The sequence below is a fragment of the Zingiber officinale genome, chromosome 3B (assembly GCF_018446385.1).
Source record: "Zingiber officinale cultivar Zhangliang chromosome 3B, Zo_v1.1, whole genome shotgun sequence".
In the NCBI taxonomy this organism is placed as follows: Eukaryota; Viridiplantae; Streptophyta; class Magnoliopsida; order Zingiberales; family Zingiberaceae; genus Zingiber; species Zingiber officinale.
The window spans coordinates 3,435,468-3,507,556 of NC_055991.1; the positions used below are offsets into that span (position 1 = coordinate 3,435,468).

Below are 72,089 nucleotides of genomic sequence, written 5' to 3' on the forward strand. Positions count from 1 at the left end.
ACACTGTTTTACTTTACTATTTTATCTATTATACTAACCCAGTATGCAAGAGTTGACAGGTCTGAGGGAGTTTGGTTAGGTCAACAGGTCGACCGGATAGCTGGCATGAAGTCCAGACAGGTCGACGGGATGACCGGATGTCTGGCAAACTAGTAAGTTAAGGTAAGTCACTGGAGGAGAGTGACCAAGTGAGGGCGCGTCCTGGTTGAAGGAATAGTAGGCATCAGTCCAATTTAGATCCATTTGGAATCCCTAAGTTGAGACTTTGATTATTTCCTGGTCCTAGGAGGATAGAAACTAATTACTATTCTTTAATTATAATTATGCTAACACTTGTCTTGCAGATTTATTGGACTAACATTATTTTGTAGGACAAAAGAAGAAAATTACCTTCGGGTGAACAGTGTCTGAAGGCGCCTTCCATGGCGATGAAAGGTACCTTCTGCAGGATAAATTTTAGCCGAAGTTGTGGATAAGTGTCAGGCTATTCGGGATCGATTTCGCCTTGTTGGAGGCACCTTCCATGGCTATGGAAGACATCTTCCATGGCTATGGAAGACATCATCCATGGCTATGGAAGGCATCTTCCATGCCTTTTATAAGGCTATCTCGAGAAGGCATTGAACAACAACGACTATACGAGATACTACGCGTTCTTTTGATGTTTTGATTACTCCGGGCTCCTGCTACAACTCTACTGCAAAGCTGTTGCGCCCAACGACTGCTCTAAAGACTTCTAATCATGGCCAGTAGACCAATATCGACACGAGCGCTCCCACTTCAATCTATAATAAGTATTAGTATTTTTTGTGTAATTAAAAACTGCAAAAGGACAAGTGGAGGGTGTTGCATTTATTCTAACTTTCCTTTGTACTTCGATTCCCTCTTCCGGCGGTACCGGAATATGTTTATAGTGAATTACCTATCGATAGGTCCACGAGACCTCGGTCTTGGAGTAGGAGTCGCCGAAGGCTCCGAACCAAGTAAATTACTTGTGTTCTTCTCGTGCCAGCTTTTCTTATTTTTCTTTTCCGCTGCATTCACACTCTAATTTTAAAATGACAAAAAGAGAATTGCGTAATCAATCCAATAGTTTAGGTTTAAGTGGGAAACCTAAATACCTTTGCAAGAATCCTAACTCAAGAGGAAGCTTAGATGAAGGGAAAACCTAGGATTATATTCTATGATATAAGTATGAGTAGATTGTTTATTTATTGACAAAGGGAGAGGAGTTTACTTTGTGAAAAATCCTAGCTCAAGAGAGAGCTTAAATAAAGAGGGAGCCAAGAATTAAGTTCCATTATTTATGCATAAGTAGATATACATGTGTTATTTGCATGTTAGTGTTATATATTTTCCTAACTTAAACGGGTTACTAAACATCAAAAAAGGAGATATTGTTGGAGTAATCTATATGACTCTAGATTTTAATATTTGGGCAAAGGTTTAAGTTAAGGTTATTATTATATTTGATATGTATTATAAGTGTGCAGGATGCAGGTACAACAAGGAAAGTTTAAGTTATAGGATCGTTACACTAGTGGGGTTGGGGGGGGGGGGGGAATAACGCTCGTGACTTTCATATTTTTTTACAAAACATAGAATACACAGTGGAAATAAATAAACATAATCGCAAACATAAATAATTGTACTTGGTTTTGAGCTTATGACGACTTCTACTCCAAAACTCACACTCGTTGAGTGTTTACTTTGGGCAATTCACTATCAATTCGTAAAGTTACAAAGACACGTACAATTACAATAAGGCTAATAATTAAGTGTTATAAATGAAAGTTATACTGACGACTTAGAGAGTTGTAGTTTCGAGCTTTCGGTCGTCGGAGCAACGTTACGGCTTTGTTAACTTATCTTTTGAGTAGCACACAATAGAGAGATCGTGAGAATTCGTTGTCAATGATTATACTCAAAGCTGTTGGCCGAACCCTTTTTATAGCCGAGTTGAACCTAATCCGATCTCTAAACTAATCTTGGGATCATTGTTTAACTCGACTTTGATCGGTCAACTAGTCCTTCTGAATCCTCCTAACTTTCTGTTCAGATACTGCCGCTTCGGATAGAAGTCTTTGTTCGATCGACCGATCCAGTCATTCGGTCGATCAAACCTTTGACGCTCCTAAAATTATCTGGTATGATCAACCCAGTCTGATCGACCTGCAGTCTATCCACTATTCGGTGGACTGAACCCCAGGTTTGATCGACCAATCCCTTGGTCGAAACTTCATCATGAGTTGATCTGGTCTTTGAGGTTTGATCGACTGATCCCAACGTTCGGTCGACCGAACAAGGCAAAATCCTAACCTGCAAAGTATTAGTCTTCTTGCAAAATAGAGTTAGAATAATAGGCAAACAATATATAAAAAGTAACTTTAACAACCTCCGGACTATCCGATCTTGACTTTGAATTTCGTTGAAACTCTAGGTCGGACTAACGTCTACTATTCCCTCTTCGGGAAACACATCCTCAATTACTCTTCTCAGGAGAAATTACCTTTTATTAGAACAGTCTTTCAGACTATCTGGACTTTTGCTTAATGTCCAAGACATCATGACTTCATGCTGGACGTCCGATCTCCAACCCATCTAGTGTTCCACCTGGTGTCCGCGATCCCCAGAATTTTCATCTAGTGTCCTCGACTTTAGGATTTTACCCAATATCCTTGATCTTCTAAGACTTTGCTCAGTCTCCCGAACCAAGACTTCGTTGCCTAACCGCAGCTAGGACTTTTCGCCTGGCTAATGTCCACTAGGACTTTTTTGCCTAGTTTCAACTAGGACTTTCACCTTACTTAAGATTACTTAGAACTTTCCTATAAACTTAATCATACTTGTTAGATCATAAGACACCTTAACTTTGAACCCCTTTGTCATTATTAAAACACAGGTTTGATCATCTGATGCTCCCTGCACCAACACAAGTGTGATCTTGGCAAAGGTGAAAGTCCAAGTGGGACCTTGGCAAAAGGAAAAGTCCAAGCATGTAGTTTTAGTAATGTAAGTCCGATTGTGACTTGACGAGGTTGAAGTCTAGGAGCGTGGCTCTTGGCAATGAAAAACCCGACAACAAAGACAATGCCGATGGAAGCTCCTGAAGGTAAACCGTGAAGGATGGTGAGATATCTGAGAGACACAAGGCTGATGGAGAAGGGTGGAAGGCAAGGTCGAGAGTTGTGTAGATGAGGACGAGTGTTGTGAGTATACTCGGGGTAAAATCCTAGTTTAAGATTTATCAGTCGACTGGTGGTTGAGAAATAGTGAGCTGGGAGGCTATTGTTTAGTCAACCAGTCGACTGGTCAATATGCCAGTCGACTGGTACCAGTCAATTGGTCAATATGCCAGTCGACTGGTACCAGTTGACTGGTATGGTGATTAGTTGACTGGTAGTCGATCATTGATGTGTAACGATCGTCTTCACTTAAAGACCAGTCAACTGGCGTATACACCAGTCGACTGATGGCGAAAAACACAACTTGTGTTTTCAGCCCATGATCTATATATCCAAGGCTTTAGAGCTTGGTTAAGATTGATAAAATAAAGGTGATTAACCCCTATTAGAGTTTCTAAAGCTCTCCTTGTGATCCAAGTGTTTGTGGTCAAGAATTGTGGTGAAGTTTCTCCACTGACAAGGATGTTGTGCTAGCCAAAGGTTTTCTGGGGAGTTATCGACCGACGGATTGTAATCGTCCACTTTACGAACATGTCGTGGAGTAGGAGGAAGTTATCTCTGAATCACGTAAACGAACACGTCGTTTGGTTTGTTGTTTTCTTGTCTTCTTGTTTTAGGGTTAGCTTTCTTTTATACTTGTTATTTTTGTATTCTGTTGTACTAATAAGTATAGGATTAATCGATTTGAGTGAGCAGCTATTCACCCCTCCTCTAGTAACGTCAAGGTCCCAACAATTATGGTCTATTGGGATATACCCGATGTAGTGCGTGCTAAAACACATTTCAAAAAACATGTGCATTGAAAAAAAAGTATAATAATTTCTAATTATTACATCACATACATCACACATACAAGGATACAACATGACAAAACATGATCATAAAATAAAATTTCCTAAAATAACTTTTACTCTAGGTATACTTGATGGATGATACAAAGTGGAAAGGATATCAACTAGCAAACCCAACAGAGTTTGCCTCTACTCGTATCCACGCCGAGTTATTTTTGAAACGACTTTAAGAAGTCACGAGTTGTCTCCGATGGCTACTAGCCAAGCGTGGCGACAAAGCAATCAGAGAGAACTTCCATGGCATGATTAGGTGGGTGGTGACAATGTGTTGTTAGCGACACCGAAGTCATTGAAATTGAATTCATCGGCATAAAAATCGTTGGCATCGAATTCGGTGGTTGGAGATGGCTGGTGGTAACTATTGGACGGCAAGAGCTTGGGCGATGGCTAGAGAGAAAGAAAAGAGGATGAGAAGAAGCCTTAATCAAATTAGAGTTTTCTCTCAGAGAATAAAATCACATATCTTTTCTCCTTATAGAGGGGTATTTATACACCTCTACATAACTTGGGGAATAAGTCATCTCCTAAACCCATTAAACAAAGCCAACCCAATTCATTACCATTAAGATTAAGTTTGGTTCAAAACCAAATTATTTTGGTTCATAATTAAACTAATTTTTTTTGGTTTATTATTAAATCATCTTGGTTCATAACCAGACCAAACTCTTTCGGTTTATTATCAAACCATTACGAATCCACATCTCCTACAATAAGCGTGGCTCATTCGTGATTCTGCTTTGACAAATATCTTTTCATATTTGTCTTTTATGTTTGGTTCAACCAAACTTTCTCTCTCTCTCTCTCTCTCTTTGAGAATCAAATTTTAAATTTGTTTTAAGTCTCTAAGATAAACTCGTTGTGCGTATGACCTTATAGGTTCATGTTAGTACCCCAAGGTAGTTTTGATGTGATCAACCAAATCAAGTTAGGTCCTGTTGTGATTTAACCCTTGTGTTTAAGTGTGCAGGAACTTAGGAGTACAGGAAGTCGAGCGAAAGACACAGCCAGCGAGAAGGATGACACAGGAGAGAGCCGACGGGCTCGGTGCGTCCGAGGGATGAGGTGCTGCAGAAGAGTACGCAGACAGACAAGAAGGAGGCACACGACATTTCTGAGGGACGAGAAGTCGAAATGGAAGGTTGCTCGAGAAGGTCAGAAAATGAGTTCGGATGAGTCCTATTCCGGATGGCCAAAATCACTCAAGCGAGTGGAACCGGAGCGGAAGACCTAGAAAAATATGAGCGGAACCGGAGCGGAAGACCGAGACCAAAAAGTCAACATAATGTTGACTATTTGGTCCGGGCGCTCGGACCTCCGGGACAACCCTGGGACGCCTTGTTTCGGCATCATCGCTGATACGGGTTCAGCAGAGTCGGGGCACCCGGAACTGATCTAAGCGCTTGGACCAAAAAATCTATCCAAACGTGATGTGACGCGTCTTGTTGCGACGGGGATAAACGTTTATCCCCCTCCAGATGCCTAGAATCATTCCAGGTCCCCCGACCAAAGTTATAAATACAACTCTAGTCTCAGAATGTCAGAACAACACTTGTAATTAATTCCTCTATAGTTTTGTTCTATAAGTAAATGCTTTAACTGCTATAAGAGGTTTCTCTGCTTGAAGGAGATTGTTTAGTAAGCTTCAACTTCTTTGGATTTGTAATCCCCTGATTGCAAACCAAGTAACCTTTTGTGCCTCTTCTTTTTCAGTCTCTCATTTTTTTTGTATGCAAATGTTACACTAATAAAGATGTAAAGTTCAAGAAGGGGTTTTATTTGTTTTTATTGTGCAGGCTATTTATCTCCCTCTAGTTGGTCGCTAAGGGACCAACAATTCCTGATTATGTTGGTCACTCATAATTAACCATTAATTATAAATCAATCATGAATAGTATCTAGTAGTACATCATAATCTCTAATTGTTTGAAAAATCACAATTGATTTCAAAACTATTTCTAAACTTTCAGCAGCTATAGTTAGCCGTGTCTCATTCCTTTCACTCGTTCTTTTACCCACTTGGTTCAGGACATGATCTATGTGTCAATCCCTACTAGATTGACTATATCACACCTAGCCCAAGTAATACTTCCTTATTCTTTGGATTCGAATTACTCGTACATGTGTCCAAGAGTACAATACTCTTATCATGTGATAATTTGGCTAAAAACTTTGAGTAATAATCTTGACAAGTGGTCATAGGCACTTTGACTTATACCTAATCATCCTGGATCCACACATTCTCGAAGATAATTTGCCTAAGATGTCAAAGTATAAGCCTTCATGATTAAGATGACTTGAATACCTCAAGTCGAAGGAAACTTACACTCGAGTTGCAATGAAATCTTCATTGACATATGTTGGTATTGGAAGTACTAGCTAATTACGTTTGTGTTTTGATATTGACAAAGGTTTAAAGTTAAGCTGTGTTGTTATTCTAACAAGTTGAACTGAGTGTATAAGAAAGTCTTAGTTGCGGTTAGGTAACGAAGTTCTGGTCCTAGGGATTGGGCAAAGTCTTGGTGGGCTGAGGACATTGGATGAAAGCCTAGAGTCAAGGACTTTAGGTGGAAATCCTAGGGGTCGCGGACACCAAGTGAAAGATTGAACGGGTCAGGGATTGGATGTCCAGCATAAAGTCATGATGTCTCGAATGCTGAGCATATGTCTAGATGATTTGGAGGACCGATCTGAAAAAAGATAATCTCTCCTGAGAGGAGTAGGTAAGGACATGTTTTCTAAAGAGGGAACAGTAGACGTTGTTGGATCGTGAAGAATCGATAGAGGGGGCTGCATATCGAAAAACGCTTGAAGGCGAGTAAGCACAGCGGAAAAGAAAGAATAAGCCAAAGAGAACACAAAGATTTACTTGGTTCGGAGCCTTTGGCGACTCCTACTCCAAGGCCTGCACACGAGGGTGCTTTCGATGGGTAATCACTATCAATTCGAAAATAGAATTACAAGATTAAAGTACATGAATTGATAGAAAGAAAATACCGCCAAATATAAAATAATAGAAAGGAACAGAGCTTTGTCGGAGTAGCGTCGTAATGTCGCAGGAGCACAGGAGAGCAGATCGTCAATTCTAAGTTGTGTATTGAGCTCCACCTTTGACCCTCCTTTTATAGAATGCTCGGGGCGTCTGGATGCCTTCCGGGCGCCTTGGTGTGACGTAGCAGTCCCAACCAGTGAGCTTGACGTGTCGACGTCGCGTCTTGGATAAAACTTGCCTCCGAGCGCCCGGATCCCTTCCGGGCGCCCAGATCCCCTCCGGGCGCCCGGACCCCCTTTCTCCAAAAGCTCCTTTTCCTGCAAGACAAGGTTAGTCTGAGGGAATGTATATCCTGCAAAACAAAGTGTTAGCACAGTTTATAATTTGACATAAAGAGTATGACTTAGATTTCGTCTTTCCGAGACTGGAATCTAGTCAAGATCTTGACTTAAAGTTTCGAAATGATTCTAAGTCGGATCGGCGCCTAAGTTCCCTTCCTGGGAATGCGTCCTCACAGTCACTCCCTTCCAGTGACTTACCTTTACTCACCTGCCAGACGTCCGGTCAGTCCTTCGACTCGTCTAGACTTCTCGCCAGCTATCTAGTCAGCCCGTCGACCTAGCTGGACTTCGTGCCAAGCTTCTGGTCAGCCCGTCAACCCGCTTGAACTTCGTGCCAGCTATCCGGTCGGTCCGTTGACCTAGCTGGGCTTCGTGCCAGACATCCGGTCAGCCCGTTGACTTGTCTGGACTACGCCTGCACACTCGATCAGAGTGTTAGACAACGACAAACCTAACTTAACCTAATTTGTCATTCATCAAAACCTAAGTTAGGTTAGACCGTTAGTGCTAACCGCACCAACAATCTCCCCCTTTTTGATGGAATGCCAACTTCGTTAAGTTAGTGAAAAATATGCAAGTAAAAAAATAAGCACGATATTTAAGGTTTAAGTTAGTTTTTAAGTTTAACTTTTTGTTGCTCTAACTTAACCACCTATTCCTCCCCCTTTGACATTCATCAAATAAGGACATAAGTCAAGCAATCAATAATACAGAATACAGACAAATAAAAAATTATAAGAAATGTTGTCAAGTTAACTTGGGGGAGTTTAAATTTTAAAACATAGTCAATTTAGCTTTTATTTCTTAACTTTTGTAAAATGACTAAGTTTTGAAAGATGGCTAATTTAGCAACATTACTTACTATTAAGTTTGCCGATTAATTTTCAAAAGATAATTTTTGCAATATAAAAGCTAATTTTTTAAGTATAAATTTAAAGTTAACCAAGTTTTAAAATTTCAAACTTTCAAAACATAAGTTTATATGATCCAAAATTTAATTTTTCAAAATAAACTTGAACTTGAAACTTTCGAATATAAGTTCTACAAAGATAATTTTACACAAGTAAAGTTTTCAAAAATCAGGTAAAATTCAATGTTCAAAATTAAGTAAAATCCAATTTAAAAGCTTAGTTTTATAAAAGCTAGTTTTAAAAAATATATTTTATTAGATTTCCAAGGATCAGATTTAAAAAAATTTTTAAGAGGAGTCATTACTTTTAAAGCGGAGAAAATAATTTTGGTACTAAGTATGAAAATAAGTTGATTTAATCCCGCCCCCCCCTAAACCTGACATTTAAAATAAAGCTTTTGAAAATATTTGTTAAGAATATTTAATATAAGATTTTCAAAGTAATTTTTTTAAAAAAATAAATTAAGGTAGAATTTTCTAAAGAGATTTTAAAGAGAAAAAATAACACTTAAGGAGATTAAAAAAAATAAACGTCCCCCCTGAATTTATTAATATTCCTTATTTTATTATCCCCTTAATATAATGCTAAGGTTTGGGTGTGTTAAATTTTAAAGTCCTAACACATTTTTCTACCTAAGTGTTCTAGGGGATTTAGTAACACATAATTATCTCTGTATGTATAATTGTTTATTTGAGTTTGATTAATCAATAATTAATTTTAGATTCAGGTGCTTAACATTAGTTTAAGGTTAAATTAGATAATATTTTATTAATTCAATAACAGTTAACCATTATCAATAATTTATTGATTAGTTTTTACTTGATTTAATAATTTAATACTTAGTGAAATAATTTAAATTTCGTATTAATTGATTGAGTTGGTCAATGAAAGTATTAGTTATAATTATTAATTTTTTTATTTACTTCCTTTTAAGTAGGATTAATTTAGTTTAAAGTTTAGCATGAAGTTAAAGTTATTAAATACAGTTAAGTAAGATTTAATTTAAGTCAATTTTAGTTCTCAACTAAAGTGAGACTTAAACAATTAAGTTATACATAATTAGGTTTAAAGTTTAAGTTAATGGAATTTAAATTTTTAATATAGGTGTCTAAGTTTTAAATGAATTTAAAAGATTATTATTATTATTATTATTTATTTATTTATTTATTTTTTAAAGGGATTTATAACGGAATTTCTAAAACAATGTTTAAAAGGAATTTAAAATAATTTTTATAATATGTTTCATGGCAATTAACATACGCTTGATTCAGTTTTGATTTTAGATTTAAATTAATATTAGTGGTTAATTTAAGTTTAAGTTTAATTTTAAGTTAAAATTTTTAAATTTTAATTGTAATTTCAATATTAAGTTTTAATTTTCAGTTGCGTTCAATTAAGTTTAAGTAATTTTAAGGTTAAAATAACGTTTGAAATAAAAAAAAAAGTTTAAAGTCTAAATAATAATTTTTAAAGTGAAAATAATCTATAAAAATAATTTTTTTTATTATTATTTTTAAAGTTAATAAAATTTTATTAAATTGAAAAATAATATTTAAAAGAATTTTTCAAAATGATTTAATGTTTTTTTACATAATTTTTAAAATAGTTTTTAAGATGATTTTTAAAATAGTTTTTTAAAAAGAGTTTTTAAGTAATTTTTAAAAGTTTTTTAAAAGAATTTTTAAAAGAATTTTTAAAGTGATTTTAAAAAAAAATAAATGATTTTAAAATGATGTTTAAAGAATTTTTTAGAAGAATTTTTAAATAATTTTTAAATAATTTTTAAAAGAGTTTTTAAAATAATTTTTTAAAATAATTTTTTAAAATATTTTTTGAAAGAATTTTTAAAATGATTTTTAAAAGAGTTTAAAAATAATTTTTAAATAATTTTTGAAAGAATTTTTGAAATGATTTTAAAAAGAGTTTTTAAAATAAAATTTTTAAAATAATTTTTAAAATAAAATTTTTAAAATAATTTTTAAAATGTTTTTTTGAAAGAATTTTTAAAATGATTTTCGAAAGAATTTTTAAAATGATTTTAAAAAGAGTTTTTAAATCATTTTTAAATATTTTTTTTAAAAAGAATTTTTAAAATGAATTTTCGACCAGAGCTCACCACGTCAGCACCGTAGAGGCGCCCGGAAGGGGGTCCAGGAGTCCGAATGAGGCTATAAAAGGATATTTCAACCAGCAGCTTCATCGGATCAATGCAAACAACTTTTGCTTCTACGCGCTACTCCGAAAAGACTTCTATGACACCCAAAAGTTGCTCTGACGACTACACTACAGATCTGATTCTTCAAGTCGTCGATATCATTTTGTTATTGTTGAAGTTACTTATTCAATTGTAATCATTCTTGTAACTTTCCAAACTGATTAGTGATTGCCCAACGAAAGAACTCTCACATGCGAACTTTGGAGTAAGAGTCATTACATGCTTCGAACCAAATAAAAGTTAGGTGTGTTAACATTTCTTTTGTTTTCCTTTATTTCGTTGCGTTTGTCTCTCAAAATTTTTTAAACGAACATGAAAGTCATGAGTGCTATTCACCCCCTTTAAACGAATCAGTGCTATCACCCCTTCTGATAATTTTTCTCAATTGAGTTTATTGTTCTTCAAAGTTGGTGAAATATCACTTGAGCTTTTCATAAGTTTTTTATACTGCACTGCTAATCCAAGACTAAATATTAGGACAAGTCTTCTTATTTTATTGTGTGCATGATTTTTTAAATGGCATACTAAGAATGCTACAACACCGCACACCCACCACTATTCTCTGGCGAAGATTTCGACTACTGGAAGAACCGAATAGAGTACCACCTCAAAATTTAGGTGGAAATGTAGATAATCATCTAGATGTGATTCACATATTCCACCGAAGTTGGAGCTCTTGTCCCTTACGACAAATGGAACGCACCAACCCATAAGAAGATTGAAACCGATGCAAAAGCAACCTAGACCCTCCAATGTGGCTTAACCAAAAAAGAGTTGAACCGGATCGACCCCTTCAACAACGCTAATGAGTTATGGAAAAAGTTAATCGAGCTGTATGAGAGTACCTCCGACACAAAGGTAAGCAAAAGGAATTTAATTTTAAACGAATTATATAATATTAAAATACAAGATGGTGAATCGACGAGTTAACTTCACGCTTTGATTCAAGACCAACTCAACGGTCTCCACGCAATTGGTCAAAAGGTGGAAAATCATAACGTTATAAGGTATGCCCTTAAAGCTTTTCCAAGAAAAACTTTGTGGGCTTCCATGATGGATGCTTATAAAGTTTCTGATCTCTTTAATTAGGTTAGATAAATTATTTTCTAAATTTGAACTTCATGACCAAACTTCCATTCGAAAAAGATATTGCGTTGGTTGAAAATACAAACAAGACAAAGAAGAGTAGGAAAAAGTACCAAATTGAACACAAGTCTAAAGGCAAATCCGACTTGAAAGAAGACGACAAGATCACGAACTAATCAAACTAGTTTAGAAAAATATTTAAGAAGAAAAAGGTGATCCAATACAAGAGCAAGTAGCAGGTGCGAATTAAACTTCGAAGTCAAAATCGGAACAAGTCAAAGTGTCTGAACATGAAGGAAGGAAGAAGGCATTAAAGACAATGTGATCCGAGTCATAACTGGTTAGGACACTTTGCAGTTGCTAACTTATTTTCCCTCTTCCGGCTATTTTAGCTTCTATGCTGCAAGCTTTATCCTATGATACCATTTTGTGTTGCTTGGCTAATTAGTTTAATTCAGTGTTGCAGTGGATGCTATAGATTGCCCCTTCCTGAATGCATACTTGAATTCAATTGGTATGCCAAGCTTTCAGAATGGTTGCAACTTTGCTGCGGCTGGATCCACTATTCTTCCACCTACAAAATATTCAGTCAGTCCATTTTCCTTTGGGGGTCCAGGTTGCTCAATTTCTGCTATTGAAAAATGAAGTCCTTCAATTGCTAAGTGAAGGTAAAGCCATACATTTAATTTCTTAATGTGTGATGAATTGGAAATTGCTTGCTTTAACATTCTGGTAAAAATATAAATTATTTTCTCTTTAATCTCTAAAATTTGCAATACGGAGAGTAGAGGTAAAATCCTAAATTTAAACAAACAAGCAGAAACATTTTAATTTCTTTGTAGTTTACCAAGAATGATATCTGAATTGGAACTGTGACGTGATAATTCTTTTAAAATTTCCTTGCAAGAAAACTGAATGTTAAGTACATGCCTCAAGCAGATTACTTTAGTCAGGGACTTTACATGTTTGATATGGCCAAAATGGTCTTGCTAGTGCTTTTTATTCCCAAAATGAGGACCAAGTCATTGCTTCCATTCCAACAATAGTGTCAGAGTTTGAAAGAGGCCTGAAGGTGTTGTTTATTTTTTATTTTTTGACAGTAATATCAATTTGATGAATAATAGATAGGTACCCATCTCTTAAGGATGAGTTTAATATGGAACCAAGTGTACTTTGAACTGCCATATAAATTGTGATTCTAATGATGGAAGCTAAGCTTACATTGCTAGTTAACACTACAAGATATTAGCAAAACTGTCCTATCAATTGATTAACACATCATGCTTGTCAATCTTGAAATCAATATGCCTCTTCAACTTAAACTTTAATAATTTAACCTTCTTATAATGCTAACAGAAATTATATGAACAAGGCGTTAAGAGATTCTGGATTCATAACTATGCAAGGAAAGAGTAGAGATCGAGTCGATATCACAAACGCTTGGCTGTTTCCCAGTCTGATCAAGGTTGGAAACGCTTGATTGATCATGCTCGCGGTGACTGTGATGACCCACGGCGTGGTGTTGGCCACTGTTTGTGGCATCGGCACAGAGTTCCCAGCCGCGTACACCACCATCACCCCCTTCGCCACCGCATGCAGTGCACCAAATGAGTCCTCGTACAGCACAATCAGCGACAACACATCCACCCTGTTGAGGATGGTGTCGTCGATAGCCACCAAGACGATGACGCTGTTGCCAGCACCAATCCCGCAGCCACTGCTCCACACGGCCTTGGACATTGCGAGGCAGGTGTGGGGCGCGCCGGCGGGGCTACCCCTGTGGCCAAGACGTGGAATTTGGCGACATGCACAATGGAGCCAGTGGCAACAGAGAAGGTGATGGTCTCATGGCCGATGAAGTAACGGGGAGAGAGGAAGTCCTTCTCGAGCTCGGTGGGGTCGATTCCGGCGTTGTAGTAGTGTTCGCAGATGATCTTGCGGGTGCAATAGGCAGGCAGGGGCAAAGGCGTTGCCGACCTGACACACGCCTTTCCACCATGATGGTATTGGTCCATAGCTGTCATCGTTGAAGCTCTTGGATTCTGGCCATATCCCTATAAAAGAATATTATTATTTTATTCCATTTCCTTCATTTTATTATCCATTAAATCTACTTAATCTATATATGTTCATAAATATCCAGAAAATTGGAGTTCAGAAAGAGCTATGTATCAACGATTCCTGTGATGATGTCGTCTCCATAATTATTCTTCTCGAGGAGTTGAGTTGGATGATCATACTGCAGTCCCAGAAAATCCCAGCTCCATGTTGTTTGCTAACTCGCAGTTTCTACCCGACTGTACACTGATCACGTCAAATGACTCTGCAATATTCATTAATTCACTCAATTAATTCCTCATTCGTTGTGTTTAATCCGATTCAAAAAAACATAAGGCGAAGTGACCTGCTAATTGTTCTGCTTGCTATTTTGTAAGCATGACTACAAAGCCTAAGAAGCCATGCATGTAGTTGTAAACTATAGAATCCAGGGCATCATTTTTACTGTCGAAGAAGATACCAATCAGTTAAAATATAGAACCCAAGATTCTATAGCAATTTGAATTTCTATAGTTGTGTTGGGTACCTTCAAAGGAGACAAGTGAGCATATCTAGGTGTGAGTCAGTGACATGCTTTGGATTCTCATGCTTCCTCTCTCCCAAGTATATAATATATAACTACACAAACAACCAAGAGGCATAAAAATAATCCTGGAGTCGAAATAATAACTAAGATATGTCAATAACAAGAAAGTCACAGAAAGAGCCAACTATAAAAAGTGCTACATGTTATTTGTATACATATTTAGAAAGATTTTAGATGATTACTAATAAGAACTTGAGCAAATAGATATAGTATTTTCAAATAGAAATCTCATACATGCAAAATAAGATTTAAATGAATCAATTGTTTGTGGACAGGCTTAGCACACTTAGTTTGTTAACAGCTTGGTTATTATCGTTTGACAAGATAACTGAACAAGCTTCAATATTGTTGATGAACAATGTTTATTGGCAATTCATGAACAATGCTGGTGAACAAGTTTTTCTTGTTAAAATAGTTAATAAAAGATACATATAAATGTTTAAAAAATTATTGTTTTAACTAAATGACTTCCTGACCGTATTAGTTTCAATTATTTACATACAAAATAGAAAATGCAAAAATATCTATTCTGTTAATATAAAAGAAATGATGAAGACGGGTTTGAACAACAAGGCCTTGAGAATAAATTTAAAGCTCATACCAATTGAGCCACTAGACATTTTCATAAGCAGATAATTGCTTAAGATCCGTTTGTAATGTAAGAGAAAGGAAATGCAGATCAAAACCAAATGATAAAGATGAGACTATCCTAAAACCTTGGCAACAACTTCAACTATATACTTTTCAACAAAGAAGCTCACGAATTATTCACACAGCTCAAGATTGATTAAATGAGTCTTATCCATCTATTAAATTTATGTAATGCAAATCACTAGTAATATTTAGATCGTTGACATGAGAAGCTCAACCTTCCTCCTTTGAAACGTCCTGTGTCCCCAACACAATCGCAAGAAGCTCTACCAAGTTGAAGTTGTTGCCAAGGTTTTAGGATAGTCTCATCTTTATCATTTGATTTTGATGTGCACTTTCTTTCTCTTACATTACAAACGGATCTTAAGCAATTATCTGCTTATGAAAATGTCTAATGACTCAATTGGTATGAGCTTTAAATTTATTCTCAAGCCCTTGTTGTTTAAACCCGTCTTCATCATTTCTTTTATGTTAACAGAATAGATATCTTTGCATTTTCTATTTTGTATATAAATAATTGAAACTAATACGGTCATGAAGTTATTTAGTTAGAACAATAATTTTTTAAACATTTATATGTATCTTTTATTAACTATTTAAACAAGAAAAACTTGTTCACCAACATTATTCATGAATTGCCAATAAACATTGTTCATCAACAATATTAAAGCTTGTTCACTTATCTTGTCAAACGATAATAACCAAGCTGTTAACAAACTAAGTGTGCTAAGCCTGTCCACAAATAATTGATTCATTTAAATCTTATTTTGCATGTATGAGATTTCTATTTGAAAATACTATATCTATTTACTCAAGTTCTTATTAGTAATCATCTAAAATCTTTCTAAATATGTATACAAATAACATGTAACACTTTCTATAGTTGGCTCTTTCTGTGACTTTCTTGTTGTTGACATATCTTAGTTATTATTTTGACTTCAGGTTTATTTTTATGCCTCTTGGTTGTTTGTGCAGTTGTATATTGTATACTTGGGAGAGAGGAAGCATGAGAATCCAGAACATGTCACCGACTCACACCTAGATATGCTCACTTGTCTCCTTGGAAGGTACCCAACTCAACTATAGAAATTCAAATTGCTATATAATCTTGGGTTCTATATTTTAATTGATTGGTATCTTCTTCGACAGCAAAAAGGATGCCCTGAATTCTATAGTTTACAGCTACATGCATGGCTTCTCAGGCTTTGCAGCCATGCTTAGAGAAGAGCAAGCAGAACAATTAGCAAGTCACTTCGCCTTATGTTTTTTTGAATCGAATTAAACACAACAAATGAAGAATTAATTGAGCGAATTAATGAATATTGCAGAGTCACCTGACGTGATCAGTGTACAGCCGAGCAGAAACTACGAGCTAGCAAACAACACGGAGCTGGGATTTTCTGGGACGGCAGTATGATCATCCGACTCAACTCCTCGAGAAGAGCAACTATGGAGACGACATCATCATAGGAATCGTTGATACATGGCTCTTTCTGAACTCCAATTCTCTGGATATTTATGAACATACATAGATTAAGTAGATTTAATGAATAATAAAATGAAGGAAATGGAATAGAATAATAAAATTCTTTTAAAGGGATATGGCCGGAATCCAAGAGCTTCAACGATGACATCTATGGACCAATACCATCATGGAGGAAAGACATGTGCCAGGTCGGCAACGCCTTCGACCCTGCCCATTGCACCCACAAACAACCAAGATACACCTCATCGGACAACCTGAAGTTAAAATAATAACTTTGAGATATGGCAATAACAAGAAAAACACAGAAAGAGCCAACTATAGAAAGTGTTACATGTTATTTGTATACATATTTAGAAAGATTCCAGATAATTACTAATAAGAACTTGAGTAAATAGATATAGTATTTCCAAATAGAAATCTCATATATGCGAAATAAGATTTAAATGAATCAATTGTTCGTGGACAGGCTTAGCACACTTAGTTTGTTAACAATTTGGTTATTGTTGTTTGACAAGATAAGTGAACAAGTTTCAATATTGTTGATGAACAATGTTTATTGGAAATTCATGAACAATACTGGTGAACAAGTTTTTCATGTTAAAATAGTTAATAAAAGATACATATAAATATTTAAAAAGTTATTGTTTTAACTAAATATGACTTCATGGTCGTATTAGTTTGAATTATTTACATACAAAATAAAAAATGTAAAGATATCTATTTTGTTAATGTAAAAGAAATGATGAAGACGGGTTTGAACCACAAAGGCCTTGAGAATAAATTTAAAACTCATACCAATTGAGCCACTAGACATTTTCATAAGCAGATAATTGCTTACGACCCGCTTGTAATGTAAGAGAAAGGAAATGCAGATCAAAACCAAATGATGAGGATGAGACTATCCCAAAACCTTGGCAACAACTTCAACTATATACTTTTCAACAAAGAAGCTCACGGATTATTCACACAGCTCAAGATTGATTAAATGAGTCTTATCCATCTATTAAATTTATGTAATGTAAGTCACTAGTAATATTTAGATCGTTGACATGAGAAGCTCTACCTTCCTCCATTGAAACGCCCTGTGTCCCCAACACAATTGTAAGAAGATCTGCCTTGGTCCTCCAGGATGCCCCAAGCCCTCGACATGGTTGCAACAAGCTTTCACCTGCTTCCTCTTAGATGGCCTGACCCCTTGACAGGACCACAAGAAGCTCCACCTTCGTTCTCCACATTTCATGTTGTGATAAGATCTGCCTTCCTCCTTAGGGAGCAGCAAATAAGACTAAAGTTCCCATACGTTTCTTTGAGGTATATATTTTTTTTCCTATTTGCCGCCTCCACCTCTTTCTCTACCACCTCATCAATCTCTTCCTCCTCTTGCTCTGCCTCATCCTCTGCTCGTACTCCCCCTCCTCTGAGCAAGTGATGCTTAATTGAAATGGAACAATTCTACTCCGAATCTCTGGCCTAGTCAGAATTGGGTCAAAACTTTAATCCTTGAACTCTATTCAGTTCCACTTGTTTGACTATTAAAACTATCGTTGTATTTCATCATGTCCATCTCATCTTATCCTGTTTTCTTTCTCTTTATCATCTAGTGAAGACACCTAATTGGTCCAACCACTTAGCACCCAAGTGGTTCTTATGGTGGGTCCAATTGCCAAGGAAAACTTTCACTTCACAAAGCGTTAGCTTTTCCAAGGCATACTTTGCCATGCAATGCTTTTGGTTTGACAAGAGCTTTCCCTTATGTGAGAAGAAATTTAGTTAATCAAATAGTCATATGGTTGTTTACAGCAATTTACAAGTAACCTAGTACTCAATTTGCCTTGTAGAAGTTAAGTTACTGCAATGCAAAAATTGCCCTTGAGAATGTTCACACTAAAGAGTCACATGGATTTTAAGGGATTGACCTATGGCAAGTGGTATTAGAGAAAGTATTCTTAGGTATTATTTTATTTAATAGCCTCAAGTATTCATCTTAACATTCTTATCTTTATTATGTTTTCAACATATTTCCTAATTATCAACATTCAATACTGATGTATAAAGAATAGTGGGTCATACTAAAATCTTACAAAATTTTCCTTGTCTCAAGGAGCACATAACATAATTCAAAAGCATTTTTATTTCAACTTTTATTGAATAAAAGATCCGAATATATAAAATTCTTGCGTAAATTTCATTTAATGCTTCTTAACTAGTCCTTGCTTGTATTATTTTCAAAGCTAAATTTCATATAACAAATTCTAGTTCCACTTAAAATCTTAGTCTTCAAAGTTCCTCTCCACAGCTCAAAATTTTGAGTTTAATCTATTTATACTATCATAAATAAGTATACACAATAGCAGAAGTAGAATTCTACCTAACTGGAGTAGTTTTATATTTCTATATAAAATTCCAAGCTCAGTTAGGGGATCCTATAATTTTGTGAGATGAATTAGGTTCAATTTTAAGATTTGGTTTAACTTTATGTTAAATTCAAGTTTAAATTTGGACTCAACAAATAGACATTCTTTGGATAAACTTCTGAGCTATGGTGAGTCACTTGGACATCATTAAAGTAACCATGTCTTCGAGGTTTTTCAAATAATCCTATCCACAGAACTTAGTACAAAACCTTGGTCTAACTAGTTAGGATCCATAAAGGGTAGCTTTGGTCAGTTCCACTTAGTCAAATGCACCAGGTCGAAGTCATATCTTCCTAGACATGCATAGACCAAGCTTCCCTAACGTACTATCATCCAATATTTCATAAGTACCGTGGGTCAAGTTAAACTTAGTCCTTTTTTATTCTAGACCTAATTACCCTGCCGGGTAGGTTGTGTTTGATTACCCTATCGGGTAGATTCCTTTTGGAGGTGCCAGATATTCTGAAGCCTCCATTATTGATTTTTCCTTTGAACTTGTTTTTAAAGTTTTAATTTTGAATTATATTCCTAAATTTTTAAATTTATCTGTTAAGATAATTTTTATTTAGTTATTAATTAAAATAATTTTTCTTTTTGCTCCCCCTGGATCATAATCTCGATAAGGTCTATCAAGGTAATGTACTTGATCCTTGGGACCCAATATTGACCAAGTCCAACTTGATTGACCAAGTTGGACTTGGGTACCCATGTTTGGACTAGCTTACTATTTGGTTTGTTGACTAAGGATAGATAAAATCGATATTTTTTTTTGGATTTAAAACCTAGTCCAGTTCTATTGTAAACGGCTCTTTGAGTCCCAAGAATTAGGTCAAGGTTCTTGAACTCCAAAGAAAACCGTTCTAGGATCTTCTCCAAATCCTTGACCTGAGTTTTCAGACTAAAATTTTCTTCCTCAAGCTTTTGGACTTAAGTTAAATTTCCAGTCTGAACTGGTTCAGACAAGGTTTTGGAGTTAGTCACTTCTTTAAGGATCGTTATTTTCTTTAGAAGTGATTTGATCCTAATGTTTCCTTTTGCTAATTTGCGTAACAAATAATTCACTAAATTATTTAATCGAGGAATACTTACAGAGAAATCGGACCCTTCGGAAACGGATATGGATCCGTGGCTTCTTTCCGATTCAGCTTCCGATTCGCTCTCGCTCTCGGACACGTTGATTTGATCCCGGGCCATCAGCGCGAGGAGGCTCGTCTGGTTGAGCTCGTCGTCGATATCTTCTTCTGAAGATTCCTCAAATGTTGCTTTCAGCACCTTTTTCTTTTTCTGCTTCTTTACTTCCTTTTGATTTGGGCAATTGGCCTTGATATGCCCCTTCTGGTTGCACCCGTAGCAGATCACCTCGAACTTAACTTTTGAACTAGGTTGAACCTCCTTGAATTGTACTGCCTTCTTTAGGTCTCTCTTGTTGAAACCCTTCTTTTTGTTGCAGAGCTTCTTCACAAGGTTCACAAGTTCTGTTGTTAGTTCGTCGTCTTCATCGACTGTCGGGTTCTTCTTCAGATTCCGATTCGGTTCTTCGTCATGATCTCGGTTCACGAGTTTTACTGGTACCTGCAAGCAAAGCTACACCTTTCTCGATTGGTTGTGTATTAGTCTGCTCGTGTAGTTCGAACTCAGAAAATAATTCATCTAATTTTATACAAGATAAATCCTTGGAAACTTTGTAGGCATCTACCATTGATGCCCACAATGTGTTCCTCGGAAAAGAGTTGAGTGCGTACCTTATGACGTCCCGATTCTCGACTTTCTGCCCGATTGTACGGAGGGAGTCGAGAATATCTTGTATGTGTGCATGAAGTTGACTTACTGTCTCTCCTTCCTGTATTTTGAGATTGTATAGTTTATTAAACAGTAAATCTCTTTTACTCACCTTGGTGTCGAAGGTGCCCTCGTGGAGTTCGATCAGTTTCTCCCATAGCTCTTTTGCGCTGGAGAATGGTCTAACTCTGTTGAGCTCCTCCTTGGTCAGTTCACATTGGAGGGTGCAGGTCGCTCTGGCATTGACTTCCACTTTCTTGATTAGAGCTGGTTCCCAGTTCTCGCAGGGTGTAGGCTTGTCGTCTTTCTCGGTTGACAGTTGTAATCCAGTCTTGACGATCATCCATGTCTCGAACTGGATTTTTAGGAAAGTTTCCATCTGTCCTTTCCAGTATCCGAAATCTTCTCCGGTGAAGAGCGGAGGATGAACGGTACTGTAACCCTCTTGTTGGGCCATTGATACCTTGCACGACAAAAATAATAAAATCTATTCCAAGACTTGGTCTTGGATTAATAGTGCGAGATTAATATGAAAAAAAACGAACTTAAGTGGTTTTGCACCAGCTTCGAGCAAAACCGATTCGAACGAAGAAAACTTGATCAGAAAATAGCAATTATGCTAATTCTGATCGACTCCGAGAAAACTGAAAATACCACGAAAAATTACTTGATTGGTGATTACACCAAATCAAAGCGACCCCGTTCTGATACCAATTGTTAGATCGAGAAGCGCTAGAGTGGGGAATAGCGCTCGTGGCTATTTTATTCGATTAAAACAGAGTCGAATTACGCAACGGAATTAAGTAAAGAAAAGATCACACGCAAACACAAGTAGTTACTTGGTTCGGAGCCTGTGTCGACTCCTACTCCAAGGCCCACGCTCGTTGAACGTTTACTTTGGGCAACAACTATAATCGTGAAAAATTTTACAGTAGAGTAATACAAGTAAAACAACAATAACTTTATACCAACAATAGAGAATCGTAGAGTCGCAGCTCCTGGTTGTCGAGATGTAGCAACAGCACTCCGGGGGAGCATCTTGAGCAGCCAACAGTCGAAGGATCGCTTAGAACTTAATTCATTTAGACGGTTGCTCAAGACCTTCTTTTATACTGTGCTGAAGGCGCCTCCAACACCATCTAAGGCGCCTCCAACAAGCCGAGTCAGCCGCGTGGATCGAATCGAGCCAGGTCGCACCTCATCCACTTGAAGGCGCCTCCAACGCCCTCCAAGGCGCCTTCAGCCGGCGGTCCAAGGCGCCTCCAGCTCCTCGTGAGGCGCCTCCATCTCCTCTTCGCAACTGGCTTCAGCTTTGCACTCGAGGCACCTCCAAGCTCCATGAAGGCGTCTCGGACATTGTTCATCAGAGGTCAAGTGTGCTATTTTGTCCCTACACAATGTGTTAGTCCACAAAATACACATATACCCTGGAAGACAAGGATAGCACACATAAATATGATAAGAAAGGTGTTTGACAGTCTTTGAACTGTCCGGGTCTGACTTCGAATTTCCAACCGAAAATCCTAGGTCGACCCGATGCCAACTGTTTCCTCTGCGGGGAACGCGTCCTCACCTACGCCTCTCAGGAGAGTTACCTGTTGCCAGTGCAATCCTCCAGATCGACTGGACTTTTGCTCAGTGCTCGATGCTTCCGGAGTTTCTGCTGGACGTCCGCTCCTCGACCCGTCCAGTCCTCCACCTGGTTCGCGACACCAGGACTTTCCATCTAGGGTTACCACCCCAGGACTTTTGCCTGAAGCTCTCGACCCACCAAGACTTTCCGCATAGGGTTACCACCCCCTATGACCTAAGATTACCACCCCTTAGGGTTTTCCACCTGCCTAACTTCAGTTAGGACTTTTGCCTAAGTACACTTAAAACTTTCCTACAAGCTCATTCAAACTGTTAGATCATAACATAATCTTAACTTTGAATCATTTGTCATTATTAAAATAGTAGTACGATCGTCCGATGCTTCTCGCACCAACAATATGTTGTTTTAGTCTTGTAATTCCTCCGGTTATAAGTTTTCCACAAAATTTGCATCGTATTGTTTTACAATTATCACCCACCATTTGACCAAATTGCCAACCAATATAAGGGTTTGGTGTCATTCTAACCAAATAAATAATATTGAATAAATTTGACTTAATGATAATGAGAAAAAACATGATAATGAGAATGAAGCACCTAAAATTAAACAATTCTTAATAACTTAATTTATTAAACAAAAAAATTAGAAAACTTACCTGTTTGCAAATATAATGAAAATGATAGAAGAAATCAATTAATCAAACGAAAGAACTAGTAATCGTGAGCCAAAAGCTGCATATGCTCAAATTTATGGTAGATACTGAGTTAATAAAACTGGTAAAAAAAATTAGAAAACTTGCCTTGTCTATGAATATGATGGAAATGATAGAAGAAATCTGTTAATCAAATGAAGGAGCTGATGACGAGAGCCAAAAGATGCAAATACTCAAATTAATAATAGATGCTCAATTAATAGAATCAGAAGGTACTCATGCAGTCAAATATTATTAGCAAATGCTTGGAAAAAAACATGATGTGAATAACTTAATATATTAAACTAAAAAATTCGAAAACATGTGAATATAATGAAAGTGATAGAAGAAATTAATTAACGAAGGAGTTGATAACCTTGAGTAAAAATGATACATATGTTCACATTTAAAGTAGATGCTTAATTAATAGAATTGGATGAAAAATTAAAAAGCTTACATTATTTGTGATTATGATAGAAATGATATAAAAAATTAATTAATCAAACGAAATAATCTAATGACAATAGCTAAAAAATGTAAATATTACAATTAATGGTAGATGCTTAATTAATTGAATTGGAGGGTACTCATGCAATCAAACATTATTTTCAAAGGACTGAGCAAAAATGATATGAATAACTTAGTATATTAAACTAAAAATTTAGAAAACTTATGTGTCTGTGAATATAATGGGTATGATATAAGAAATTGATTAATGGAGAAATAGACGACTATAAGTAAAAAAAGATTCATATACTTAGATTGAAGTTAGATGCTTAATTAATAGAAATGGATGGAAAGTTAGAAAACTTAGGGTGCATTTGGTATGTGCGTTTTTCATTTTCATTTTTTAAAAAATACACGTTTTCTAGAAAACAGAAAATGATTTTTTGTCATTCTCTATTTTTCTAGAAAACGTTATCTATTTTTTAAAAAAACAGACACGAAAAACGCAAATCAAACACCATTTTTCAAAAAACGCACGTTTTTCAGAAAATGAAAATGAAAAACGCGCGTACCAAATGTACCCTTACCTTGTTTGTGAATACGAAGGAAATGATAGAAAAACGCAATTAATCTGGTGAAATGAAAGACACTGATGAAATGCAAATGCTATCAATAGATGCAAGCTCAATTAATAGAATGAGGGTCTTCGTATTGACAAAGACGAAAGAAAACAGATGTGATAGTGATGTTGTTTTTTCTTTTTCAATAATGACAAAATAGTAAGATGGAATGAAAAAATAAAGTGATCAATGAAAAGCAATGTCGACTGAATAAAGCAAATCTGGTCAAAAGAAATATAGAATCCAAAACTTTTTATAAGTTAATCCACAGATCAAAGAAAAATAAAGTGATAAAAAATGAAATCTAAGGTTTCTTAATCAATTAATCAAGCATAAAAATGGAATAAAAGCTTCTTAATCAAGTGTCGGCTGAATATAAAGCAACATCAGAAGGCAAAAATTGGAATCCAAAGCTGTTTAATCTATAATCAAAATGTTTATTACCAAGCCGTTCTAGCCGTTATAACGCCGAAGAACGGCGTCCCAAAGCAACCGACGTTATACGCCAGAACTTTGGAACGCCATGGGCCGTTATCGTGCCAGAACGGTTGTTCCGGGTCCGTTCCGACGAACTATGACGATGACGGCTATGGACCGATACCATCACGGTGGCAAGGCATGTGCCAGGTCGGCGACGCCTTCGGCCCCACCAACTGCAACCGCAAGATCATCGGCGCACGCTACTACACCGCCGGAATCGACCACGCCCAGCTCGAGAAGGACTACCTCCCCGCGATTTCAACGGCCACGACACCTTAACTGCCTCTGTTGTCGCTGGCTCCATTGTGTATGGTGCCAACTTCCACGGCTTGGCCGCAGGGGTTGCCCGCGGCGGCGCGCCCCGCGCCCGCCTTGCAATGTACAAGGTCGTGTGGGCCAGTGCCCGCGGGACTGGCGCCACCAACAACGCCATCATTCTAGCGGCTGTCGACGATGCCATCCATGACGGGGTAGACGTGTTGTCGCTATCGATGGTGCTGCCGCAAAACAACTCATATGGGGTGCTGCACGCGGTGGTGAAGGGGGTGATGGTGGTGTATGCGGCCGGGAACTCTGGGCCGACGCCGCAAACCGTGGGCAACACCGCACCGTGGATCATCACAGTCGCCGCGAGCACGATCGATCGAGCGTTTCCACCTCGATCAGGCTGGGAAACAACAGGGCGTTTGTGGCATCGACTCAATCTCGACTTTGTCCTTACATAATTGCCACTGGCTGCAAGAGAATCTGTTCTTTTCCTAACAGAATTCCACCATGGCTACTTGCAGGGTCAGTCGATCTTCTACAACTCGATTTACGGATCAGCCAAAAAATTTTGGCCTCTTCCCTACGGTGGAAGGTAAACTCTTCCATTGCATATTCTAATGGCAAGAACACAACTCCGATCACTAATCATCCTAAATATCCTGCAGTTCACCTGAAGTAGCAGTGGACCTGACACACACTGTTGTCGGACAAGGAGTATTGTCTCCGAAAGTAGCATGGTTCTCTTCGAGAGGGCCAGCTTTACCTTTCCCTGGTGTATTAAAAGTGACAACAAGTCACATATTGAAAACAAGTGAATACTGATCAACACTTAAACCATGTGACGATCAATATATTCTTGAAACAGCCTGATATTGCTGCACCTGGTGTGAACATCTTGGGAGCGTATAGGGATGGCTACAGATTGACCTCAGGAACATCATTACCTTACCCCCATGTATCAGGAGTTGTTGCTTTGCTCAAGACACTCCATCCTAACTGGTCTCATGCTGCAATAAAACCTACACTCGTGACGACAGGTGAGCGATCAAACTCCTTGAGAGATCATCAGTTCATAATTCGATAGACAGCCACATTGACTTCGCTAGGTTCTTCGCACGGCAACGAACGTCAACAGCTACGACATGCCAATACAAGCAGAGTCACTTCCACTGAAGATTGTTGACCCTTTCGACTTCGGCGGCGGCCAGATTGTTCCCAACAAGGCCTCCGATCCCGGTCAGGTGTACGACATCGATCCGCAGGAGTACTACAAGTTCTTCAAATGCTCTGAAGGGCAGCTTAGCATTTGTGATCAGGAACTAGCGCCTGTGTACAACCTGAACCTTCCTGCCATCTCCGTTCCCGATCTCATCGATGCCAAAACTGTTGGGAGGATGGTCACCAACATCGGCAAAGCGGATGCCATGTACAAAGTGTCTATCGAGTCGCCACCGGGTGTAAAAATGATTGTGGCGCCGTCGAACCTCGTGTTCGATGTCGGCGCCAAGGTGCAAAGTTTCAAGGTGACGTTCATGGCGATCCACAAGCTGCAAGGAAATTACGTGTTTGGGAGCTTGACGTGGTCCGATGGCGAAGGCCACGCAGTGAGGATTACTATATTCTCCACTCTGTTCAATTTGACTTCGCTTTCGGCACTAGATTTACGATTCCAATTTGTTCCTTATTGGCCTCCTAAATCTCAATCGTCTTCAACAATCTCAAGACGCTTTACCTTAAGGTTGGTGTATTCGAGGTGCAGTCCATGAGAAGACTGCTCGCTTGCTGTTCGAAACTAGAAGAACTAACGTTAGATGCATCAGATTGTTGGAATGGCTCTATCAAAATTAAAGTACCGAGTCTTCGCAAATACTCTGAAAGACTCTGTGTCTTGCACAAAGTCTCAAAGTATTTGTGAAGACTCGGTACTTCGATTTCAATAGAGCTATCCCAACAATCTGATGCATCTAATGTTAGTTCTTCTAGTTTCGAACAGCAATCGAGCAGTCTTCTCATGGACTGCACCTCGAATACACTAGCCTTAAGGTAAAGCGTCTTGAGATGGTTCAAAACGATTGGGATTTAAGAGGCCAATAAGGAACAAATTGGAATCGTAAATCTAGTGTCGAAAGCGAAGGCAAATTGAACAGAGTGGAGAATATAGTAATTTGCCGAGGAGAAGAATCGCCTAAGTAGATGGCCACCACCTAGCGCCATGGGATTTGGCATAGTCGATCCAGGAAACGGGGAATACAATGTTCACGGGCATCCGAAGAGAATAAACGGAGCAAGAGTTACTCCCGAATCACAACGCGAACCGCGATCGGAATCCTCACGGCGTGGCCTTCGCCATCGGACCACGTCAAGCTCCCAAATACGTAATTTCCTTGCAGCTTGTGGACCGCCATGAACGTCACCTTGAAACTTTGCACCTCGGCGCCGACATCGAACACGAGGGTCGACGGCGCCACAGTCATTTTAACACCCGGCGGCGACTCGATAGACACTTTGTACACGGCATCCGCTTTGCTGATGTTGGTGATCGTCCTCCCAACAGTTTTGGCGTCGATGAGATCGGAAACGGAGATGGCAGGAAGGTTCAGGTTGTACACAGGCTCCAGTTCCAGATCACAGATGCTAAACTGCCCTTCAGAGCATTTGAAGAACTTGTAGTACTCCTGCGGATCGATGTCGTACACCAGACCGGGATCGGACGCCTTGTTGGGATCAATCTGGCCGCCGCCGAAGTCAAAAGGGTCAGCAATCTTCAGTGGAAGTGACTCTGCTTGTATTGGTATGCCGTAACTGTTGAGGTTCGTTGCTATGCGAAGAACAAAGCGAAGTCAATGTGGCTGCCTATCGAATTAGGAACTGATGATCTCTCAAGGAGTTTGATCGCTCACCTATCGTCACGAGTGCAGATTTTATTGCAGCATGAGACCAGTCAGGATGGAGTGTCTTGAGCAAAGCAACAACTCCTGATACATAGGGGCAAGCTAATGATGTTCCTGAAGCCAACCTGTAGCCATCCCTATACGCTCCCAAGATGTTCACACCAGGTGCAGCAATATTAGGTTGTTTCAAGAATATATTAATCGTCACATGGTTTAAGTGTTGATCAGTATTCACTTGTTTTCAATCTGTGACTTGTTGTCACCTTTAATACACCAGGGAAAGGTAAAGCTGGCCCTCTCAAAGAGAACCATGCTATTTTCGGAGACAATACTCCTTGTCCTACAACAGTGTGTGTCAGGTCCACTGCTATTTCAGGTGAATTGCAGGATATATAGGATGATTAGTGGTCGGAGCTGTGTTCTTGCCATTAGAATACTCAATGGAAGAGTTTACCTTCCACCGTAGGGAAGAGGCCAGAATTTTTTGGTTGATTCGTAAGTCGAGTTGTAGAAGATCGACTGACCCTACAAGCAGTCATTGTGGAATTCTGTTAGGAAAAGAACAGATTCTCTTACAGCCAGTGACAATTATGCAAGGAAAGAGTCGAGATTGAGTCGATGCCACAAATGCTCTGTTGTTTCCCAGCCTGATCGAGGTTGGAAACGCTCGATCGATCGTGCTCGCGACGACTGTGATGATCCACGGCGCTGTGTTGCCCACGGTTTGCGCCGTCAGCCCAGAGTTCGCGGCCGCATACACCGCCGTCACCCCCTTCGCCACCGCGTGCAGCACGCCAAATGAGTTATCTTGCGACAGCACCAACGATAGCGACAACACGTCTACCCCGTCATGGATGGCATCGTCGACAGTCGCCAGAATGATGGCGCTGTTGGTGGCGCCAGTCCCGCGGGCACTGCCCCACACGACTTTGTACATTGCAAGGCGGGCGCGGGGCGCGCCGCCGCGGGCAACCCCTGCGGCCAAGCCGTGGAAGTTGGCACCATACACAATGGAGCCGGCGGCAACAGAGGCGGTTAAGGTGTCGTGGCCGTTGAAATCGCGAGGAGAGAGGTAGTCCTTCTCGAGCTGGGCAGGGTCGATTACGGCGGTGTAGTAGTGTGCGTCGATGATCTTGCAGTTGCAGTTGGCGGGGCCGAAGGCGTCGCCGACCTGGCACATATCTTTCCACCGTGATGGTATCGGTCCATAGCCGTCATCGTCATAGTTCGTCGGAACAGACCCGGAACGGCCGGAACGACCGTTCAAGCTCGGGAAAGGCCCATGCCGTTCCAAAGTTCCAACGTATAACATCGGTTGCTTTGGGACGCCGTTCTTCAGCGATATACGGCTGGAACAACTAGAACAGAACGGCTGGAACGACTGGAACGGAATGGCTCGGTAACAAACATTTTGATTATGGATTAAACAGCTTTTGATTCCAATTTTTGACTTCTAATGTTGCTTTATATTCAGTTGACACTTGATTAAGAAGTTTTTATTCCATGTTTATGCTTGATTAATTGATTAAGAAACCTTAGATTTCATTTTTTATCACTTTACTTTTCATTGATCTCTTGATTAACTTATAAAAAATTTTGGATTCTATATTTCCTTTGACCAGAATTGTTATATTCAGCCGACATTGCTTTTCATTGATCACTTTATTTTTTCATTCCATCTTTTACTATTTTGTCATTATTGAAAAAGAAAAAACAACATCACTATCACATCTGTTTTCTTTCGTCTTTGTCAATACGAATACCCTCATTCTATTAATTGAGCATGCATCTACTGATAGCATTTGCATTTCATCAGTGTCTTTTGTTTCACCAGATTAATTACGTTTTTCTATCGTTTCCATGGTATTCACAAACAAGGTAAGTTTTCTAATTTTCCATCCATTTCTATTAATTAAGCATCTAACATAAATCTAAGTATATGAATCTTTTTTTACTTATAATCATCAATTTCTCCATTAATCAATTTCTTATATCATTCCCATTATATTCACAGACACATAAGTTTTCTAAATTTTTAGTCTAATATACTAAGTTATTCATATCATTTTTTCCCAGCCCTTTGAAAATAATGCTTGATTGCATGAGTACCCTCCAATTCAATTAATTAAGCATCTACCATTTATTTTAATATTTACAATTTTTAGCTACTGTCATTAGCTTGTTTCGTTTTATTAATTAATTTCTTATGTCATTTCTATTATATTCACAAATAAAGTAAGCTTTTTAATTTTTTCATCCAATTCTATTAATTAAGCATCTACTTTAAATGTGAACATATGCATCATTTTTACTCAAGGTTATCAACTCCTTCGTTAATTAATTTCTTCTGTCACTTTCATTATATTCACATGTTTTCAAATTTTTTTGTTTAATATATTAAGTTATTCACATCAGGTTTTTTTGCAAACATTTGCTAATAATGTTTAACTGCATTAATACCTTCTAATTCTATTAATTGAGCATCTATTATTAATTTGAGTATTTACATCTTTTGACTCTCGTCATCAGCTCCTTCGTTTGATTAACAGATTTCTTCTATCATTTCCATCATATTCATAGACAAGGCAAGTTTTCTAATTTTTTTTACCAGTTTTATTAATTTAGTATCTACCATAAATTTGAGCATATGCAACTTTTGGCTCACGGTCACTAGTACCTTTGTTTGATTAATTGATTTCTTCTATCATTTCCATTATATTTGCAAACAGGTAAGTTTTCTAATTTTTAGTTTAATAAATTAAGTTATTAAGAATTGTTTAATTTTAGGTGCTTCATTCTCATTATCATGTTTTTTTTATCATTATCATTAAGTCAAAATTATTCAATATTATTTATTTGTTTATTTATTTGTTTAGAATGGCACCAAACCCTGATATTGGTTGACAATTTGGTCAAATGGTGGGTGATAATCATAAAATAATACGATGCAAATTTTGTGGAAAAGTTATAACCGGAGGAATTACAAGACTAAAACAACATATTGCACATGTTATTGGAAATGTTGAAATATGTCACAAAGCTCCTAAGGAAATATCATCAATGTTAAGAAAACATCTTCAAGACTCTAAGGCAAGTAGAAGTTCAATGCAAAGAAAAAAGCAAATAGCCTTGACATAGAAGATATAGAAAATTGAGAATTACAAAAAGTCATCAAGGAACGTCGTAAAACAAGAGTCATTGAGGAGCAAATGCGTAATCGCTATGGTCAAGGTAAAATATATAAATAATATTTTAAATTTATGTGTATATATCTTATCAATTTAATGTACTTAACTACTCTAAATTTTATAATTGTAAGATTTTCTAGTTCTTCATCTAGCTTAGATCCTGGTTTGAAAAAAGGGATGTCTCGAAGCTTTAGTGTAAGAGAAGATTCTAGATTATCATCTAAAGGAATTGACTCTTTTATGTTTCCCACAAAACAAAAGAGTCTCAAAAACTGGTTTGGGGCTGAAAAAGTAAAAAATGTTGGTAAAGCAATATCGAAATGGTTTATATATAATGTTATTCCATTTAATGCAGCAGATAGTGGTCCATACTATCAATCCATGATAAACACCATTGGTGAGGCTGGAACAGGAATAAAAGGCCCCACAGGACGCCAAATTGGTGGTGTTTATTTACAAGAGGAGGTGGATGAAATAAATGAATATTTGAACACTTTAAAATCAAAATGGTCAAAGTATGGATGCACAATAATGTGCGATGGTTGGAGCACACACAACAAGCATCCAATGATAAATTTTATGATATATTGTGACCACAACATGGTATTTCATAATTCCGTTGATTGCACCAACAAAGCAAAGACAGCTGATTTTATTTTATCTTTATTAAGTAAAATTATTGATGAAATCGGAAAGGAAAATATTATGCATGTAGTCACAAATAGCGAAGGTGCAAATAAGGCCGCTGGTGCCAAATTGATGATAGAAAGGCAACATTTGTTTTGGTCCCCTTGTGCAGCACATTGTATTGATCTCATGCTAGAAGATATTGGTAAGACGACAAAAGCAAAAAAGTGTGTTGAGAAAGCCAAGCAAATAACGAGCTTCATATATAACAGCGATAAAATTGTGAATTTGATGAAAACATTTACAAATGACCATGAATTATTGAAACCAGGAATAACCCGATTTGCGATAGAATTTATTTTAATTGAAAGTCTTGTTCGGCATTCTTCAAATTTAAAAAGAATGTGCACTTCTGGTGATTGAGAAGCATACAATAATACAAGTAAAAGAAGAAAAGAAGCAGATATTGGGAAATTATTGATAATCGATGGTATAATCAATTACACCAACATCTACATTCGGCAGGTAACCATATATTTATTTGCTTAAATTGTAGAGTACAAAGTATGTCATCAAAATCATTTACAAAATCCTCATTTCTAATTTCATATTATCTTATTGATATTTCAGCATATTTTCTTAATCCGTTACTTCAATATTCTGGAACTTGTGTTTATAATGATGAAGTTAAACGAGGATTAAATGTTGTAATTAAGAGATTGGAGCCTGACTTAAATGCACAAACTTCAGCCATCAATGAGGTAATTTTTTTATGTTCCTATACTTTTTCCCAAATATAAACAATAATTATTTATTTTTTCTTATAATTTTTAGATTAAATTATTCACAGACCAGATAGGTGAATTTGAGTCTCCAGTAGCAAAAATGACAATAAAATAAAGTCGCCCATGTATGTAATTTAAATTTTACAAATATTTATGATGGAGCGATTATGGTGAAGATGCCCCACACCTTCAAAAAATTACAATAAAAGTTCTAAGTCAAACATGCTCATCTTCGGGATGTGAAAGAAATTGGAGTACATTGTCTCTTATACACACAAAGCTTCGTAATCGCTTGGCTATCAAAAAGTTGCACAAATTAGTTTATGTTCACTATAATATGCGGCTTAGGGTACGAAACATGATGCGCAAACAAGAAGATGATGATTTTTACAGCCCGATAGACCTTAATCATATTTTTCATGATGATGGCATCTTAAATGAATGGACAAGAGATAATGAACCACTAGTTTTAGAAGATGATGATTTGGCATGATTAGATCAAGCACTTCGAGCATCAGATCCTGAAGAATACAACACAACTACAAGTGTTCAAAGTCATTCAAGAAAGAAGAATAATGTAGAAAAGTCAACACATTTGAAAGGAAAAGAAGTTTTATCAAGAGATGATAGTGATGAAAGTGACGACAGTGATGATAGTGATGATTCAAAAAGTCATGGTGAACATCATGTTCTTCAAAGTCATCAAGATGATCAGCATGACACAGGTATGACATGGGCACGAGGTCATGAAAATTATTATGCAATACAAGATAGTAATCATGGGTATCGACCTAGGATGGAGAAACAATATCACTTTTTTACAAGTTTATCAGAATCTGCTGATGCCAATGATAAAGAACATTCGATTGGATCTTCACGACAATATATGAGTGTTGAAGAACATATGAAACATTTGCTTTTGAGAGGGAACCAACAAATTCCACTAAGAGATGATTATGGATCAAGAAGTTATAATTGGAAGTCTCAAGATATTGGGCATGGTCCAATTGGATATCAATCAGGTGGATATGGATACTATAGTAGCAATCAACCCAAATATGATTCATATGACAGATCATCTGATTATTTACCCTCCTATACAAGTGCAATTAGACATCATGAATCTGAGGGTTATTTTGATAATGCACAGAAAGCAATTCCAGATTATTCAACATCTCTTGGGAGTAATATCGGACATCATAGTCGTGATCGTGAATCGTCAAGTGGTACTGGCAGTTCTATTGGGTATCATGGTTTTGGATATTACAATCATCGTGATGAAACATTATTACAAAGTCAATCATCTAATTCTGAACATATTTCATCAACTCAACCAAATGAATATCCATATGGGCAATTTAATCCAAATTTATATCAACGCTCATATGTTGGAGATCAATTTAATCAAATATGATACTCAAGGAGAATATAATGAAGATTTGGTTCCTCCCCGTCACTCTTCGTGGTATTAGCTTTGATTAGGTATAATTATCATTGTATTTTTTTCATCATGTTATATTATTGTAGGATAATTATGCACTACTGTATTGATCTTGTATGGCTTCATGTATTTTATTTTTTATTACCAGTTCTCTAATTTTTTTGTGATTTTTTGATAAATCCGCGCCGCGACCGTTCCACGAAATGATATTGGAATTGGAACGGCAGTGTCCGCGACAGCCGCCGCGACCGTTCCGACGAACCATGGTCATCGTCGAAGCTCTTGGATTCCGATCATATCCCTATAAAAGAATATTATCATTCTATTCCATTTCCTTCATTTTATTATCCATTAAATATACTTAATCTATGTATGTTCATAAATATCCAGAGAATTGGAGTTCACAAAAAGACCTGTATCGATGATTCCTATGATGATGTCATCCCCATAGTTGCTCTTCTCGAGGAGTTCAGTCGAATGATCATACTGCAGCCCCAAAAAATCCCAACTCCGTGTTGTTTGTAGCTCGTAGTTTCTGCTCGACTGTACACTGATCACGTCAGGTGACTCTGCAATATTCATTAATTCGCTCAGTTAATTAGTCATTTGCTGTGTTTAATCCGATTCAAAAAACAGAAGGCAAAGTGACCTGCTAATTGTTCTGCTTACTCTTCTATAAGCATGGCTGTAAAGCCTGAGAAGTCATGCTTGTAGCTGTAAACCATAGAAGTCAGGGCATCCTTTTTGCTGTCGAAAAAAATACCAATCGGTTAAAATATAGAACCCAAGATTCTATAGAAATTTGAATATCTATAGTTGAGTTGGGTACCTTCCAAGGAGACAGGTGAGCATATTTAGGTGTGAGTTAGTGACATGCACTGGATTCTCATGCTTCCTCTCTCCCAAATATACAATATACAACTGCACAAACAAGCAAGAAGCATAAAAATACACCTCATAGGATAAAGTGAAGTCAAAATAATAACTTTGAGATATGTCAATAACAAGAAAGCCACAAGAACTTGAGTAAATTGATATAGTATTTCCAAATAGAAATTTCATACATGCAAAAAAAAATTTAAATGAATCAATTGTTTGTGGACAGGCTTAGCACACTTAGTTTGTTAACAGCTTGGTTATTTCCTAATTATCAACATTCAATACTGATGTATAAAGAATAGTGGGTCATACTAAAATCTTACAAAATTTCCCTGTTCTCAAGGAGCACATAACATAATTCAAAAGCATTTTTATTTCAACTTTTTATTGAATAAAAGATCCAAATATCTAAATTTCTTGTGTAAAATTCATTTAATGCTTCTTAACTAGTCCTTGCTTGTAATATTTTTAAAGCTAAATTTCATATGCCAAATTCTGTTCCACTTAAAATCTTTAGTTTTCAGAATTCCTCTCCACAACTCAAATTTTGAGTTTAATCTATTTATACTATCATAAATAAGTATACACAATTGCAAAAGTAGAATTCTACCTAACTTGAGTAGTTTATATTTCTATATAACATTCCATTAATAAATTGTAGTAGGAAATGGAAGAGAATTACCTTGGCAACTAGAGCTCCTAAACGGTCTCCAGAGCTAAGTTGCACAGTTGTGGCATAAGCATCTGAATCTGGATCTATAAGAACTATCGGCATCTGGAGTGAGTCATCTTGATCAGAGATCTGTCAAAGATTATCAAGAGATTAAGAAATGTCAAGTCTAGCACTAACAAATGTTTGGTGTAATAGAAGAGAAATCCAATATAATCTGTTCTACTAACAAGAACATCAAATTCATGACTCTTACCTTAACATGTTTGTGTCTCTTCCATCACTTTCACCAAAATAAGAATTTGAAGTTCAAAATTTACTAGCTTAGCAATCAGTTTTTGAATCATCACATTTTTAGGAGATACTAGAAAAAGTAGTTGTTCTATTTTAGGTTGAATGGCCATAAAAAACTATCAAAGTTTAGCAAATATAATGAGAAAGAAATCCACTAAGCTTCCTTGTAGTATACCTACATAACATTTGACATATTGAAATCCGTTATTAGAAAAACTAGAATAAATAGGTTCTGAAATGATAAGTTCATTGTAGCATTGCCCTCTTGATTTACTGAAAGAATATCAGCTAATACAGATCTTACTGCTTCATACTAGGCATATAATCATGATCAAACATCAAAATTAAAAAAAAGATAAGATTTAGACTTACCGGGGAGGAAGATCCTAATATAACAGGTGAATTGAAAGACCGAGGATAGTTCCTGCATAAAATAGTAAGATAACAAAAGATAAATGGTCAGGTTTCATGGATTTAATTGTTGTTTTAGCTGCAATATTCCCAACATAGTTACTTACAAGCTCTATAAGTAAAAAATTAGTATACAATTTGGACCATGCTATATCTCACCTATAGAAACCGTCAAATGAGAACAAAAAAAAAATTATAAACCTGAAAGTGGGCCAACTTGATATACATTTAACGGGATTAAACTCAGTGCCTCTAGTTCTAGTACAATAAATAACAAGTCAAAAACGCTAATGGATATTCCATTTTCAATCTCCACAGATACAAGTAGCCGATTCGATTCCTATATAAAGTGAATATTTCACAAGATTTGGATTCTTCGAGAAGGAAACAGGAGAAGAATTTGCGTTAAGGAATATTATGTTGATAGTATAATCCTCGAATCATCTAAACCGAAGAAATCAACAACGGAGAAAGATCACCAGCCATCAACTATCAATTATTCAGAAGCTAGTCGAACAAACTACATTAAGAATAACCTAACGAGACAAAGATCAGACAAGCAAGGGCAGAGAAATGAAACTCACAAGCGAATCTTCCGTGGGAATCTGCTGACGGAGCCGAAGGAGCGATGAACGAGCGGCGCAATCTGAAGGCGAAGGGAGCGAGAATGGAGATGGAAGAGGGGGACTGTAGACAAGGAAAGGGCCGGAGCGGAGAGTGAGCAAGAGAGGAAGGCGATTGAAAAAGTCATCCTATCGCGACGTCTCGTTTCTTCTGGAAAGTGCGCTAGGGCAAGGGATTGGGGGAATATTATCGGCTCTCTAATAAACATTTATCTACACTTTAATATTATCGGCACTCTAATAAAATATTAAGATACGATAAAATATTCAGACGGTCATCTAAATATCCATGATTTAATCCTCAGTTAACTGAGTTTATCAATTAAAGACAATATAATATACACCCGAGGACTAGTCAATAAATTAACTAGATTTATCAAAGACGTGACGCAATACATGCAGAACAAGTTTGGAGGACTTAGTAAATTTGGCTTAACATGAGGACTTTATTAAAACTTGGCAATCACTTTTTATAATATTTGTAATATAATAAATATAGTTAACTGTTCTTAATTACTTATTATTAACCACACAATTATTCTAAATTTTGATATTGCATTTTCATATCAATCAAAACATAAATATTTAGTAAATGACTGATTATTTTTCAAATAAATCTTCCCATATTCATTGTTATATCTCTTTCTTTCCTGTTAAATTTTACGAGTATACTTGTAAAATTAATTTTAAATTTATTAGTTCAGCAAATACATTTTCTTTAAAAAAAACAATTTAAAAATAATTTTTAATATACTAATATTTATATATTTTTTAGATTCTAATTTTTGAAATTATTTTAGTAATTTTCAATGATATTAGTGGTCGGGTTGGGACAGTTCGGATCATCTGCACCACAAATCCCTGCTCCATCCCTGCACCATAAATCCCATATAAAATGTTATCACGTGCAAAGCACGAGCTCACGCTGGACCACAAACTCACGCAAAAGACAAGATCGGTCTGGGATGATGCTGGACCACAAACTCCACAGACCGATCAGCATCATCCCAGACCAATCCATTGTTCTGAATCACATCGCTTCTTACTGATCGGTCACCAGATAACCCACAGAAAGCTACTGTGTGGTTACTGATCGGTCACGAGACCGATCAGATAACTAAGGTATCACTGGATCGGTCGACAGACCGATCCAGACAGCCAAATATCACTAGATAGTCAGTGTTAAGAATTATTTATCATAAAATAAGCTAAAAAAGAACTGAAAAAGAGTTCTGCAGGACCTTCTGCCAAATATCCGGAAAATCAATCTTTCATATCAACCCCAACTTATTGAAAAATAAGGAAAATCAAAGGGGAAAACGTTTGTGACAAATTGTATTCCCATGGACATGATTCAGGATAACAACAAACCAAAAGTATTGCAAAACACCGCTTCATGACTTTCAAAACAGAGCAAATTTATGTCCAAAAACAAATTCCAACAGCAAACTATCAGTTAAAGTGAATCATGATGCACTTATTGTAAAAAAAAATACATCAAAACTAACTGCAACAATAAATACATCAGTTAAAGAAGTATATGCTACAATTTTTACAATAACCATATTAAATGTTTTGGGAACAATATAACACCTTCATATTCTAATATCTGTTCACCAACAAGACATAACAAAAAGTATAATACGCCAGCAAAACTCCAGACATGGCCTATAATATTGTCTTCATTTTTCTGTGGAAAAAGAACAGTTCTCCCAGAGGTATGCACGCTAGCAAAACTCCAGATATGGCCTACAGAAGCAGGATGGAAATGGCCTACAGAAGCAGGATGGAAATGGGATCAGATAATGGTGCTAGATGTAAGAACCTGTTATTTTTTTTAGGGTATGTGCAATAAAAATAAGGCATACTGGCCATTGACAAGTACTCACGAAATTGAAAATAAGGCATGCTTGATCAAAGAAACTTACCACAACAACGGCAAAAGGAGCACGAGAGAATCCGCAGGAGGTGGTCCAGCATAACGAAAAAAACATTCTGCATACCCAAATGAGATCGTTGATGTCTAAGGGGAGGAGGCCGCAGGAGGTGGTCCAGCAAACTACACAAATGGGAATTGCACCTATAACAGTAAACAACTGTAAACTATTAGGAAGTCGAAACAATAATTCCAGTAGGGATGATTTTCATGAGGTCACTAATCTCGTATTATTCCAGTCCTGACCTCAACTTCTACATGATTGAGATTAAACATGATTTAGGTCTCTCTGATTTTCAATGCTGTAAGTGTTAAACATGATTTAGGTCTCTTAAATCACTTTCCAAACTAATACTAGCATATCACATACAAGAGCCCATGGAAGAAGTACCATATGCAAACACACGTTGGTTACCTGGAAACTCTAAAATGGAAAGAACAACATTTGACGAAAACAGAAATCTATGTGATGCATTAGAGCATGCTGCCTAATGTATGAAATAAAAACTATCCTTTGGAACTGAACACATTGTATAACTACTTAGATGGTGTGGTCTATTCACTTTACAACCTATAGTTTTATCATTATATTCTTGATTTTTGTCTAAACATGTCAGTGTTGCTTACCAACATCACCAATGCAACAGTATCTATTATAAATTTCAATCAGAATTAAAAAAACTTGTGATAACTAAGATGTATATATACCTGAGAAAGTTGTGATGACAATAATAGTGGAAATTGAGTCTCAGTCATGTTGAAACTAGCAACAGAGCTACCAATTGTTGACACAGAATTTATAGGCTAAAACAAAAAAATAAAATACAATCTTAGATAGTTATAAAATAAATTATCTTAGATTAACATAAGTAAAATAAATACCAACTTGATGAATGATCCGGTCACATTGTACACTGCCCACGGTGGAAATACTTTGATCTACACCCTGTGTTATAAAAAAAATAGAATGATTTAAGTTACAACAAATAATACCAAATAAATAAAATTTGCAAAGTTATGGAATAGAAACCATTACAATTGTTGAAGTTTGATTTGTTTTCCTCGCTGCTTTTCTTTTCCTTGAAATCTTCTCCAACCCACCTTTCAACCTCTTACCTGACACTGTTTTTTTCTTCATTTTAATTCCTTTCACTCCAGTAGAGTTCCCTTCACCATAATCAAATTCCCAAGATGCTTGGCTCACATTTGATTGTTGGACATTTGATGCATTACCTTGTAACTTATCATCCACTATCTTACACAAGCTCAACATAGCATCTTTAACAAACATGTAAGTGTCATCCCTTTCTGCTGCCTTGGTAAACAATTGAACATTCAACCCACACAACTCTTTGTAACGCATGTTTTGAAGTACTTTTGGATCCAAACTAGCATTGTTAGTCATTGAATCATTAACTCCAAAATATCCAATTTTTGCTTTTCTTGTCCACCTTTTCAATACATAATCACTTGGGATCTTCATGATATTTTTCCACGTATATATTTTCAGAATATGAGAACACAAAATTCCAGCAAATTCATATTTTCTACAGCTACACTCAATTTTTTCACACTTCTTATCAAGTGTAATTATATGATGGTTTTTCTTTTTGTGAGGAGTAACTTTATATTTTGTAAATGTATCAACATCCTCACAAATTTCTAGATTAGAATCATGAGATAAGCACCATTCCTGTTGAAAACACTTGTATACCTCAGGAGTATAAATTTCACTAGCATGCTTTAAAATCTCAATTGGAAACATTAAATAGGGAATAGTTGTATTTGATTTGAAATCAGCTTTTAATTCCTCATATCGACGATCATCAAGGAGTCTTTGGAAGTGACTGAAGAAGTCTAAAAACTTGTGTTTATAAGTGACATACTTTTTCACAATTCTATTCATGCTCTCACTTCTTTGGGTTGTAGTCATATCCGCACAAAACATTTGTCGTCCATATACTAAAGCCCATTTTTCCTTGATGTTGTACATGCGCCTCAACCAATCATTGTCTTCAAGTGCATACTTGGCTAACATCATGTTCCATGCTGAAATAAAATCTTTCTCTTCATCAAAATCATATATACATGAGGAAAAATCTTTAGCAAAGTCTCTAAACATAGAAAAAACTCCACTCAAATGTATGGCAGCATTTTGATAAATATGCCAAATGCACAAACGATGATGTGTTTCAGGCCATCTGGAAGCTAACGCCTTTGCCATTGCTGCATCTTGATTTGTAAGAATAGTAGTTGGCTTTTTCTCACCCATAGCTCTAGTTAATGTATCAAATAACCACTCAAAAGTCAAACTGGTTTCATCATATAATAAAGCAGAGCCAAAAAGTATGGATTGTTTATGATGATTAACACCTACAAACAATACAATTGGTCGACCTTCATTGTTCTTTCTGTAGGTTGTGTCAAAGCAAATAACATCTCCAAAATTAGCATAATCAGCTCTCATCTTAGCATCAGACCAAAAAATATTAGTAATCAAATCATCTTCATCAACTTGGATAGCATAAAAAAAATTAGGATCATCGAACTGCATTTTCTGCAGATATTCCAATACACCCCCTGTATCCCCAACTCTCATATTTATTGTTCTTTTGGATCGCAAGTAGTTTTTATAATCCACAGGAATAAATCCTAAATTCTCCCTCCCACCAACTTGCCTCACCATAAAATCATGAGATGCTTTTCGGGGAATTCCCACATCACTTGTCATCTCAATCTGTATCGCTGCAGAAGAAGATATATTCCTATGACTTCTATAGAGGTGTGTTTTGTTTGGACTTGAGAGATAATGATTATGCTCTTTAACAAACTGTACCACAGTAAACTTGCTTTTTTTCCGATTACAAATCTTCATCTTAGCCTCACAACCAAACCTTGTTTCATCACGACTTGCTTTGACATAAAGATCTCATTTGTCTTTTCCTCTTTTACCTTGGGCACAACAACAAAAAACCCTATCAAGTAATTTACCCGATTCATCTTTGTGGATTCTACCTCTCCTTACACCAAATCCAACCTTTTTAGCATATGCCAAATAAAATTGATATGCATCTTCTTCTGTCTCAAATTCCAATCTCATTTGTGGTATATCCAAATCTGTTTCAATGTTCAAGCCTATACAATCAAACAAACAAAGCAAAATGACTAAAAAGTAAAATTTGATATAATGAAGCTCAATACATTCCCAATATGATTCTTATTACCTTCATCAATAACATCAAAGTTACCTTCCTGAATATCCTCATTTCCTTCAAAATTCAAACGACTACAACTTGTAGATTCACCCTCCATGATAATTACTTTGATCCTATAAAAAAAATCTATTATGGAAAAAAAAATTAACACAAAAGAAGCATATAAAAACAACAATTTTATGTCAAATTACTGCATGTCCAACTTCTATTTAGTTATCAAATGCTCCAGATCCTACCAAGAATAGTAATTAACGAGAACCAAAATAGGTATCAAATGCCCATACTTATGTGCACTGAATACTGTATCTGTGCAGCATTTTTATGCACTGAATACTGCATCTGTGCAGCATTTTCTTTGTCAAAAATTTCATGTGCATGCAACAAAGAAAGACAAACGTATATAGCAAGCTGATCAATTTTCTTTTTGGAGTGCCATCTGATAATAGCACAATATAAACATGCCCAACAGTTCAAACAAATGAGGGTTACATTTTGTTTTTTTTTAAGAGTAATCTTTAGATTGATGTATCATGTAGGAGTTTAATCAACAAAATTCAACATCAAAGCTGGAACTCAACATTAAAGGAAGTGCAGCGAACGCTGAGGAACGCTCAAACTTTGTTTTTTGGTCCGGATGAATACTGCATATGTGCAGCATTTTGGTCCAGATGAATACTGCATCTGTGCAGTATTCAACAAACTCAACAAAGTCAACATCTAACCTATCACAATTCCCTAAAGGAAAGCTGACGCTGAGGAAAGCTCAAAAGATGTACCAACAGTTGAAATCAAGGCGGCAAAGCTTGGGTGTCGCTGGTCGCCGGGCAGGGCTGGACCTCAGAGAAGTCAGGGAGTTGTAATAGGTCGCCGGAGTTGGATTTCTGCGTGAGTCGGGGTCGTTGGAGGCCGTCGCGGACGCCGCGCACCTTCGGGGACGCGAGGGGTTAGGGTTGGGAAATATGTGGGCGTGAGGGAACCTCACGGCGTCGGGGACGCTGTGGTAGAGAGAGGCTTCCGTCGCCGGCGTGAGGTTAGGGCTCCTCCTCCTCTTCGTTTTAGCTGGTAAACCGGCGACTGTTGCGGTCGCGGGGACGATGGAGAGGCTAGGGATTGCTGGCTCTTGCGTTTTGCGTGACTTTGTGGTCCAGCGTGAGCTCGTGCTTTGCACATGATAACATTTTATATGGGATTTGTGGTGCAGGGGTGGAGCAGGGATTTGTGGTGCAGACGATCCGAACTGGGGTTGGGACGGCAGCAGCGGCGGCGGCGGCGCAATGAATGGAGACTGGTTGATGTCTATGGCGGCGGTATGCCCGCTACTACTGCCGTCGTGCATGTACGCTCTCCGCCTCTGGAGGCATATTCATGTCCCCTCCTCCGCCTTGTGCCGCCGCCGTCGCCTCTCTGCCCGACCTCCGGCAACCGGCTTCAAGCCATTCCCCTCTTGCACCCGGAACAAAGCGTAGACCGCCGAGCCAACTACACTATCAGCTTGCTCAGTCGTCAGGGAAGGATGTTCGACGCTCGCCAACTGTTCGACAAAACACCCCACAAGGACGTCATCTCCTTGACCTCAATCATCTCCGGCTACATAAGGTGCGGCATGCTCCACGAGGCAAGGGCGCTCTTCGACCGTGCGGGCGCACAGAAGAACGTAGTCACCTGGACCACCATGCTATCCGGTTACGCTCCGTCGAAGCTTATCAACGAAGCCGAAGAGCTCTTTGAACGCATGCCCGAGAAGAATTGTATTTCTTGGAACACCATGCTCACTTGCTATGCTGAGAAAGGCCAGCTCGATGAGGCCTTCCATCTGTTCAGGAGAATGCCGAATCGGAATGTCGTGTCCTGGAACACGATTATGATCGCTATGGCTCAATCTGGTTGCTTAGATAAAGTATATCGGCTGTTTGACGAAATGCTCGAGAGGGATGTGATTTCGTGGACTTCAATGGTTGCAACCTTATTGCACAATGGGAGGGTTGATGAAGCTCGAGCTCTGTTTGATAGAATGCTGGAGAGAAATGTTGTTTCCTGGAATGCCATGATATTAGGTTATGTCCAAAATCTCAGACTTGATCAAGCTCTGGAGCTGTTTGTAAAGATGCCTGAGAGAGACATAGTTTCATGGAATACAAGATTACCGGGTTTATAGAGAATAATGATTTGAGCAGGGCACAGGGCACGAGGTTCATTCGAGGAGATAGAAAGATAAGAATGTGGTCACTTGGATTGCTATGATCACAGGATGCGTCGAAGATTGCGGCATATGCTCATCATGGGAATGGCCAAGAAGCACTGAACCTATTCAAAAATATGCACCTGAATGGATTCAAGCCTAGCGATGTTACGCATGTGGGATTGCTCTCTGCCTCTCAGCATTTAGCGACTCTGGTTTGTTTGACGAGGGGCTTAATCTTTTCAAGTGCATGATGAATGATCCATCAATTGAGGTGCAAGATGATCATTATGCTTCCTTAGTCAACCTATGGGGTCGAGCAGGGTGACTTAAGGAAGCTTTAAGTTTCATTAAAGTGCTAAATATTAGCCCATCATCACCCTCTGTCTGGGGAGGGGGGGGGCGCTTCTTGGAGGCTGTAACGTCCACGGGGATGTTAAAATTGGGAATTTAGCAGTTAAGAAGCTCATGGAAGCAGAGCCCAACAATGTCGGATCTTACATGTTGTTGTCGAACATCTATGCTTCGAAGGATAGATGGAATGAAGCAGCAAAAATTAGATTAAGGATGAAGGATAAAGGACTTGAGAAGCAACCAGGTTGTAGTTGGATTGAGGTCGGAAACAGAGTTCATGTTTTCATGATACGCGATAAGTCTCACGGCGAGTCTGAGAAGATCAACGCATTGTTACATGATCTTCATAATAAAATGTGACAAAAAAAAGGATAAGTTAATGCTCTGGATCTTATTTCAGTTGAAGATGAAGTAAGTTATTCTTCCTTTTAGAATAAATATGTCTGAAGTTAACCAGTGCATGCAAATATGAACTACTTCTAGTTATTTCAGACAAATATGTGTAGTAGTTGTAGTCAGAAAGATAAATGCGATTTAGAATAATGTGAGAACAAGAAAGCAGCGGTATTATCACAATGACGATCAAATCCTAGCAAAGATCGCTAGAGCCCATAGGAGTAGAGCCAAGCCCGATAACACGTTACTCACCGTGCGTGCTCCACTCTGCACAAACGTATTAATTACCAAAGTTTTGATTAGATGGTGGCTATGATCGTGCCCCAAAGACGGTCAGAGGGCGATACATCGATGACGAGGCGAGAGTGTTGACTGTTGTCGTTGAAGTCCTCAAAAGGGGGAGGTCAAAGGGGAGAACCACCTTCTTCTCACAGTGTTTAGGAGAAACTCGATCTGGCCGACCTGATATGCGAGCTTTATTTTTATGATGGCTCGACTGGGAAGGGGGAGGATAGGGGTGGTAAAAGGAAGGCTTCCTTCTAAACGCTTATTGGTTGGCCATTTTTCTGAGGTAGTTAGGATAACCATAACATTCGGTCGAATGACTTCTTGATTGGTGATGAATACAAAATCACTCTCTTGTCTTGGGGAACCATTGTAGACCGCTCTGATTCGATTGAACTTCCGCTTCTACTCGCTGAATTGTCTTCTCTCTTTGGTGATTTCTTGGACGATGGTAATTTGAATGAGCTTCTTTGCCACGTAAAGGGAGGGAGACTTTTGCTTTGCGTAGGGGAGGGGAGCACTGTGCCCTCCGAGATCATTTTTTCTAGTAAATTAGACCTCTTCTACATTTACATATTTTACCGACCGACCCAGTAGATCATCACAACTTTTGGGAGAGTTTATTACCAAGGATCTGAAGAAGTCTCCTTTTGTCAATCTTTGTGAGAATGCACTTGTCAATATCTCTGAAGTCGCCGAAGGGACATCTTGAGCTGTCCGATTAAAGCGTTGAATATAATCTTTCAAAGTCTCTTTGAGCTTCTACTTAAGAGCGGATAGATTTAAAGGTGTTTTGTGATACCTCTGACTACTAGTGAAATGATGCAAAATTAATATTTTGAAGTCGTCAAACGATCGAATGGAAATCATAGGGAGGCGACTGATCCATCTTTGAGCCGAGCCCGAAAGTGTTGTCAGGAACACCCGATACTTCACCCATTAGAATATTAATGTAGTAGGGCGACATTTTCAAATTTGCACACATGATCTTCCGGATCAGTTGTGCAACTATACTCGCCAATCATGGGTGCTTGATAATGACGAGGTAGCAGCTTTTCCAGAATGCTGGTGCAGAACAGAGTTATTCTGGCTCTCTAGTAGATTGTGGACGGCGCTGCGTTACGGGCGATGGCGCGTTGTGGCATATTTCCTGCAGAAGAGTTGGAATGAGTGTCCCGAGCATGGGCTCTAGTAGGATTCCCGATTGGGACTTGTGCTTGGCCAGTTGGTTGTACCAACTCCAGTTGAGAGATCAGAGGTATTCCAATTAAAGAGGAGGGCCCCTAGGAAGTTAGCCTCTCACTGTAGTAATCATGATCTGATCCAATTATTCTTGCGTCACAGTGAGGGTGACGGTCCTTCTAGTGTTATTCATCTGTAGGGCTGTAAACAAGCCGAGCCGAGCCGAGCCGAGCTTTGGGGTGTTCAAGCTTGTTTGATAAGGTAACCAAGCCGAGCCGAGCCGAACTTAAAATGAACCAAGCTTTTGAAATGAGTGTTCAAGCTTGGCTTGATTTATTTTTTTATGAGCTTGAGCTTGTTTGAAGCTTGTCTTGAGCTTGGTTTGTTTAAACTTGGCTTGAGCTTGGTTCATTTAGATGTTATCAAGCTCTCAATTCAAGTTTGGCTTGAGCTTGGTTCGAGCTTGCCTTGAGCTTGGTTCTAGCTTGGTTCGTTTAGATGTTATCAAGCTCTCAATTCAAGTTTGTTTGATTGTTTAAAATTTTTAGTTGTTTGATTAGTTATTGAGCTTGATAATTTAAATTTATTTATTTTATTTTATTTTATTTTATTTTATTATTTATTTAGCATATTGAAAAGAGTTTTATTAATGAATATGGTTTGTGAACATTATTCATGAACGTTGTTCACGAACATTGTGTTGGTCCCTTTGGAGGCCGGCAAGAGGGGAGGGGTGAATTGCCCTACAAAATTGAAACCAAAAACCCTTCTCGGATATTCAACTAACTTAAAAGAACTTGTAATTAAAAAGACAGAGACTAATTAAAACAGAAAATAGACACAGAGGAATTACTTGGTTTGCAATCAGAGGATTGCTAATCCAAGGCAAAGAAGACGCACTAATTGATTCTCCTCTGGGCGGAGTAGCCTTTTACAGCGTTGAAAGCACAGAATGAAATAACACAAATGAAAGCTCTGGATTACAAGTAGTTGTTCTTGATTAATAATTGCTTCTGGACCAAGGCTATATTTATAGTCTTGGTCCGGGCGCCTGGAAGGGTTCCGGGCGCCCTGGGGGGGATAAATTTTATCCCCCAACGGTCGGATCGAGTCAAAACTCGATCCTGTTGAAAAGTCGATTCCGGGCGCCCGGAAGGGTTCCGGGCGCCCCGGTCGGTTCCGGGCGCCCGGAATGGTTCCGGGCGCCCGGAGCCCTAAGGTCAACATAAGTTGACTTTTCGACTCCGGTTCAGCTCGTCTCGATCCAGCTCATCTCGGTCCGGGTCTGTTCGCTCCGGCTCCGTTTGCTTGGGTGATCTCGGCCTTCCGGAATAGGGCTCACCCGAACCCATGTTCCGGCCTTCTCCTCGAGCAGCCTTCCTTCCCGGTTTCTCGTCCCTCGAACGCCGCGCACGTTCTTCTCGTCCGCCGGTGTACTCTTCCGCGGTCACCTCGTCCCTCGGACGCACCGAGCCCGTCGACTCTCTCCCCGTGTCGTCCTTCTAGTTAGCCGCGTCTTCCGCTCGACTTCCTGTGTTCCTAAGCTCCTGCACACTTAGAAACAAGGGTTAAACAACGCAAGACCTACCTTAACTTGTTTGACCACATCAAAACACCTCGGGGTTCCAACACATTGTTCACGAACGTTATTCACGAACATTAACAAGCTGAACACATATGTGTTCAAGCTTGTTTATTTAGCTTAACGAGTTGTTCAAGCTTGTTTGTTTAATTAATCTTATGTATATTGAACGAACATAAACAAGCTCTTACCAAGCCGAACACCAAGCTTGTTCACGAACGCTTGGTTCATTTACAACCCTATTCATCTGAGCGTGATGGTATAGGTATATAAGTTCCCACAGATGACGTTAATTTGATCATGCACCAAAGACAGTCGGAGGGAGATCCACCAATGACGAGGCGAGGGTGTTGACTACTACCGTTGAAGTTCGTAAAAGGGGGGAGGTCGAAGGGAGGAACCGTCGTCTTCTCAAGTGCTTGAAGAGTTACATACACTTGAAAAGGGTTAGAATGATACTGGGATACCCTAGCGTTGCCACTCCGACGTCCAAGTCAAAATCAACAAAGAGGTAAAAGAAGAATGCAGTCAACAAGTACTAGAGTTCTTGAGAAAACATACCCTCTACTTTTCCTTGTTGAACCCTTTTTATATTTTTCATCGATGACCTTTTGCCTTCTATGTAGTAATGCATGATATTTATGATTTCGATGGCTCTCAGTCTTCTCTTGTATTAATGATCAATCATCTGATAATTTTTAACCTTTTTTGTATTAATGGTCAATGATTATTCGATGACTTTTGACCTTCTCCTGCATTAATGGTCAATGATTATTTGATCACTCTTGATCTTCTCTTGTATTAATGACCTTTCTTCATTGGTATTCACACCTTCCTATGTTATAGTAATAGTTTGTCATCTTTAATGATCATGGATGTTTTGAGATATATTAATTATGCATGAGTTTGGGGCTATTTGGTTACTTTGGTTCAAGATAAGGAAGAAAGGACCTCTTAACTATTATATAATCAATCGAGAAACCAAGTATATGTCCTAGGTGTTTGTCACTCGGGTAATCCAATGTCTGCACCTTTGCCCTGTCTGACTTTTTGAGTGAAATATGATGGTCCCTTAGCAGTAGGCTAGAGGGGGTGAATAACCCTGTACAAAAATAAAAGAAATAAAAACTTTTTTCGAACTTTACAGTTTTATTAAAATAACACTTGCATAAAAAATAATTAACAAACTGATTAGAAAGAAAGAAAAGGCGCAGAGAGGTTACTTAGTTTGCAATCTGATGATTGCTAATCCAAAGCAGTTAAAGCTTACTATCAAAGTCTTCTTCAGGTGGAGAAACTTCTTACGGCGTTGACAGCTCACACAGTAGTAGAATAGACAATTACAAGTGATTATACTAAGCTATTAGCGCTCGAAAGGGTTCTGGGCGCCCAGACTGGAATGAACTGTCATCCGCGACTTCGCAGAGCCGAGGCACCCTCGGGCTGTCCCTAGGGTTCGGGCGCTCGGACCAAATCTAGGCACCTAGACCAAGTTCGGGCGCATAGACAAAAAAAGTCAACATTTTGTTGACTTTTGGTCTTGGTCTTCTGCTTCGGTTCCTCTCACATTGGTTCGGGTCTTTCACTCCGGTTCCACTTGTTTGGGTGATTTCGGCTATCTAGAATAGACCTCACTTGAATCCATTTTCTGACCTTCTCGAGCAATCTTCCGCTCCGGCTTCTCGTCCCTCGGAAACGCCGCGTGCCTCCTTCTCGTCCTCCTGCGTATTATTCCGCAGCACCTCGTTCTACGAACGCACCAAGCTCGTCGGTTGTTTCCTGTACCGTCGTTCTCATTAGCTGCATTTTTTGCTCGACTTCCTGTGCTCCTAAGTTTCTGCACACTTAGACAAAGAGGTTAAAATATAACAAGACTTAACTTAACTTGGTTGATCACATCAAAATTATCTTGGGGTACTTACAAAATCATGCTTGGCTAATCCGACTCAAGTGACACTCGGGCAGGCGCGACTGAACCGGAGTGGCTTTAGCTCCTGGTGCCTGGCTCAAATGATGCCTGATCATGTCCGAACGCTGAATCAACGAACGTTGGGCACGTGGCGCTCTCCAAATTACTGACGTAGATCTCCGACCGATCGTATGGACCTCCGGCGAACCTACAAGGAAGTTGGGCCGGGAAGGGGTTTCCGGCGACGACCCTCCAACGCTCAAGTCAGGCAAGAGGAAACTAAGAGGTGGCTTCGAATGTATCAGATTACGTACCTCTGGCGAAGGGTGAGGACCCTTTATATAGAGCTATGAAGAGGCTCAGGCACACATACCGAGGCGAATACGTGCCCTCTCTGTTGGAACCCCAAGGTGTTTTGATGTGATCAAACAAGCTAAGTTAGGTCCTGCGTTTGTTTAACCCTTGTGTCTAAGTGTGCAGGAGCTTAGGAACACAGGAAGTCGAGCGGAAGACGCGACTAGCGAGAAGGACGGCACGGGAGAGAGCCGACGGGCTCGGTGCGTCCGAGGGACGAGGTGACCGCGGAAGAGTACACCGGTGGATGAGAAACTGGGAAGGAAGGCTGCTCGAGGAGAAGGCTGGAACTTGGGTTCGGGTGAGCCCTATTCCGGATGGCCAAGATCACCCAAGCTAGCGGAGCCGGAGCGAACAAGACCCGGACCGAGACGAGCTGAACCGGAGGTGAAAAAGTCAACGTTGTTGACTTTGGGCTCCGGGGCGCCCTGAGCAGTGAAATTGACTAGATCGAGTTTTGACTCGATCTGAACGTTGGGGGATAAATTTTATCCCCCCTAGGGCGCCCGGAACCCTTCCAGGCGCCCCGACCAAGGCTGTAAATATAGCCTTGGTCCAGAAGCTTTTGAATGAACTCACTGATTGTAAATCCAGTGCTTGCACGCTCTCTTTTAGTCTAAGCTTCTGTTTTCTGCGCTACATTGCTGTACGAGGCTTCTCCGCCTGAAGGAGATTTTTATTGAGCTTAATCTTCCTTGGATTAACAACCACATCGGTTGTAACCAAGTAAATACTTTTTCCTCGCTTTTTCTGTATGCTTTTAATTTATTGCTTAGTTTATTTATGCAAGTGTTAGCTTAAAGAGTTCGAGGAGGGTTTGTTTTTTTTGTGTTTACAGGATATCCAACAACCCCCTCCTAGCCGGCCCAATGGTCCTACACTCTCACCATACCTCAGTATGGGCTTGTCAGAAGAGCTTGTCTGACGCCATACTGCTACAGTCCGAGCACCTCTCTGATGGGACAGTAGAACCTTCTGTCATAAACTTCTGCGTATAGGTTAGTCGTCGAACACGCTTGTTGTCAGAAGATGTTCCCCCGATGTTTCCTTTGTCCTTTTGTCTCTTCTGTTCCCACGCCGAGCGGCCAGCCGCTCGGCAGTCCCATCACGTCCGACCGGACGTAGGTACTCTTCCAGTCGGGAGATTCCAGGTCGGGTGCTCGGATGAAACTATTCACAGTATTACTGCTTTACGCCTCGGCCGAGCGGGACACCCGCTCGGCCCGGCGACCCTGTTCACCATGAGCGTCAGAAACTCGACTCCCTGTCGAGTTGTTCTTTGATTCCACCAGGACCCGTTCGGCCGGTCGACCTAACCCTTCTCCGGTCGGTCGGACCTCCTACTGACCCTTTTGACTTTTGACCACCACGTGGCGTTGACTTCCCTGAAAGGGGGTCCCCCATTCTTACCGCCGGATCACTTGCCTACCCTTCAAGTCTAGTCGAAGGAGGCGATTAGTCCAACTGACTGGACTGTCAGTCCCTCCGAGCGGCTCTTCCATGCAACTATCCTCCCGCTCGGCTACACGGGGGTAGCCGTAACGTCGGTCAACACCGCCATTCCTCGAATCTTCTGGAAATCTGTGCCAATCTTCGACATTAAGGTCGAGCACGCGCTTATTAAATGTGGCTTATGTCGAGGTGCCACGTGGCACCCCTGGTGCCGTCAGCGTACGGCGAAGGCGTTACCTTCGATGGGACCGCCTTAGTTTGAAATGGACGGCCAGATGCAGGCTTCGATTCCCGTGACCTACAATCGACGGCTGAGGCCGTCCGGGCTTATCCCTATAAAGCCTTCGTCTTCCTCCACCGCCACACCTTTGCTCTCGTGTGCTCCGCCATTCTTCTCTCTCAGTGCTCCGGCGATCCTGCCCTTCTGCCCTCCGACGATCTCCGGCGTCGCTCTTTCGATCCTCCGTCTCTTTATAAGGTTCTCCTTCCTTTCCTCTCCGTTAATCTTGTGTTTTTTTGTCTAGTTTTCTTCCTCTACGCACTGTTTCGTCTATCATCTTCTTCCTTTTATCCTCTGCCTTTCTTCGCCTTTTTTGATTTGGTCCGTTCAGACAATGACCCATTCCTCTCAATTCCCAGACCAACCTCTCGGCCCGTGGTATGTTACCATGGAGTCACGCTTCGATCGGCGTGACGCCGATATTCTGATAAATAGCTTTGACATCCCTTCCGACCTCGAAATTATCTTACCCACTCCTTCCGCTCGGCCACACAAACCGCCGCGCGGAGCCTTTTGTGTTTTTCGCGACCAGTTCACTGCCGGTCTGCGACTTCCAATTCATCCCTTTATCATTGACGTCTGTAATTTTTTCGGCATTCCGCTCAGAAGCCTAGTTCCCAACACTTTTCGCCTTCTATGCGGTGTGGTCGTCCTGTTTAAAATCCACAATATCCCTCTCCGACCGGAGGTTTTCTATTTTTTCTACTACCCCAAACAGTCCGAGCTGGGCACATATATGTTTCAGGCTCGGTCTGGTTTAGTTTTCTTCAATAAACTGCCCTCTTCCAATAAGCATTGGAAAGAATTCTACTTTTATATTCGCCTTCCCGAGCGGGCCCCCTTCCGGGCGCAGTGGCAGATCGGACCACCAGCCTCCCCTGAACTAAGGAGATTCAAGACCCGACCGGATTATCTGCATGCTGCCAACATATTAGCCGGTCTGAAGCTTGACATCAATAAGTTCCTGCCTGAAGGGGTGATGTACATATTTGGCCTGAGTCCGATCAGGACCCCCCTTCCGAGCGGCTTCGGTAAGAATTTTACTTGAGCATTTGTCTTGATTGCTAACTGATTTTCTCCTTTTTTCCTTTGCAGCGAACATCGTCATGGAGTCGGTAATGGCCGACATTTTGAAGAGGAAGGCGGCGACGCTCGAGGCCGCGGCAGCTAAAGAGATGGAGGCACTTGGCATTCAGCCGGTCGACTCTAATGAAGGTGAGAGCGACACAAATGCTGGGGAGTCAGATGCTCAGGCTTCTCTCCCGGAGCCAGCGGCTGGCGCAACTGCTAGTCAAGAGCCTTCCATCCGGGAGGAAGGCTCCGCACCATAAGAACGCCCTCTTCGACAAAAGAGGCGCCGAGCGGAGACGCCACTTCGATCGGCCACTTCTGCCGTCCAGCCTTCCGAGCGGACTACCGCTGATTCCCGTGGCAAATCCCCAGCGGTAGAGGCCATCTCATCCGATCGGACCCGCCACAATTGGACGCGTCCGCGGACCCTCTCCAGGCCGTTGCAGTCAGCGTCCTTCCGCCCGCTGCCCGTCAAGTCCATCGTTCAACAATTTTGTCCCAGATGTCTGTGCCGGCTTCCGATCCTTCTCCGGCTTCCGCCCAGACGACCCCCGGTCGGCGCCGCACCGTCCGGGTCTCCTTGCATCTCCCCACCGAGGAACTGATGCCCGAGGCCGATCGACCAACCGCGCCCGAGCACACGATCACCTTGAAGGGGCCCCTAGCCAAAATGTGGGCCGACGCTCGGGCCCGCGTCGCTATGATTCCGCTGAGGAACCTGGCCAATAGCCACATGCAGCAGGCCACCGGGGTAAGTGCATTTTCTTCCGAAGTTTTTTATGCATTCTTTCCGATCGGCCATTAATGAATTTGCTTAATTGCAGAGATGGGTAGAGGAGATTGCTGTCTCCAATCGTCTAGTGATGGTAGACGAAGAATTGAGAAGGCTGAAAGTTCCGGGCGACCCGTCCGGCTCCCAAGGCCCTTCCTACGCCGAGCTACAGAAAGAGCTCAAAAAGGTCCAAGACTTGCTGGCAACCGAGCAGAAGAAGACGGCCGATCAGGCTCACAATCTGGATGAACTTCGCAAGTGTTTTTGGCTACTTGGCTGAACGGCCAAACGACTCACAAGTTGACCTCTTCCGTCTTTATCTCGACGGTATTCCGGTCGGAGAATTTATAGTCGCCGGCGCGACTCTCGATATTTAACGTCGGAGCTCGACGGTCTTCCACTCGGAAGGTTTATAGTCGCCGGCTTGACTCTCGATTTTTAACGTCGGAGCTCGACGGTCTTCTGCTCGGAGGGTTTATAGTCGTCGGCTCGACTCTCGATTTTTAACGTCAGAGCTCGACGGTATTCTGCTCGGAGGGTTTATAGTCGTCGGCTCGACTCTCGATTTTTAACGTCGGAGCTCGACGGCATTCAAGGCTAATTTTAACACTGCCGTTTGGCGAAGATTGGCGGATGCCTCTTTTATCATTTTGCTTCCTGCATTACAAGGACATAGGCGACCAAAAGATACACAAAATGAGTTACATCAGCGCACCTCTCACCCAGCTCGGTACGGCTAGAGATGATTCGCACTCCATGGTCGATCCAGCCGCTGTCCGTCTTCATCCTCCAAATAATAAGCACCCGAGCGGAGCTTTTCGATTATTTTGAAGGGGCCCGCCCAAGGAGCCTCCAGCTTGCCAACGTCCCCGACCGGCTTTACCTTCTTCCAGACTAAGTCGCCGACTTGGAATGCTCTAGGGATCACGCGCCGGTTGTAGTTCTGCTTCATTCTTTGCCAGTACGCCATCAGTCGGACGGACGTCTTGGCTCGCTCTTCGTCGACCAAATCCAGTTCCATGTTCCTCCGATCGGCGTTATCATCATCATAATTCTGGATCCGGACGGACTCGACGCCGACTTCAACCGGGATAACCGCTTCGCCGCCGTACACTAAATGGAATGGCGTGACGCCCGTTCCCTCTTTTGGAGTCGTGCGGATGACCCATAGGACGCCTGGCAGCTCGTCCACCCAACTTCCTCCTATGTGGTCAAGTCGAGCTCGGAGAATTCTGAGTATTTCTCTGTTGGTTACTTCCGCTTGGCCGTTACCCTGGGGATATGCTACGGAAGTGAAGTGTTGTTCAATGCCATAACTTTTGCACCATTCTTCGAGCTGCTTCCCGACGAACTGCCGCCCATTATCAGATACGAGCCGACGAGGAATGCCGAACCGACAGATTATATGCTGCCAGATAAATTTTTTGACCATTTGCTTTGTGATCTTCGCCAGCGGCTCGGCCTCCACCCATTTGGAGAAATAGTCGACCGCCACCAGTAGAAACTTCCGTTGACCGGTCGCCATAGGAAATGAACCCACGATATCCATTCCCCACTGATCGAACGGACAGGCTACCGTAGACGCTTTCATCTCCTTTGCCGGTCGGTGGGAGAAGTTGTGGTACTTCTGGCAGGAGAGGCACGTCGCGACGGTCCGAGCGACGTCTGTTTGCAGGGTTGGCCAGAAGTATCCGGCCAGCAAGATCTTCTTGGCCAGCGATCGTCCGCCCGGATGTCCCCCACACGATCCTTGGTGCACTTCATGGAGGATGTACTCCGCATCCTCCGAGCTTACACACTTCAACAGTGGGCGAGAGAAAGCTTTCTTGTAGAGTTGGTCTCCAATGAGCGTGAACCGACCAGCTCTCCTCCTTAATAGCTGGGCTGCTTCCCGATCGGATGGTGTTGCCCCCGATCGAAGAAACTCCATGATGGCCATCCTCCAATCACTCAGAAACGCGAGATCCTCCATCCGGTCGACGTGAGCCACCAAAGCTACTTGTTCAATTGGCTGCTGGATGACGACCGGTGATATTGAACTTGCTAGTTTGGCTAATTCATCTGCCGCTTGATTTTCTGCTCGGGGTATCTTCTGGATAATAACTTCTCTGAAGTTGGCCTTGAGCTTTTCGAAGGCTTTAGCGTAAAGTTTGAGCCGAGCGTTGTTAATCTCAAAAGTGTTCGAGAGTTGCTGAGCGGCCAACTGGGAGTCCGAATGGATTGTCACCCGACCGGCTCCTACATGTCGAGTTGCCTGCAAGCCGGCTATGAGGGCTTCGTACTCCGCTTCGTTATTTGTGGCTCTATAGTCCAGCCGAACGGATAAGTGCATCCTTTCTTCTTGGGGAGAGAGTAATAGCACGTCAACCCCGCTCCCGAGCCGAGTGGACGATTCGTCCACAAATATTTTCCACGTAGCTTTGGGTTCTGGCTTTTGCACTTCGGTGACAAAATCTGCCAAGGACTGCGCCTTTATCGCCGAACGGGGTTGATACTGAATGTCGAATTCGCTCAACTCCGTGGTCCATTTGATGAGCCGTCTGGACGCTTCTGGGTTCAACAGCACTCTTCCCAAGGGGCTATTTGTCCGGACGATAATAGTATGAGCCAAGAAATAGGGACGAAGTCGCCGAGCGGCGAGGACCAAAGCAAAAGCCAGCTTCTCGAGCCCGGTGTAGCGAGATTCAACGCCTTTTAAAATATGGCTCAAGAAGTACACTGGTTGTTCTTCTCCGCTCGTCCTCACTAGTGCCGAACCTACTGCCTGCTCGGTTGAAGATAAATAGATACAAAGCGGCTCACCCACAGCTGGTTTGGCTAGCACATGCAAAGAGTTCAGATATGTCTTCAGTTCTTCGAACGCCCGATCGCATTCTTCATCCCAATGAAACTTAGTGGCTTTGCGCAAGATTTTGAAAAACGGGAGGCTCCGATCGGTTGTCTTCGAGATGAATCTGGACAATGCAGTTATCCGACCGGTCAAGCGCTGCACTTCCCTCAGATTTCTTGGGGGCGGCATATCTTGTAATGCTTTCACCTTGCTGGGATTTGCCTCGATGCCCCGCTCGGTCACTATATAGCCCAAGAAACGCCCGCCTTTTGCCCCGAACAGACACTTTTGAGGGTTCAGCTTAACTCCATACTTCCTCAGCGTTCGGAAAGTTTCCTCCATGTCTTTAAAGAGATCGGCCGCTCGGACGGATTTGATGAGAATATCATCTACGTACACCTCCAAATTTCGTCCGATCTGTTTCTTGAACACTTTGTTCATCAAGCGCTGGTAAGTTGCTCCAGCGTTCTTCAGTCCGAACGGCATCACATTGTACCAGTAGGTGTCGTTGGCTGTAACGAAGCTGACCTTCTCTTGATCTTCTCGGGCGAGCGGCACTTGATGGTAGCCCTGATAGGCGTCGAGCATGCATATCAACTTGCAGCCGGCTGTGGAGTCCACCAGTTGATCGATCCGGGGCAGAGGATAAAAGTCCTTTGGGCATGCTTTGTTGAGATCCCGGAAATCGATGCAAACTCTCCACTTGTTGCCCGGCTTGGAGACTAGTACCACGTTCGCCAGCCAGCTCGGGAACTGTACCTCGCGTATGTGGCCGGCCTCCAGGAGCTTTTCAACCTCCGCTCGGATGATTGCATTTTGTTCGGCGCTGAAGTCCCTCTTCCTTTGCTTCACCGGCCGAGCGTCCGGTCGGACGTGGAGCTCGTGCTGCGCTATACTTGGCGAAATTTCGGGCAGCTCATGTGTCGACCAAACGAAGACATCGCAGTTTTTCTGGAGACATTTGATCAGTTCCTTTTTCTGGCTCGCTTCCAGATCGGCCGCAATGAAAGTGGTGGCCTCCGATCGGGTTGGGTGAATCTGCACTTCCTCTTTTTCTTCATACACCAAAGAGGGTGGTTTTTCGGTTATGGCGTTTACCTCGATCCGTGGCGCCTTCCGAGCGAAATTAGCTTTAGCCCGGACCATCTCGACGTAGCATCGCCAAGCTGCCAGCTGGTCTCCTCGTACTTCTCCCACTTTATCTTCCACCGGGAACTTGATTTTCTGGTGGAAAGTGGAGACGGCCGCTCGGAACTCGCTAAGCGCCGGTCGCCCCAAGATAACGTTGTATGCTGAGGGAAAGTCGACAACGACGAAGTTTGCAGTCCGTGTCCTTCTGAGCGGCTCCTCTCCCAGCGAAATAGCCAGTCGGACCTGTCTGACCGGCAGAACTTCATTGCCCGTAAACCCGTAGAGGGGGGTTGTCATGGGCAGCAACTCGGCTCGATCTATTTGCAGTTGGTCGAAGGCCTTCTTGAATATAATATTGACCGAGCTTCCTGTATCGATGAAAACGTGGTGAATAATATAGTTAGCTATTACCGCTTTGATGAGGAGAGCGTCGTCATGTGGCACTTCTACTCCTTCCAGGTCCTTGGGTCCGAAACTGATTTCGGGACCGCTCGCCCGTTCTCGGCTGTAGTCGACCGCATGGATCTGAAGCTGCCTGACGCTCGCCTTCCTTGCTCTGTTGGAGTCGCCTCCGGTCGGCCCGCCAGCGATGATGTTGATTTCGCCTCGGGAAGTGTTACTTCTTTTTTCTTCTTCCCGAGCGGACGGCTTAGGCCACTCCCTAGACACCCGGGGATTGTCCTCGTGCCTTTGAGGGTAATGTCGTTCGGGAGACTGATGCTGTCGCCTGTCGGGTATCCGCCGATCTGTCTCATGTTGTCGTTGTCTTCTGTCGGATGATGGTGATCGAAGGTGGCCACCCCGGGGCACGGGGTGGGCGATCAGGGGAAGGCTCCGGTAATCTCTTGTATTATGCGTGTCTGTCCGGTGAAATGAGCAAAACATTGGGGTCCATACCTTCTTTTTAGGTTTGGGCCACTCGGCCGATACTTCTTGAATGACGTGGGATCTTGCATGTTGCTGGGGGCGGACTGCCTCAGCTCGCGGTCCTCTGGGCGGCTTATGAGCAATGTGCGGCTTCCGCTCGGCAGGGGGTGGACGCTCGGTTGGAGCTTCCTTCCTTCGGGCCGCTTGAGCTTCCTCCACATTGATATATTCATTAGCCCGGTGTAACATATGATCGTAGTTTCGGGGTGGCTTTCGAATAAGTGAACGGAAGAAGTCACCGTCTACAAGGTCCTGTGTAAACGCATTTATCATCGTTTCTAAGGTGGCCGTTGGAATATCCATGGCCACTCGATTGAACCGTTGGATATAAGCTCTGAGCGGCTCCCTGGGCTCTTGCTTGATGGCAAATAAGCTGACGCTAGTCTTCTGATAATGCCGATTGCTTGCAAAATGGTGGAGGAAGGCCGTGCGGAAGTCCTTAAAACTTGTGATGGATCCGTCCGGAAGCCTTCGAAACCACTGTTGCGCCGATCCCGAGAGAGTGGTAAGGAATACCCGGCACTTTACTCCATCTGTGTATTGATGAAGGGTAGCTGTGTTGTTGAACTTACCCAGATGATCATCCGGGTCGGTGGTTCCGTTGTACTCACCGATCGCCAAGGGCACATAGTGCTTTGGTAGAGGGTCCCGCAGGATGGCCTCTGAAAATTGCCGGTTGATCCGCTCGGGGGAGGCGTCCGCTCAGGGGGCCTTGCCTTTTCTGTTGTCTCGTATTGGTACTTCGTCTGATGAAGATCCTCGATCACGATTAACTGCTGCGACTTCAGGAGGCGTGCGGAATAGGGCCCGATGAAACGAAACCATGGCCGCGGGTGCTTCCGCTCGGCCTCTCGATGCTGACGTCGCTTGTTGCTCCATCCGCTCGGCTTGCGCTTTCTGTTTTTGTTCCACAAGCTTAGCTGCTCTTGTCTCGATCAGAGCGTCGAGCTCCTCCGTGGAGAGCATCACCGTATGCGGTCGTCCAACTTCGTCCATTGCTTCCGCTCGGATGCAAGTGCGTTTCCCACAGATGGCGCCAATCTGATCCTGTCCGAACGCTGAATCAACGAACGCTGGGCACGTGGCGCTCTCCAAATTGCTGACATAGATCTCCGACCGATCGTATGGACCTCCGGCGAACTTGCAAGGAAGTTGGGCCGGGAAGGGATTCCCGGCGACGACCCTCCGACGCTCAAGTCAGGTAAGAGGAAACTAAGAGGTGACTTCGAATGTATTAGATTGCGTACCTCCGGCGAAGGGTGAAGACCCTTTATATAGAGCTGTGAAGAGGCTCAGACACACATACCGAGGTGAATACGTGTCCTCTCACTATACCTCAGTATGGGCTAGTCAGAAGAGCTTGTCTGACGCCATACTGCTACAGTCCGAGCACCTCTCTGATGGGACAGTAGAACCTTCTGTCATAAACTTCTGCGTATAGGTTAGTCGTCGAACACGCTTGTTGTCAGAAGATGTTCCCCCGATGTTTCCTTTGTCCTTTTGTCTCTTCTGTTCCCACGCCGAGCGGCCAGCCGCTCGGCAGTCCCATCACGTCCGACCGGACGTAGGTACTCTTCCGGTCGGGAGATTCCAGGTCGGGTGCTCGGATGAAACTGTTCACAGTATTACTGCTTTACGCCTCGGCCGAGAGGGACACCCGCTCGGCCCCGCGACCCTGTTCACCATGAGCGTCGGAAACTCGACTCCCTGTCGAGTTGTTCTTTGATTCCACCAGGATCCGTTCGGCCGGTCGACCTAACCCTTCTCCGGTCGGCCGAACCTCCTGCTGACCCTTTTGACTTTTGACCATCACGTGGCATTGACTTTTCTGAAAAGAAATCCCTCATTCTTACCGTCGGATCAATGCCCAAGCGAGCATAACCAATCCGGCGTAATAGCCGGAGTAGCTTTACGAATCTAACCTTGGTCAGTACGGTTCAGGCTGATCTTACCTTATTGAATAATCTTTTGACTTAACTTTTATCTTCCATGTAAACAGATAGCTTGACTCTTGCGGAGACACATGGAGGCCCTTTCCGTCCCCACATCACACTCCAACTCCCTTCGATCGCCCTGAGGATTCTTCAATTCTCGTGCGTATAAGAGTGTGGGAAGGAGACGACCCAGACTCACTCCCTGGGTCATTAGGGTTGCCTTCTAGTTTATTAGATGCTTTAATGGGTCTATTACAACCACCTCCGGTCATTTATAATCCATGTTCAATCGAACTAGACAACTAAAAAGGTATTTTGTCCCGAAAAACATAAATGTCTGTTTAAAAAAAAAAATAAAAAGGAGAAAGAAAACGAAAGAAAAAAAAAGAAAAGAAGGCGGTGGCAATTTGCCAACGATGCTGCTTTATCCCCTACTACCCTCATCAGTCGCGCCGCTTCTGTTTTATCTCTTCGTCTTCTCTAATGAGAGGCTGAGGGAGACCTCAACAAAGAGAGCGCAAATCATGGCCCTTCAAGCTCCATCACCACTAGCAGCAGCAGTTGTAGCTGCTGCTGCTGGGCGGCGCTCCGCCGCTACGCCCTGTCGCAGCACCTTCCTACTACCTCCCCTCTCCCACGTCCTCCGATCGGCGTACTTCTCCCCCTCGGCGCAGCTTCTCCTGCCGTCGCCGCCGCCGGTAAGCCGAGGCGGCACCGCTCCCGGCGCGAAGGTCTCCATGATGCGGGTGGCTTCCAAGCAGGCCTACATCTGCCGCGATTGCGGGTTCCTCTTCCTTTTTCATCCTTTGTTATTTCTTTTTTTGCCACTTTCATCTCTTCAGTAACTTGATCCCCTTGCTTTTGACTTCATTTGTATATCATACGATGCAGCTATATCTACAATGACAGGACTCCCTTTGAGAAGCTGCCTGACAACTACTTTTGCCCTGGTGAGTTCAATAACCTAATCACCGAAATTATTCATGAAAATTTAGTCCCTTTGATGCAAGTTTGACTGAATAAATTCCAAACACTTTTTTAATTTTCAATTCCGCATTTCTCAATGTTCAATCTGTACTTTGCTTGTAGGCAAGGACAAATGGATGGATGCTTAAATTGGACTTTTCTTCATATAAAGCATTTTGTCTATCAGAGTTTCTCAATTAAATCATTAGCCCAAATCATTAGCATTTGGGCTAGTTAGTAACACCATTCATCTACAAGAGTTTTTGGATAAAAGCAATAGTTCTCATTAGTTTGTTTTCTAATTACCATATCAGCTTTTAAAAAATGTTTTGATTGATTTAATTGGATAGATTTCATCTAGATTGATTATATTCAAATATTGGGTATCCAAGTCAAAGGCAAAGGCAAAGGCAGCCCGGTGCACGAAGCTCCCGCTGTGCGGGGTCCCGGGGAAGGATCCATTATACGCAGTCTTACCCTGTTTTTTGTAAGAGGCTGTTTCCAGGATTTGAACCCGTGACCTTTTTGGTCACAAAGCAACAATTTTACCGTTGCACCAAGGCTCCCCTTCAAATATTGGGTATCCAAGTGATGATTGAAAATCTGTTTATGGCAGAGGATATGAAGAGGAGGTAAGGAAGCACCTAGTGAAGTGGAAGGGAGGCACAAGGGAAGAGGAAAGGAAATTAATGGAATCCAACAAACAGTGGAGATGGATGTTCCTTCATTTACTCAGAACAAAAGTGGAAGGAAAAACTTGTGAAATCATAATATAACCCTCCTTACGCAACTTCTTGTTGCGATCATTCTTCCCTCTTGCAAACCTTGTCTCGTCTTGCTTCCATTGTACACTACTCTCAGTTCGTAGAACTAGCATGGCAGACTTGCTTGCCCCGTCGTTGGAGCTGTCAATCATACCTTTCAGCATCACTGATTAGCAAGCAAGACAATTGACAACTAACATCGATTGAGAACTAATTTGCAAGTTTGTCACCTTTGAGTGTTAGTTGATCCTTTGAGTCTCACAACTACTAGAATTTTACTGTTAAGGAGGTCATGGATGGTGGCTGGGATGAGTCATCAAGCTGCAAATTGGTTTGGACCTCCACTGAAACTCACTTGATTTAATCTAGACCATGTGGCTTGCCTAGATCAAATAGATTGATCAGCCCGCCTAACTCGTTTGTACCAACTAGCTCAACTTGTCCACTCACTTAGAATGTCTATTGCACATGAAACGATCGACCTTTCCAAATCCATTGGCCCTTTCATTTGATTGGTTTGTTTGGACTACATGGGTTGTATAGTTCAACTCACTTTGCTATGCACGCCTGGTTCGTCCTGCCTAGACCAACTAGATCGATGAGTTGGCCTAACCTGCATCATTTGACCCTTCCAGATTGTCCCACCAAACTTTCCATCATCATAGGCAAATCTCTCATCTTCCATTTATTTTCGTTCATGAGCTCTTGCCACCCTTCACCTTGTTGAAGGGGAAAATAATTTTTTCCCTTTATTATGATGTCAAGCACAACACACAAAAAAAAATTACATAAAAGTCTCAGAAAGTTCTTTTCGGAAAATGTAACCTTACTGATTTTTTATACAAGAATTATCTTAAGATTATTTGTAATAATTAAATTTGTCTAGGGAAAACAATTTGTTTCATATCTTTTTCATTTATTGTTGGGTATAGTTCTTGATCATATTCAATTCAATTTCTTGCCACATGATATTTATTTTTTAGAACAAGATAATTATGGATTTATTTTTCTTGTATAAGATCGAACATCATTTAGATCTTCTTAACCAAAGTCAGCATCGTGAATTTCCTATCTTTTCTTCCCATCAATGTATCAAATCCATCAGGAGCATGCTTTCCGTATGTTGTTAGATACCATAAGTGATATTTTTTCTTGCATCTTTCGTGTGTTTGCAGTTTGTAGTGCTCCTAAGCGAAGATTCAAGCCTTATGAACCAGCAGTAGTCAAGAACGCCAACAATGTCGATGTTCGTAAAGCAAGGAAGGCACAGATCAAAAGAGATGAAGCTTTTGGGTAATCCTCTGATTAGTAGCTGAGCTGAAAACACATAAGAAACGATCCAACTTCCTTGCATTTTTTGTTTCCAGGCAAGCTCTGCCTATCGCAATAGTGCTTGGAGTTATCGGATTGGCTGGCCTTTATCTCTACCTCAACAACATCTACTAGTCATACATACTTCAAGCGTAAGATAATACTTATATCGGTGGTAATTGAGAAGACGCAAAACCTTGAAAGTTCTTGTTGCAGTTGGCGGACTAATTCCTATGCGTTGTAAACTTCAACAGGGCAAAGGGGCTAGCATTTTCGCTTCTAGTTTCAATTCTTTGTCAAACGCTAAGACCTGTAATGTTCGATATTATCATCAAGATGAATAAGTTCGTCCCAATATCTTCGTTAATCCGTCTCAAATTAATAAAAAAAAAGATAAATTATGGACGGCTAATCCATTATTAACACCTAAGGGAAGTTAACAAATTTAATATTGAAATTTATTTGATTGTATAAAAAACGAACGTGCCCTTAATTTTTTGTTTTTTTATAACGTTAAGCCGTTAAGGTTGATTTTAAGATTTTTATTGTCTATTATTTCCTAGTGCATCGTCTTGATGTACGAACGACGGTGACTGGGCACGACTTAGCAGTAGACGGTTCCCTTGAAACATCCAAGAGACCTCGCACCGACAACCCTAATGGCCACCCTCGGCGACATCTTCTCCACCATCTGCGTCGTCTCCCTTTTCTACTCCGGTACCTTGGCCATCGACTTCAACTTCCCTGCCGTATTCAACTTTGGCGATTCCAACTCCGACACCGGCGATCTCGTCGCCGCTGGTATCGGGGAACCCCTCTTGCATCCTAATGGGAGGAGCTACTTCTCCAGGCCGGCTGGGAGATTTTGCGACGGCCGCCTCGTCATCGATTTTCTTAGTAATTTCCTTTTACATCCTTTTCTTTCATCATCGACAAATTATTTATTTCTGATCTATATCTGGTGAGATGGAGTTGGAGTTGTTGTTCGTTGCTATCTGGTGCAAAGATTATCGTTTTCTAGTAAGACTATTTTCAGGTAAGTTCGGCAGCACAGATGCACGGAAAAGGCTACCTCTTCACGAGGCAGATCGTTCAATGTGTCACTTTTATTGCGTGTTCTAGAAGCTAAATAATATTTCCAGTTCATTATTGGGCTAATATTGTAGGCTGTTGAAGATATCTTTAGATGTCTCTGTTTCCTAGTTTCATTTTTCCTATTGCTGTCTTTCCCCTATTAATTCTCTTTTCTTAGATATCATTATGTGATTGTATGATCTCTAGCACATATTATGAAAAATCCTTTCTGTTTTTATTTAAAAATTTCTTTTCACTCTGTCTAGTATGTACTGTGTTAATTCTCTTTCTACAGATTTCAGGAATATCTATCCTATATAGTATAATGCAATAGGTTAGCCACAGAATACCGACAAATTATTTTGTTCTTCAATAAGAATTTTGGATTTGAATAAGGAACAGGATTCAATACACATTCAGCATAGCAAGAACATGTGATATGGTAGATCTTGTACAACATGCTTCAAAATTTTATATGGGACAGCTCGAGGCTTCTGGGTTGAAATTCGTGATCTTGGAAATTTCTGGGAAACTTAGTGTCAAAGTCAATTTTGCACATTGAAATCTGCCCTAGAAGGTCACAGTTAGACACTGAAGTTAGTCAGTCACAGTTTCAAGAAAATGAACTTAAGGAGCTTGAGACTATCACCCAATATCCTTTGAAGATGCAATGGGTGGGGAAGGAGCTTAGTGGTCAATCAGTTAGATGACATTTTACAGGTGGTTGTTTGGGTCGTGGAATTTTATTGACATAATGTTCTCATTTGACAACTTGACACCATGACCTTGATTTGCCTTTGTTTGGCGGTGACTAGCTAACTGAGCATCATGTTGGAGTCTTGTTAATTCCTCGGGGAAAATGCACTGATGCTCTATGAGCAACCTTTTGTCTCTTCATAATATTACTTGGTGAGAGTAAGAATTTTGAGGTCAAAAGTTTTAATATGGAAAATTGTTAGCAAATGAACCATTCTATCAGTAGAGTGAAATCATACAGAAATAAAATGGAAAGATGAGGTTTCAATTGATGATCAAGTCTGAGATGGAAAAGAAACATACTGAGAGCAGTTTCTTTGTTTTTCATGAGTTAGAGGTGGCAAATAAAGACATGCCTATGCAGCACCACAATTGGTAAGTACTATGACTCATAGAAGCTGCTTGGTGGCATATTTCGTAAGGAGGTGTATGGAGATGATTGATAATTGATGCCAGGTAAGACTATGCTTTCCCCAACAACAATAAGTTTAGCATCATATGTGATATTCAACCTTTTCACAGAGCAGATACTTTCACTAGTTCACTTGTCTTGGTGTTCTAGAATCTAAATGATGTCAGCAAATTCTTATTGGGTTCATTGAGAACACTGAATTTGGATAAAGACAAGGCAAGATTGTACATATATTCTGTGCTACAAGCATCCATGGTTTGAGTTGAAAAAGGAAAATGATGCGGCTTCAGTAACTTGAGACTGGAAAATAGTGACTTAAAAAGACATCCCTATGCACCCACACAGGTGGATAATCCAAAAATTAAGGTAGCCATAGCAGTTGTGGCAGTATATTTAATAGGAAGATATTGACAGGTGGAAGTTCCATAACTTGTTTGTGTTAAATAAGATGATGGATGATAAATCAACTGCAATAATTATTGCTCAAACTGGTTAGGACACTTTGCAGTTGCTAATTTATTTTCCCTCTTCTGGCTATTTTAGCTTCTATGCTGCAAGTTTTATCCTATGATGTCATTTTATGTTGCTTGACTAATCAGTTTAATTCAGTGTTGCAGTGGATGCTATAGACTTCCCCTTCTTGAATGCATACTTGAATTCAATTGGTATGCCAAGCTTTCAGAATGGTTGCAACTTTGCTGCGGCTGGATCCACTATTCTTCCACCTACAAAATATTCAGTCAGTCCATTTTCCTTTGGGGTCCAGGTTGCTCAATTTCTTCGATTGAAAAATGAAGTCCTTCAATTACTAAGTGAAGGTAAAGCCATACATTTAGTTTCTTAATGTGTGATGAATTGGAAATTGCTTGCTCTAACATTCTGGTAAAAATATAAATTATTTTCTATTTAATCTCTAAAATTTGCAATATGGGGAGTAGAGGTAAAACCCTAAATTTAAACAAACAAGCAGAAACATTTTAATTTCTTTGTAGTTTACCAAGCTTGATATCTGAATTGGAACTGTGGCGTGATAATTCTTTTAAAATTTCCTTGCAGGAAAACTGAATGTTAAGTACATGCCTCAAGCAGATTACTTTAGTCAGGGACTTTATATGTTTGATATTGGCCAAAATGATCTTGCTAGTGCTTTTTATTCCAAAAACGAGGACCAAGTCATTGCTTCCATTCCAACAATACTGTCAGAGTTTGAAAGAGGCCTGAAGGTGTTGCTTATTTTTTTGACAGTAATATCAATTTGATGAATAATAGATAGGTACCCATCTCCTAAGGAGGAGTTTAATATGGAACCAAGTGTACTTTGAAGTTTGAACTGCCATATCAAGTGTGATTCTAATGATGGAAGCTAAGCTTACATAGCTAGTTAACACTACAATATATTAGCAAAACTGTCCTATCAATTCTTTAACACTCCATGCTTGTCAATCTTGAAATCAATATGCCTCTCCTATAATATTTAAAGCATTTAGTTCGTTTAAAATATACTCTTAAACTGTAATAATTTTAACCTTCTTATAGTGCTAACAGAAATTATATGAACAAGGCGCTAGGAGATTCTGGATTCATAATACAGGTCCTCTTGGGTGCTTAGCACAAAATATAGCCATTTTCGGGAAAGATCCATCAAAACAAGATGAGCATGGCTGTTTAAGTGCTCACAACCGAGCTGCTAAGCAGTTCAATATCCAGCTTCATGCACTTTCTAAACAGTGTAGATATCTGTTTCCAGATGCCAACATAACCTATGTTGATGTCTTCACCATTAAATTCAACCTCATAGCCAACTTTTCTCGATATGGTAAGTTAATAATGATGTTTTTCTTTTTAATCTTTCTTCAAGTTTATTGGCTATAATTGGAAAGTTGGCTCCAGAAATAATTACTTGATATTGATTTTGGCATCATTACTTGATGTTGTTGGGGGTAGCCATGCATAGATGCTCACTGTATCTTAATATAATTTGTGAATACAAGGTGATATTCGAGTGAAGCTGACATTCTTAAGGCTTGGTAATTTGAGTCATAATGTGTTCATTATGTCATGATGGACCATCTCATTCTTTTAAAAACATTTTTTTTTAGTTTTTGGAAAATAATCTTACATGATCAATAAATTTTCTAGAAGTTAATTTATGATGTATACTTATTATTGTTTTTGTAAAAAAAATGTATAAAGGAGTTCTATTATTCCCCATTTTTATTAGCATATCGTGTCACTTTTGATATTGTCTGTGTAATTTGAGTTTCAGTTATGTCCAACATTGATCCTAGGCATTGTAATTCGTCTTCATTTTTACATGTGACATGTTCATTGCTCTATTTAACAATTAGCTTCCATGTGAACTATAATTGAATTATTAAGAATTGCTTGTAGATTAAGATTAGTTTTGTGAAATTTAATGTATTTTAAGAATTTAATTCATAGTCCGATATACAGTGTTAATTTTTATAAAATAGAGCGATGTAGTAGTCATATCACATGTATGGATTCTTAATATGATGGACAACAAGCTAACATATTATAAACTTGGTGTTTATAATTGTTATAGCTCTGAGTTTGACTGAATTTTTACAAATTGAAGTTTATATCACATTTAACTGAATGTCTATAATACTTTTGAACTTTTCTTGCTACACCTTGGCTTTTGGAAGATACTTTTGAACTTTCACGTCTATAATACTTATTTAAAACATGGAGAACTCACCTCCACTAAGAAGCAGACTTCCATCAGAATGATACATGCAAACAAAAAAATCCAAATAAAAAATGGAAAAAAGAGAGAGGGAGAGAGATTTCATCTTCTTCCCGGCAGTGTGCTTTATACCGTAACAGATCGGCAGTAGAAGTAGAACTAATGCTACCATGAGAACTTTGAATCTTGGTTAAGACCAAACCATCACATCTGTTGCCAAGAAATTGTGACTGTTCAGAGTTAAGAGTTTTTTCCTCCAACAGCAGAGTAAGCATTTTTCCATTTAGCTTTGCAAAGCAGTTAACATATATAATGTGGAGTCGTGGATTACATTAAGCAAATTTTAGAGTATCTAAAAATATATATGAAAAGTTTAATTGTTATCTGAATGAAGAACAACTGAGATGCAGAAGGGAAAGAATGGGGAAAAAATTGAAGGATTAGTTTCATTGTCTGGTTAATATTCCATTTTATATTTTGGCCTTACATTGCCAGTTCTCTCATTTTGGCCCCTATAATTTACTTAATTTTTGAATATTTGCTCTGTGCCTTGATCCAGCCCTGTAGTTCATCAATGTCTCAAATTTGCCTCCATTTTGGTGCACCGCAGGGTCCAAAATGGCACACAAGGGCTAAGTTGAAAGACGGATGCATGTTACAAAGGAAAAAAATCATATTAACCCCATGTTTTTTTTGTCACATTATCTTCTCTTGGTCGAGAATTTGTGGTTTGTGAATGAGCTAGTGTACTAATATCTATAATTTCAAATGCTTATGTTATTGGTTTGCATATAATTAAAATTCTCTTTCCATTGTTGTTTTTCAGGATTTGAACATCCAGTTATGGCATGCTGTGGACATGGTGGTCCTCCACTAAACTACCATACAGAAATATCTTGTGGACAGACGAAGATCCTCAAAGGACACAAAATGACGGTCAAGGCTTGTGACGATGCCACTGAACACCTTAACTGGGATGGCATACACTATACAGAAGCTGCCAATCTTCATGTAGCTTCCCAGATACTTTCTGGGCGATACTCTGATCCATCATTCATTGATGATATGCCGTTTGCTCTTAAACTGAAGTTTTAAATTCGTTCTTTGATTATTTGCCGTTTCCCCCTGGACTAAATTTCAAATGGATTGCCTGAACTGAAGTTTACTCTTCTCCTCTGGACTACTGAACTCGACGACCTACCCCTCTAATCGAAATTTCCTTCTTTTATAAAATTTGGATAGTTGAAGCTTGCTTTTTTGGCAAGACAACGGCATTTGGTGGTTGGAAGTAGAGCAGGAAATGCAATGTTCTTGTAATGTGATGTAGCACTTGTTTTTTCAGCTTATTGGTATTGCTATTGTGTGGATTCAAAAAAAGAAAGATAGTAACTGTAGAAAAGTGGGCATACCATTATGGACATGGACGATGAAGTAACGTGGACGTTAAAGAAAATTAAAATGAATAGCTTTCAATCTTTCTAATATTTAGATTGGAAATTTATTTTGACAGTACTTCATTGTAGAAATCGAAGGTGTAATCGCAGAAGTGTATGTATTAACAAAAGTATATGTTCACTATAATTTTGTTATGCTGACGTTTAGTAAATTAATCTTTTATGAAGTCGTTTGTCTTGCTTCATCGAGTTGTCTATTATTCATACTGCTTGACGAAATCCATGATTAATTAAAGATTCTATTTTAGATTGGAAAAAATCCCGTGCCTACGCCAAAATCTAATAAATCTAAATTTTTGGGGTGAAATATTACCTTTTTCACCAGGTTACGCTTGAAAAGTAAATTTAACGTGCTTTTTTCACCAGGGACTTTATATTATAGACTTAGAGAGTCAATATAAGTATCAAAAAATTCAAGTCAAATTAGATGAATCAAATTTATTTTTGACATTATCGCTTAGGTCATATAAATGAGAATTGTTTATCCCAATTTTATAAAGATAATTTACTGGACTCATTTGATTTTGAATCATATGAGATATGCGAGTGATACCTACTGGACAAGATGATCAAGATTCTCTTTAGTGGACACAGCGAAAGAGTGACTGACTTGTTAGGACTTATACATAGTGATGTATGTGGCCCTTTCAATGTCACTATCAGAGGTGGTTATAGGTACTTCATTACATTTACTGATTACTTCAGTAGATATGGTTATGTGTATCTAATGACACATAAGTCACAATCCTTTGAAAAGTTCAAAGAATTCAAGAATGAAGTACAAAATCAACTAGACAAGAGTATTAAGATACTTCGATCAGATCGAGGTGGTGAATACCTTAGCCATGAGTTTAATTCGTGACTATCTAGCTGAGTGTGAGATTCTATCCCAACTCACTCCTCCTGGAACACCACAGTGGAATGGTGTATCCGAAAGGAGGAATCGTACCCTATTAGATATGGTACGGTCTATGATGAGTCACACAGATCTTCCTATATCCTTTTGGGGATATGCTCTAGACACAACAGTCTTCACACTTAACCGTGTTCCATCCAAGGCTGTGATAAAGACACCATATAGGATATGGACTGGGAGAGATGCTCAGGTGTCTTTTATGAGGATTTGGGGTTGTGAGGCTTACGTTCAATGTCAAGTCTCGGACAAACTGTGACCCAAATCCGACAAGTGCTATTTTATTGGATATCCCAAGGAAATGAAGGGATATTACTTCTACATTCCCAGTCAACACAAAGTATTTGTGACTAAGATTGAGATATTTCTAGAAAGGGACTTTATTTCTAGAAAAACTAGTAGAAGTACGTTCAATCTTGAAGAAGTTTAAGATATGGACCATAGCATTGAAGCCTTGATGGAAGTTGAACTGGAACCACAAAGTGTTGTAGATGATGAGATTGTTCCACAAGGAGTTGAGGAACAACAACCAGTTCAAGTAGACCTACTTTTTCGCAGGTCTGATAGGTACGTCTTCAGCCTGAGAGATACTCATTTTTCTTGTCTGACCATGATGACGTTATGCTCGTTGAGAATGAGCCTACATCCTATCAGGAAGCTGTGATGAGACCAGATTCTAAGAAATGGCTAGAGGTCATGAGATCCGAGATGGAATCCATGAACACCAACCAAGTATGGACTTTGGTTGATCCACCTGAAGGTGTCAAACTCATTGGGTGTAAGTGGGTCTTTAAGAGAAAGACTGACATGGATGGACTTATCTATAAGGGTCGTTTGGTAGCTAAAGGTTTCAAGCAAATTCATGGTATTGACTATAATGAAACATTTTCTCCAGTAGCGATGTTTAAGTCTATTCGGATCATGCTTGCTATTGCAGCATACCACGATTATGAGATCTGGCAGATGGATGTCAAAACCACGTTTCTGAATGGAAACTTGCTCGAGGATGTGTACATGACACAACCTGAGGGTTTTGTAGATCCACAACATACTGCAGAGTATGCAAGCTGCATAAGTCCATATATGGACTAAAGCAAGCTTCTCGGAGCTGGAATCTTGGATTCGATGATGCGATCAAACAGTTTGTTTCATCAAGAATGAAGATGAACCCTGTGTCTACAAGAAGGTTGTTGGAAACACAGTTGTCTTCCTTGTATTGTATGTGGGTGACATACTACTCATTGGAAATGACATCCATTTGCTGTAGTCTGTAAAGACTTGGCTGGGGAATTGTTTCTCAATAAAGGACTTAGGTGAAGCAGCCTGTATTCTAGGTATAAAGATCTATAGAGATAGATCTAAAAGATTGCTTGGCCTAAGTCAGAGTATATATATTGACAAGGTATTACTACGGTTTGCCATACAGAATTCCAAGAAAGGATTTCTGTCGATGTCACATGGTATGAGTCTTTCGAAGACT

The 72,089-nt window shown here is 40.2% G+C and overlaps 3 protein-coding genes and 4 pseudogenes across 3 annotated transcripts; 5 read left to right on the top strand and 2 right to left on the bottom strand.

Moving 5' to 3' along the window:
* Positions 1-13,383: 13,383 nt before the first annotated feature.
* Positions 13,384-26,417, top strand: LOC121967957 (annotated as a pseudogene).
* Positions 26,418-26,631: 214 nt separating this feature from the next.
* LOC121967958 lies at positions 26,632-36,657 on the bottom strand (annotated as a pseudogene).
* Positions 36,658-38,209: 1,552 nt separating this feature from the next.
* Positions 38,210-40,863, bottom strand: LOC121967959 (protein FAR1-RELATED SEQUENCE 5-like). Its single transcript, XM_042518493.1, has 6 exons — positions 39,433-40,863; positions 39,283-39,342; positions 39,105-39,200; positions 38,812-38,884; positions 38,464-38,540; positions 38,210-38,233 (listed from the first exon to the last, which is right to left on the bottom strand). The coding sequence occupies exons 1-6, from the start codon at positions 40,861-40,863 to the stop codon at positions 38,210-38,212; spliced, it is 1,761 nt and encodes a 586-aa protein (XP_042374427.1).
* A 1,916-nt stretch (positions 40,864-42,779) lies between these two features.
* On the top strand, positions 42,780-43,854 carry LOC122055525 (annotated as a pseudogene).
* On the top strand, positions 43,853-44,504 carry LOC121967960 (annotated as a pseudogene).
* Positions 44,505-60,650: 16,146 nt separating this feature from the next.
* LOC122055527 lies at positions 60,651-63,645 on the top strand. The gene is made up of 4 exons (XM_042617000.1): positions 60,651-61,033; positions 61,141-61,199; positions 63,155-63,272; positions 63,347-63,645. Exons 1-4 carry the CDS (start codon positions 60,666-60,668, stop codon positions 63,423-63,425), a joined length of 624 nt encoding a protein of 207 aa, XP_042472934.1. The 5' UTR covers positions 60,651-60,665; the 3' UTR covers positions 63,426-63,645.
* A 200-nt stretch (positions 63,646-63,845) lies between these two features.
* LOC122055526 (GDSL esterase/lipase At1g54790-like) lies at positions 63,846-69,701 on the top strand. Its single transcript, XM_042616999.1, has 5 exons — positions 63,846-64,187; positions 66,150-66,350; positions 66,589-66,755; positions 67,078-67,348; positions 69,069-69,701. Exons 1-5 carry the CDS (start codon positions 63,950-63,952, stop codon positions 69,335-69,337), a joined length of 1,146 nt encoding a protein of 381 aa, XP_042472933.1. The 5' UTR covers positions 63,846-63,949; the 3' UTR covers positions 69,338-69,701.
* The last annotated feature ends 2,388 nt before the right edge of the window (positions 69,702-72,089 follow it).

Excerpts from the sequence above, each read along its gene's own strand:
- LOC122055526 (XM_042616999.1), top strand. The coding sequence starts at position 63,950 with ATGGCCACCCTCGGCGACATCTTCTCCACCATCTGCGTCGTCTCCCTT. Across the intron at positions 64,188-66,149 it reads CCTCGTCATCGATTTTCTTA|TGGATGCTATAGACTTCCCC; the intron begins GTAATTTCCTTT and ends TCAGTGTTGCAG. Across the intron at positions 66,756-67,077 it reads AGTTTGAAAGAGGCCTGAAG|AAATTATATGAACAAGGCGC; the intron begins GTGTTGCTTATT and ends TAGTGCTAACAG.
- LOC121967959 (XM_042518493.1), bottom strand. The coding sequence starts at position 40,863 with ATGAGAGCTGATTATGCTAATTTTGGAGATGTTATTTGCTTTGACACA. Across the intron at positions 39,201-39,282 it reads GTGACCGGATCATTCATCAA|CCTATAAATTCTGTGTCAAC; the intron begins GTTGGTATTTAT and ends TTTTTGTTTTAG. Across the intron at positions 38,541-38,811 it reads TTCCATTTTAGAGTTTCCAG|GTGCAATTCCCATTTGTGTA; the intron begins GTAACCAACGTG and ends TTACTGTTATAG.
- LOC122055527 (XM_042617000.1), top strand. The coding sequence starts at position 60,666 with ATGCTGCTTTATCCCCTACTACCCTCATCAGTCGCGCCGCTTCTGTTT. Across the intron at positions 61,200-63,154 it reads TGACAACTACTTTTGCCCTG|TTTGTAGTGCTCCTAAGCGA; the intron begins GTGAGTTCAATA and ends GTGTGTTTGCAG. Across the intron at positions 63,273-63,346 it reads AAAAGAGATGAAGCTTTTGG|GCAAGCTCTGCCTATCGCAA; the intron begins GTAATCCTCTGA and ends TTTTGTTTCCAG.